Consider the following 72,089-nt stretch of genomic DNA (forward strand, 5'->3'; position numbering starts at 1 on the left):
GTGAGGGGGAGACACAGAAACTGAAGCAGGCTCGAGGCTCTGAGCTTTCAGCACATAGCCTGACATGGGGCTTGAACCCACGGACTGCTAGATCATGACCTGAGCCAAAATCAGAAACTCAACAGACTGAGCCACCCAGGTATCCCAATCTTAATTTTTTTTTAAATCTAAAGTGTGTGAAGTGACATCTTTTGTTGCTTTATTGTGTATTTCTAGGGTTTTTAAGAATTTCAAGCATGTTTTCAATGCCTTTGGGCATTTTGATACAGTCTTCAGTGACATATTTATTACTTTCTTTTGACCATTTAAATTGCGGTTTGGAGTTTAAATCAATTTATTGTTATTTATAAAAATGTTTATTTTTGATTTTTATTATTTAACTTTATTTTTTATTTTTTAAAATTTACATCCAACTTAGTATATAGTGAAGCAACAATTTCAGTAGATTCCTTAATGCCCCTTACCCATTTAGCCCATCCCCCCTCCAACAACCTTTCCAGCAACCCTCAGTTTGTTCTCCATACTTATGAGTCTCTTTTGTTTTGTCCCTCTCTGTTTTTATATTATTTTTGTTTCCCTTCTTTAATGTTCATCTGTTTTGTCTCTTAAAGTCCTCATATAAGTGAAGTCATATGATTTTTGTCTTTCTTTGACTAACTTCACTTAGCATAATACCCTCCAGTTCCATCCACGTCATTGCAAATGGCAAGATTTCATTCTTTTTGATTGCTGAGTAATACTCCATTGTGTATATATATATATATATATATATATATATATACCACATTTTCTCTATCCATTCATCCATCGATGGAAATTTGGGCTCTTTCCATACTTTAGCTATTGTTGATAGTGCTGCTATAAACATGGGGGTGCATGTGTCCCTTCGAAACAGCACACCTGTATCCCTTGGATAAATGCCTAGTAGTGCAATTGCTGGGTCGTAGGGTAGTTCTATTTTTAGTTTTGGGAGAAACCTCCATACTGTTTTCCAGAGTGGCTGCACCAGCTTGCATTCCCACCAACAATGCAAAAGAGATCCTCTTTCCCTGCATCCTCACCAACATCTGTTGCCTGAGTTGTTAATATTAGCCATTCTGACAGGTGTGAGGTAGTATCTCATTGTGGTTTTGATTTGTATTTCCCTGATGATGAGTGATGTTGAGCATTTTTTCATGTGTCGGTTGGCCATCTGGATGTCTTCTTTGGAGATGTCTATTCATGTCTTTTGTCCATTTCTTCACTGGATTATTTGTTTTTTGGGTGTTGAGTTTGATAAGTTCTTTACAGATTTTAGATACTGACACTTTATCTGAGATGTCGTTTGCAAATGTCTTCTCCCATTCTGTCAGGTGCCTTTTAGTTTTGCTGATTGTTTCCTTCGCTGTGCAGAAGCTTTTTATTTTGATGAGGTCCCAGTAGTTCATTTTTGCTTTTGTTTCCCTTGCCTCCGAAGACGTGTTGAGTAAGAAATTGCTGCGGGCAAGATCAAAGAGGTTTTTGCCTGCTTTGTCCTCGAGGACTTTGATGGCTTCCTGTCTTACATTGAGGTCTTTCATCCATTTTGAGTTCATTTTTGTGTCTGGTGTAAGAAAGTGGTCCAGGTTCATTCTTCTGCATGTCGCTGTCCAGTTTTCCCAGTACCACTTGCTGAAGACACTGTCTTTATTGCATTGGATATTCTTTCCTGCTTTGTCAAAGATGAGTTGCCCATATGTTTGTGGGTCCATTTCTAGGTTCTCTATTCTGTTCCATCGATCTGAGTGTCTGTTCTTGTGCCAGCACCATACTGTCTTGATGATTACAGTTTTGTAGTATAGCTTGAAGTCTGGGATTGTGATGCCTCCTGCTTTGGTTTTCTTTTTCAACATTGCTTTGGCTATTTGGGGTCTTTTCTGGTTCCACACAAATTTTAGGATTATTTGTTCTAGCTCTGTGAAGACTGCTCGTGTTACTTTGACAGGGATCGCATTGAATACGTACATTGCTTTGGGTAGTATCGACATTTTAACAATATTTGTTCTTCCTATCTAGGAGCATGGAATCTTTTTCCATTTCTTTGTGTCTTCTTCAGTTTCTTTCATCAGCTTTCTATAGGTTTCACTGTATAGATTTTTCACCTCTTGGGTTAGGTTTGTTCCTAGGTATTTTATGGGTTTTTTGGTGCAACTGTAAATGGGATCGATTCCTTGATTTCTCTTTCTGTTGCTTCATTGTTGGTGTATAGGAATGCAACCGATTTCTGTGCATTGGTTTTATATCCTGACAGAGAGAAAGAGTGAGTGAGTGGGGGAGGAGCAGAGAGAGAGGGAGACACAGAATCTGATGCTAGGCTCCAGGCTCTGAGCTGTCAGCACAGAATTCATGAAGCACGAGATCATGACCTGAGCCAAAGTCAGACGCTTAACTGGCTGAGCCACCCAGGTGCCCCTAAATCGATTTTTTTATGAAAGGAAATTTGACTTTGAATTTGTGTTTGTATTATGAGGTAACAATTAGATTTATGGAAATTTATTCAAGGAAACAATATTATTAGATATCGTGTCAAGAACCTTCATCATAGCTTGGTTGTCATTACAAAGAAAAAAAAAAGAAAACAAAATATGTCCAACAATGAGAATTTGTTAATAATCTATGATAAATATATAATTATGCTTCATAAAATATGATGATATGATAGGAGATGATAGCAACAATATATAGGTAAGTGATTAAATAAAAGAATGTATATGTTCCCCTCTTTGTGAAAGTAAATTATGTATGTGTACATTTATATTTATTTTCAAAATACTGGAAGGAAATGAAAAAAACATGACAATGGTTACCTTCAAGCTAAGACCATAGATGATTTTTCTTTTTCTTCTTGTTAGTGAACTTTATTGCCAAATTTTATGTAAAAAAACCTGTATAACTTTGTAATGAGGAAAACTAATAAATGTTAACTATTGATCAAGCTAAACCTTTTGCTTAGCCAAACAAAATCTGGCTATCTTAATTTCTTTTCTTAGTGCTTGCATTTTAAATGTGATAATCATGCCTTTTTATTGCAATTTGCATTGAAATTTTGCATAAAGTCCATTGGCATTATGATGCTATAATCTACAAACATGGTAATCTAACAATTAGTAGAAATTATATACTTTAAGAAAATGAATGGTATTAAGTTCTCCTGCAGCTGCTTCAATTATAATCTAAGAGGAGTAAACAATAGTGGACTTAACCCTTTCCATTAAGCTTTTGAAAACACACTACAGTGTCTTATGAATATTATTGTTATAAACTAAGCCAAGGAGTTTTGAAAACAACACACACTTGTTTGTTGATAACAACCTCCTCAAAATCTTATTCCTACTGCAAGATCTTTAACTCTGCTCTGAAATGGGCTAATTTATAATGATGTTCTGAAAGGAGAACTTTTTTCATGACTGAGCCATATTTGGCTACTTAATCCAGGCTGAATGAGTGGTGGCTCCAATGTATTTATCCTGGTAACAGAAAAAAATATCACAACTTGTAATTATAATGACTCTTTTCATTTAGATAACAGATATTTCTCTATTGTTTTCTACCTGTTGCTTCATGTGAGGGAAATTCTTACATAAAATGTAATTAACTCTATCCAAAGTTGCAGTAAACGGTTCTGTGAATACCATATCAGTGAGTTATTTATTGTTCTCTAGAGACATAAATTCTGAGTTAATAGGTGTAAAGCCTTTAAAACAGTTTCTGGCACATAGTATGTGTTCAAGATCAAGAATATGTTCATTTCTTTTGCAGAGAGTAATGGAAAAGGAAGAAGTGATTCAGCATGAGACTCACGGTCTTTTTTGTTATCTGAATCACAGTCACAAATTTCAATTTCTAAACAGTAAAAATACAAACACAATCTATTTATATTTGTATATTATTTGGCAAGCGTCTCATGTTCATTTCTTTGAATTTCCTCCCTCACTTTAAAACAGATTCGCAGCCTCCAGCTATATATATGGCAGAGGGTGAACAATTTAGAAAGGACTGTCCTGGTCCTAGTGTATATTTGAGACACAAGTTCACCGGTGTTTTCTATTTGGGGGACTGGTTCAGATGCCATCACCTTGAATAATTCTTCTCAAACACTCTTTTTCCTTATTAGAAATATTTTATCATATAAACAGTATTGGAAATCTGTGCCTAACTGGGAATTGAAAGATCAGTGATTCCTAGGGGAAAAAACCCTGCTAAATATGCCTGGCACTGGGGCCTTCAGATACCTGATTTCCAGAGTGTGGGAACTCTCAGGTTCTTCTGGAGGTGCAACCAGATGAAGCATGGGGGGGTTTATCATAGCTTTTTTTTCCTTAAAAACATTAAAATGGGGAAGCTAGGAAAATTTCTAAAGGCATGCCTTTATCTTCCAAATGGAGAAGGAGCGATGATGGAAAAACATCAGATGCTTCTTTTAATCAGATTAAACCAGGAAAGGGTAAGTTCCAGCCTCTATCTTTTGGGATTCATGCCACATGCTGATTGGCAGGATCTGAGAAAGTTGCGGGAAGCAACTAAATGATCACAGTGGTCTTGCCTATATCCCCCTCTGGCACATAGGAAACTTGATAGAAGCTGTGGTCTCTGCTTTAGGCCCCAGCCTGGTCCCCTCACCTGGATAGGGAGGCCACTGAGACAGTGCCTGGGCAGTCTTCAAGATGTGAAGCTACTTTCACACCTCTACCCAGCTTCTCAGGCCTGAAGGTCTTCACATGTCTTCCTTCTGGCTGCAAATTTTGTTTCCTATTCTTTCTAGCTTTGATGAAATGATCAACGGAGAATATTTAGGTGACTCCTCAGAGAGTTATCTGTTCTTGTTTATTGATTTCTAATTATTTATTCCCTTTGCCAAATATGGTTCAGCCATGCTTCTAAGCTTGCAAGTCCCATTCCAGAGTTCCTGGAATAAAATAAGTTTTTCTACTCAAGACATGAAGTCAGAGGCTCACTGCTCACTGATGCATGGTTATGAATTGGCACATGCCTCTCAGTTCCTGTTCCTCAACAGATTCCAAAGGCAAATGACCTGAGTGCCTGAACAGCCCTATTTGGCTGCCTTTACCACCTCTGACCTCATCATTCCTGCAGTGTCTCTGGGGCATGCTGTAACCATTACTCAGAGTCTCTTTTATGTCTAAGTGTGTCTCCAATTTGGGGGAAAAATAGTTTTTCACAATGCCTGAGCACTGCCAGTTCTAGAACAAGGATCAAGTACTCTGACTGATAAAAGATACATTATTGAGCTGGTCCCCATATCCATCACTACTCTATGTCCCATGTGTAAAGGGCTCCAAATTCATAAGCAGATGAGTCTATTAAATGTTCTGTTAAAATGGAAATTCCCAAGTAGTAATTTGGGAAGGACTATCTTTGTAGACTTCCTCAATGTAATTTCATAAAACCTCTTTCTGAAATCTTGCACTTGTCTCAAATAATAATTTCAATTTTGGGGCAGCTGGGTAGCTCAGTTGTTTAAGTGTACAACTTTGACTCCGGTCGTGATCTTGCAGTTCATGAGTTCAAACCCTGCATTGGGCTCTGTGCTGACCACTCAGAGCCTGGAGCCTGCTTCTGATTCTGTGTCTCCCTCTCTCTTTGCCCCTCCCCTACTCATGCTGTGTGTATAAAGTGTGTGTGTGTGTGTGTGTGTGTGTGTGTATCCCTTTATCCCTTTTATCTCCTTTCTCATTGTGAAAACCCATATTGACTCACATATATGGCAATGATTTTCATATAAGTTTTAGGTAGAGTCTCACCTTAGTTTCAAAATTGAGAATGACAATCCCCTGGACAATCATTGACTGTTCTTTATGGTTCTGTATTTAAAGAGAAACAATCCAAAGAAGATTCCTCACTTTCAGAGCTCTCTCAAACATTTACAGTGTATATAGAAATTTTTATTAAAATCACCTGTGCTCTATTATTCTCTGGTACCCTCAAACTCCAAGAAACTCTCAATGTCTTCCCCCAAGAGAGTCCTCTTTCTCATCCATATGTGTCTTCCCTGCATCCCGTTTACTTACTCTGAGCCATACCATCCTCTTAGTACCCCCTACTCTCTCTCCCAGTTATATTTCCCATCCACATGCTGAAGGCTGGGAATGTTTTTTCCCATTGGGTCTGCTGTTTTCCTTTAATGGCTCTGCATCTCTTATTTTTGTCCTTTTATCCCCAGAGAGCAAGGGAGATGGGCAGATTGTGAACCCTAAGTATTAGTAGTTAATAATCCATCATGCACATATTTCATTTATCAATCTATCTGTCTATCTATCTATCTATCTATCTATTTTTAAAGGTTTTTGTATGTTTATTTATTTTGAGAGAGAGAGAAAGAGAGAGCTGCATGTGTATGCAGACAGAGAGAGAGAGAGAGAATCCCAAATAGCCTCTATGCTGTCAGTGCAGATTCTGATACAAGGCTTGATCTCATGAACCATGAGATCATGACCTGAGTGGAAATCAAGAGTTGGATGCTTAACCAACTGAGCCACCCAGGCACCCCATAAAGTTTTAATTCCAGTATAGTTAACATGCAGTGTTATGTTAAATTCAGATGTACAATATAGTGATTCAACAATTCTATACGTTACTTAGTGTTCATCACAATAAGTGTACTCTTAATCCCCTTCTTTCAGCCAAACTGCCACCCACCTCCCCTCTGGTAACCATCAGTTTATTCTCTATAGTTAAGAGTCTGTTTTTTGGTTTGTCTTTTTTTCTTTGTTTTGTTTCTGAAATTACACATAGAAGTGAAATCAGATGGCATTTGTCTTTCTCTGACATATTTCACTTAGCATTATCCCCTGTAGATCTATCTATGTTGTTGCAAATGGCAAGATTTTATTCTTTTTTTATGGCCAAGTTATATTCTGTTATATATATATACACCACATCTTCTTTATCCATTTGTGTATTGATGGACATGAGTTGCTTTCATAGCTTGACTATTGTAAATAATTCTGCAATAAACATGGGAGTACGTGTATCTTTTCAGATTAGTGTTTTTGTTTTCTCTGGATAAATATACCCAATAGTGGAATTACTGTATCATATAGTAATTCTACTTTTAATTTTTTTGAGGGACGTCCATTCTGTTTTCCACAGTGACTGTGCATCAGTTTGCATTACCACCAACAGTGCATGACAGTTCCTTTTTTTCCACACCCTCGACATTTGTTTCCTGTCTTTTTTATTTTAGCCATTCTGACAAGTGTGAGGTGGTATCTCATTGTGGTTTTTATTTGCATTTCCCTGATGATTAGTGATGTTGAGCACCTTTTCATGTGTCTGTTGGCCATCTGTATATCTTCTTTAAAGAAATGTCTATTCTTATCTTCTACCCACTTTTTAATTGTATTATTTGTTTTTTGGGGTTGAGTTTTATAAATTATATACATATTTTGGATATTAATCCCTTCTCAGATATGTCATTTGCAAATATCTTCTCCCATTCTGTAGATTGTCTTTTAGTTTTGTTGATTGTTTCCTTCACTGTGCAGAAGCATTTTATTTTGATACAATCCCAATCTTTGCTTTTGTTTCCCTCACCTCAGAATACATATCTAGAAAAACGTTGCTGTGGCTAATGTCAGAAAAATTATTGCCTGTGCCCTCTTCTAGGATTTTTAATAAAGAAGTCCAGTTTCATTCTTTTGCATGTAGCTGTGCACTTTCCCCAAAACCATTGTTGAAGAGACCTTTTTCCCATTGCATATTCTTGCCTCTTTTGTAGAAGATTAACTGACTGTATAATCATGGGTTTACATCTCTCTATTCTGTTCTATTGATGTATGTATCTATTTTTGTGCCAGCACCACACTGTTTTGGTTTCTATAGCTTTGTAGTATCTCCTGAAATCTGGGACTGTGATCTATTTTCTTCTTTTTCAAGATTTCTTTGGCTATTCTGGTTCTTTTGTGACTCCATACAGATTTTAGGATTATTTGTAATCTTAACAACACCTTCATTATTATTTTTGTCCTGTTTTTTTTTCAAGTAACAAGATGGTTCAGAGAAACAAGGCCATGTAGCATACAAGTATAGGAACTTGGATTCAAATCCATGTCTCTCTGGCTCATGCTGCCTCACAAACAACAAGGCAGTGGCACTACTGTGGTATGAACCATATTCTGGTTTCTATTTCTATTATCTGTCAGATATTATCCCTTCTATAAAATAAAATTTAAAAAACCCAAATCGTATTCACAACTTTATCCATAAAGAACAAATGTTTGTACTTAGTAATCACTCAACTGTTGATTAATGGGAAAGAGAGAATATATTTTCTTCCCAAAAAAGCTGTTAATGAACAGTAAGAGAAACAGAGCAAGAAAGCACCAGGTTTCTCGTCCATCCTTTAGGGAATTTTTCACTCTGAGAAACGAACACACCACCCTTTGATAAACACTACATCATTCCATTTTCTGTTCCTAACACACCTGGAGCCTGGCATAGAGTCGACATTCAATAAATGCTTTTTTTTTCCAAGTTTATTTATTTATTTTGAAAGAAAGAGAGTGTGAACAGGGGAGGGTCAGAGAGAGAGAGAGAGAGGGAGAGAGAGAATCCCAAGCAGGCTTCACATAGGCAGCACCAAGCCCAATATGGGGCTTGAAATCACAAACCATGAGATCATGACCTGAGCTGAAATCAAGAGTCAGATGCTTAACTGACTGAGTAATCCAGGCACCCCATCAATAAATGCTTTTGGATGAAAGAAAATATGTATTAGACTTTTCTTCAGCACTGTAATTGCTGATTTGTGACTTTTAATTTTAAAATGATTAGCCTAAATTTTTACTGTGTCTAATTTTACTTCAAAACTCATGACTTTCATTTGGTGTTACACCAATACTACACTCTTTAGTTATTATTCAAGTTTCTGTTTTACTCACAGACAACATGATAAGAGAAAGAGAGGGTTTTCTGAAGGATAAGCAAAAGGAAAACTAAAGAAGACACAAAGGCTTATGTGTCTGTGACAGTGGAACTTAATGAATTAAGAACTGAAACACCAAAGAAAATGGGAAGATACAACATAGAATTAATCTGAGCAGAAAGAAAGTGATAGTGAAAAAGAGAGATCCTTGGACAGATTCCCCAGTGCTGTTGATTTAGAACAACTCGGTTAGAGCAGGTGGTAATGATAGGAAATTGGTTCAGGAGTGAAAAAAGAAAAAAGGTGAAAATGGATGCTATAGTCATGCTAGTCTGGGGCTTGAACTGTGAGGCCAGCACCCCAGCAAGCCTGCCATCCTAGGCTTGGAAACTTCTAGAAGTGGAGAATCACAATCTTCAGAGAATTCCCATTCTATTGTCAGGTGGCTCTGTCAATAGACAAAGTTTTTCTTACCCTGAGCTCATGTCTCCCTCCCCATATATTTTTACCCATTTATTTTAAGTCTACCCTTTGGAACCAGATGGATAATGTCTACTTCTAGATATGATCATTTATTATCTCTTTGAAGAAAACTATGTTAGGCACAAGTTGGTTACCATTAATTCATGGACTGCCTCTACTCAGGTAATGGATATACTGTTTTCAGTGCACTAGCAGGCTTCACTCAAACAAATGAAAGAATGATATAATAACAGTAATGACATATATTTAAATGGTTTCTGAAAATTTAAGCTGCATTTCAGGGTGACAATATTGTGTGGTAGAAGACAGGTCATGTTTCCCAAATCATTTTGGTAAAATAGTTATGTCATAGTGTACTAATCCTACTTTCAAACATGTTGAAATGTGATATATTTTCTCACTTGAGTTTTTAATGGTTTATTTTTACAATTAAAAAATTAATTTAAGGTGGCCCATTCAAACCTCTTTTCTCATTTGGTCAGAACTTATTCAAATATGAAAAAAGAATACTTTTCTAAAATTATGCTGCAATTATTGTTTTGAATTACCCCAGCAAGAAATATGCTAGTAATAAAAGCCAACCTCTATTAATATTTCTAGCGACTTCTTTGTACAAGTTTACCTAGTGATTTTATTTTATTACCAGAAAAGAATAATTTAATTTAATTTTTTTTAATTGTGAACTATATCACTCATATAGAATAGTATATTGTCTTTTTGATGTGTCAGCTTGGCTAATCTCTTTCCAGTTAGGGTGGGCTATAAGAGATATTCTCCCAGTTGGATGGACAGATGGATGACAGACAGAAGGGGCACACTGGCCATTTTGTGGCATGCACACCCCTTCTCTCTGTTATTCAATTAAACACAAATCTAGGCTCTACAGTGAAAGGATTCTGTAAATGTGGATCATGATGGCTTTAAGTTAATCAAAAAGGAGATAACCCTTTATGGGAGTGCCTTAATCAGTTGGAAATTCTTTACAACAGAACTTGCAGCCTTCCCTCAGCTCAGAGACTCCAAACAGCAGCTAGGTTTACAGCTTTTCTCCCTTCCTCCCCATCTTCCTTCCTGATTGATTCCAATGGACAGCAATCTCCAGCTTCTGCCCCTGGAATTCCAGGCTGGACATGATTTTCCCTTCTTGCTTGACTGTCCTATGGACTTTACATTTGATTAGCCAGGCACTATTGTATTTGCCAATTCCTTGTATAAATTCATGTATACCTCTTACTGGTTTTGATTCTCTGGTGGAACCTTGGCTAATACACATATGAAATATATATATATATATATATATATACACAGTTTAAAAATATTAACACTAAAATCATACACATCATCAACCTAAGCTAAGAAATAAATACTACCACCTTTGCAGAAGCCCCCAATGTTCCTTTTTTGCACGTGTCTCTGTCTTTCCTCCACAGAAGTAACCACTATTCTGACTTTTAAGTTAATCACTCCCTTGTTTTTCTTTAGTTTATACTACATATGTATATATCTCTAAGCAACATATTGGTTAGTTTAAAAAAATACTGAATAGAAAGCACAAATGTAACTGTGTAAAGAACTGGTAATATTGCCACTATTAGATGAGGCTTCCAAGAGAAGATAAATCAAACATACATTGCTGGATTACTGTCCGAAGAAATCAATGGGCAAGGTCATGAATGAACCTTGGGAAATTCAGAGCTCACCACAGGAAGGTGAAAGCTAGGTGTGGGCATCTAGGTATTACTGGCTTCCAAATTCACCACTGAGTATGTACAGTTCTCCAAAGAGAACTCATCTGAAATGATTGTCCTCAGCCAATTCACACAGCAAGGCATGGAGGAGAAAGTAAGAGCTTCATTAACACATAACAAGTTAAGCAAGAACAGGGGCCAAGCTCCCTTGGGCATTCTGTTCTGGGGTTAGAAAGTTGTAGAATGGTAGCTAGCAGGAGTCTTGGAATGACAGCCTTCCGTGTCCATCTCTAAGTCACACTCTCTGGTCCATTCTAACTTCTCCCATTAGGCCCTCAGCTGTCATTTTATACCCTAGGTCTTTCCCTTTTTTGTTTTAATATCTGCTTTTGTAGGGCATATATTCTAGAAGGTTCTTGATAAAAGGTGCATTGTTGTTTTTGAGATTTTGAATGTCTGAAAATTTTCTTTTACCCTACTACTTAATTTATAATTTGGTTAGGGATAGAATTCTAGCTTGAAAGTAAATTTTCTTTAGAATTTCAAACACATTGCTTAATTACGTTCTTTCTTCTAGAGTTGCTGTTGAAAAATCCAAACTTACTCTGATACTTGATTGCTTGTATGTGACTGTTTTGTTTTGTTTTGAATCTTGTGCAACTTTTATTTTCTCCCATTGTTCTGGAAGTTCACAATGATATTTGCCTGTGTATATTTTTACCTATTATAATGAATACCCACCTAAGTCTTTTTAATCTGAAAATTCATATCCTAAATTTCAGGGGGCATTTTCTTGAACTATTTCATTCACAGTTTCCTCAACTCCATTTTTTTCTGGCCTCTCTTTTTTTAATTCATTTTTTACATGATGGACCTCCTGATCTTGCCCTCCATTTATTATTATTATTATTCCCATTTTCTTTCATTATGCTTTCTTCCCCACTTTTGGGAAGACACTAACATCTTTATCTTCCAACTCTTCTATTAAGTTTTAAATTTCTGCCTATTGTGCTTTTAATTTTCAACAGCTCTGTGAAAATTCTAGCATCCTATTCTTAAGCAGAGTTCCGGCATTGTTCCTATTTTCTCCAAGTTATTCTCTTTTCCTGTTAATTTTGTTTTGCGTGCCTCTCATGTGTCATAATCCTTGTTTATCTGTTAATACTAAAAGCGAAGAGCTGAACAATGGAAGTGAGGTTTTTCAATTTTGAGCTTCAATGTAGGATTATCTGGTTAGGGCTTTTGCCAGAGGAACCCATATATCACTATCTCTAGGCTTTTCTTTGTGGAGCTGTCAGAATCTCCATAGATGACGTCATATTCTCTCCTATTTGGAGGACAAAAGCCTAGCAACCAGCCTCCTAGTTGCTGAATAGAGAAAGAATGGGGTCTCAATAGTTAGCATTTTATGTGCAGAGTCATTTAATCTAATATTTTCCATGTAGTACTCACGCTTTTAAATGTGCCTGGCAATCGCATAGACTGCAGAGAATAATTCCCAGTCTTCATGATGGTGGGTGAGGAGGGGAAATCTAGGCACTTAAAGGCTCCCAGAGCAGATTACCCCCAGCCCTCCTTGTTTGATTGCCCATCCTGTCACTCCAAGTTCTATAGGTACCTGGTGCTGATAGATCCACACACTTGTAGTGGTTCTGTTTGAGAAAATGGATCAGCTCATAGCTGTCTTCATATCTAGCTTAGAATTTGTTGTTTTCAGGCCAGTTAGCACCCCTCTATCAGCTTTTCAGCTTCTGAGATTGTGTTGCTGGTTTTCCCTCTTTGTTATTTCTAATCTTTTGAGTTCATGTCTTCAAAAAAAGGTTCTCTATACTATAGTTTTAGTGGCGTTTTGGAAGTAGCAAAATTACATGTGTTAGTTTAATCAAGCATCACTTTGATTCTCAAAATCATATTTTAAAAAAATTTTCATGAATTCAGGGTTTAAAAAAAATTTAGAAAAGTTGAATGTGCAGTGAGTTTTATTAGTTCAAGTTCTTTTCCTGTCTTGGTTATTTATGGGATGTCACTATTGCTAAAATGGGGAAATTCAGGGGATGCACAGACTTGGAGGGAAAGATCAGTGTTCAATTTCAAACATGTTAACTTTGAGATCACTATGAAATATATACATGAAATGAAAATAGGTAGGAGGATATATGAGACTAGACACCAGAAGAAAAACCCAACTGGGAGAGCCTGGGTGGCTCAGTCGGTGGGGTGTCCGACTTCGGCTCAGGTCATGATCTCGCAGTTCATGGGCTTGAGCCCCACGTCCGGTTCTGTGCTGACAGCTCAGAGCGTGGAGCCTGCTTGGGATTCTGTGTCTCCCTCTCTCTCTGCCCCTCCCCTGCTCAAGCTCTGTCTCTGTCTCTCTCAAAAATAAACAAACATTGGAAGGAACCAGAAGATGGTGGCTTAGGAGGACGCTGGGCTCACCACACATCCTGCTGATCACTTAGATTCCACCTACACCTAACTAACCCAGAAAACCACCAGAAACTAGCAGAACAGAGTCTCCAGAGCCAAGCGCAGACGAGAGGCCCACGGAAGAGGGTAGGAAGGGCAGAGAGGCGGTGCGCGCTCCACGGACTGGCGGGAGGGAGCCGGGGCGGAGAGGTGGCCTGCCGGCCAAGCAGAGCCCCCGAGTCCAGCTGGCAAAAGCGGAGGGGTTTTGTGTGTTCCGACAGTAAGAGGGACTTGACATCTGGAAAGTTGTAAGTTAACAGTTCTGCTCGGAAAGCGGGAAGCCTTGAGGACAAAGGGAGGGAGAGTTGCTGAGCTCCGGGATGGCAGAGCTCAGTTTGGCTGGGAACAAAGGCGCTCGCCAGCGCCATCTCCCTCGCCCATCCCCCAGCCAAAATCCCAAAGGGAACCAGTCCCTGCCAGGGAACTTGCTTGCTCCACACAAACACCCAACGCTGTGCTTCTGCTGAGCCATCCCTCCGGCGGTGGGTCTGACTCCCTCCCAGTGCCGCAGGGCCCCTCCCGAAGTGGATCTCCAAAGGAAAAGCGAGCTGAGCCTGCCCCTCCTGCCCCTGTGCACCCTGCCTACCCACCCCAGCTAATACGCCAGATCCCCAGCACCACAAGCCTGGCAATGTGCAAGTAGCCCAGACGGGCCACACCACCCCACAGTGAATCCCGCCCCTAGGAGAGGGGAAGAGAAGGCACACACCAGTCTGACTGTGGCCCCAGCGGTGGGCTGGGGGCAGACATCAGGTCTGACAGGGGCCCCGCCCACCAACTCCAGTTATACACCACAGCACAGGGGAGGTGCCCTGCAGGTTCTCACCACTCCAGGGACTATCCAAAATGACCAAACGGAAGAATTCCCCTCAGAAGAATCTCCAGGAAATAACAACAGCTAATGAACTGATCAAAAAGGATTTAAATAAAATAACAGAAAGTGAATTTAGAATAATAGTCATAAAATTAATCGCTGGGCTTGAAAACAGTATAGAGGACAGCAGAGAATCTCTTGCTACAGAGATCAAGGGACTCAGGAACAGTCAGGAGGAGCTGAAAAACGCTTTAAACGAAATGCAAAACAAAATGGAAATGACGGCTCGGATTGAAGAGGCAGAGGAGAGAATAGGTGAACTAGAAGATAAAGTTATGGAAAAAGAGGAAGCTGAGAAAAAGAGAGATAAAAATCCAGGAGTATGAGGGAAAAATTAGAGAACTAAGTGACACACTAAAAAGAAATAATATACTCATAATTGGTATTCCAGAGGAGGAAGAGAGAGGGAAAGGTGCTGAAGGTGTACTTGAAGAAATAATAGCTGAGAACTTCCCTGAACTGGGGAAGGAAAAAGGCATTGAAATCCAAGAGGCAAAGAGAACTCCCTTCAGACGTAACTTGAATTGATCTTCTGCATGACATATCATAGTGAAACTGGCAAAATACAAGGATAAAGAAAATTCTGAAAGCAGCAAAGGATAAACATGCCCTAACATATAAAGAGAGACCTATAAGACTCGTGACTGATCTCTCTTTTGAAACTTGGCAGGCCAGAAAGGATTGGCACGAGATCTTCAATGTGTTGAACAGAAAAAATACACAGCCGAGAATCCTTTATCCAGCAAGTCTGTCATTTAGAATAGAAGGAGAGATAAAGGTCTTCCCAAACAAACAAAAACTGAAGAAATTTGTCACCACTAAACCAGCCCTACAAGAGATCCTAAGGGGGACCCTGTGAGACAAAGTACCAGAGACATCACTACAAGCATAAAACATACAGACATCACAATGACTCTAAACTCGTATCTTTCTATAATAACACTGAATGTAAATGGATTAAATGCGCCAACCAAAAGACATAGGGTATCAGAATGGATAAAAAAACAAGACCCATCTATTTGCTGTCTATAAGAGACTCATTTTAGACCTGAGGACACCTTCAGATTGAGAGTGAGGGGATGGAGAACTATTTATCATGCCACTGGAAGTCAAAAGAAAGCTGGAGTAGCCATACTTATATCAGACAAACTAGACTTTAAATTAAAGGCTGTAACAAGAGATGAAGAAGGGCATTATATAATAATCACAGGGTCTATCTATCAGGAAGAGCTAACAATTATAAATGTCTATACACCGAATACTGGAGCCCCCAAATATGTAAAACAATTACTCACAAACATAAGCAACCTTATTGATAAGAATGTGGTAATTGCAGGGGACTTTAACACTCCACTTACAGAAATGGATAGATCATCTAGACACACGGTCAATAAAGAAACAAGGGCCCTGAATGACACATTGGATCAGATGGACTTGACAGATATATTTAGAACTCTGCATCCCAAAGCAACAGAATATACTTTCTTCTCGAGTGCACATGGAACATTCTCCAAGATAGATCATATACTGGGTCACAAAACAGCCCTTCATAAGTATACAAGAATTGAAATTATACCATGCATACTTTCAGACCACAATGCCATGAAGCTTGAAATCAACCACAGGAAAAAGTCTGGAAAACCTCCAAAAGCAAGGAGGTTAAAGAACACCCTACTAAAGAATGAGTGGGTCAACCAGGCAATTAGAGGAGAAATTAAAAAATATATGGAAACAAACGAAAATGAAAATACAGCAATCCAAATGCTTTGGGATGCAGCGAAGGCAGTCCTGAGAGGAAAATACATTGCAATCCAGGCCTATCCCAAGAAACAAGAAAAATCCCAAATGCAGAATCTAAAAGCACACCTAAAAGAAATAGAAGCAGAACAGCAAAGGCAGCCTAAACCCAGCAGAAGAAGAGAAATATTAAAAATCAAAGCAGAAATAAACAATATAGAATCTAAAAAAACGGTAGAGCAGATCAACGAAACCAAGAGTTGGTTTTTTGAAAAAATAAACAAAATTGACAAACCTCTAGCCAGGCTTCTCAAAACAAAAGGGAGATGACCCAAATAGATAAAATCATGAATGAAAATGGAATTATTACAACCAATCCCTCAGAGATACAAACAATTATCGGGGAATACTATGAAAAATTATATGCCAACAAATTGGACAAACTGGAAGAAATGGACAAATTCATAAACACCCACACGCTTCCAAAACTCAATCAGGAGGAAATAGAAAGCTTGAACAGACCCATAACCAGCGAAGAAATTGAATCAGTTATCAAAAATCTCCCAACAAATAAGAGTCCAGGACCAGATGGCTTCCCAGGGGAGTTCTACCAGACGTTTAAAGCAGAGATAACACCTATCCTTCTCAAGCTATTCCAAGAAATAGAAAGGGAAGGAAAACTTCCCGACTGATTCTATGAAGCCAGTATTACTTTGATTCCTAAACTAGACAGAGACCCAGTAAAAAAAGAGAACTACAGGCCAATATCCCTGATGAATATGGATGCAAAAATTCTCAATAAGATAGTAGCAAATCGAATTCAACAGCATATAAAAAGAATTATTCACCATGATCAAGTGGGATTCATTCCTGGGATGCAGGACTGGTTCAACTTTCACAAATCAATCAACGTGATACATCACATTAATAAAAGAAAAGAGAAGAACCATATGATCCTGTCAATCGATAGAGAAAAGGCCTTTGACAAAATCCAACACCCTTTCTTAATAAAAACCCTTGAGAAAGTCAGGATAGAAGGAACATACTTAAACGTCATAAAAGCCATTTATGAAAAGCCCACAGCTAACATCATCCTCAATGGGGAAAAACTGAGAGCTTTTTCCCTGAGATCAGGAACACGACAGGGATGCCCACTCTCACCGCTGTTGTTTAACATAGTGTTGGACGTTCTAGCATCAGCAATCAGACAACAAAAGGAAATCAAAGGCATCCAAATTGGCAAAGATGAAGTCAAGCTTTCACTTTTTGCAGACGACATGATATTATACATGGAAAATCCGATAGACTCCACCAAAAGTCTGCTAGAACTGATACATGAATTCAGCAAAGTCGCAGGATACAAAATCAATGTACAGAAATCAGTTGCATTCTTATACACTAACAATGAAGCAACAGAAAGACAAATAAAGAAACTGATCCCATTCACAATTGCACCAAGAAGCATAAAATACCTAGGAATAAATCTAACCAAAGATGTAAAAGATCTGTATGCTGAAAACTATAGAAAGCTTATGAAGGTAATTGAAGAAGATATAAAGAAATGGAAAGACATATCCTGCTCATGGATTGGAAGAATAAATATTGTCAAAATGTCACTACTACCCAAAGCTATCTACACATTCAGTGCAATCCCAATCAAAATTGCACCAGCATTCTTCTCGAAGCTAGAACAAGTAATTCTAAAATTCATATGGAAACACAAAAGGCCCCGAATAGCCAAAGTAATTTTGAAGAAGAAGACCAAAGTAGGAGGCATCGCAATCCTAGACTTTAGCCTCTACTACAAAGCTGTCATCATCAAGACAGCATGGTATTGGCACAAAAACAGACACATAGACCAATGGAATAGAATAGAAACCCCAGAACTAGACCCACAAATGTATGGCCAACTCATCTTTGACAAAGCAGGAAAGAATATCCAATGGAAAAAAGACAGTCTCTTTAACAAATGGTGCTGGGAGACCTGGACAGCAACATGCAGAAGGTTGAAACTAGACCATTTTGTCACACCATTCACAAAAACAAACTCAAAATGGATAAAGGACCTGAATGTGAGACAGGAAACCATCAAAACCCTAGAGGAGAAATCAGGAAAAGACCTCTCTGACCTCATCCGTAGCAATCTCTTACTCGACACATCCCCAAAGGCAAGGGAATTAAAAGCAAAAATGAACTACTGGGACCTTATGAAGATAAAAAGCTTCTGCACAGAAAAGGAAACAAGCAACAAAACTAAAAGGCAACCAACGGAATGGGAAAAGATATTTGCAAATGACATATCGGACAAAGGGCTAGTATTCAAAATCTATAAAGAGCTCACCAAACTCCACACCCGAAAAACAAATACCCCAGTGAAGAAATGGGCAGAAAACATGAATAGACACTTCTCTAAAGAAGACATCCGGATGGCCAACAGGCACATGAAAAGATGCTCAACGTCACTCCTCATCAGGGAAATACAAACCAAAACCACACTGAGATACCACCTCACGCCAGTCAGAGTGGCCAAAATGAACAAATCAGGAGACTATAGATGCTGGAGAGCATGTGGAGAAACGGGAACCCTCTTGCACTGTTGCTGGGAATGCAAACTGGTGCAGCCACTCTGGAAAACAGTGTGGGTTTCCTCAGAAAATTAAAAATAGACCTACCCTATGACCCAGCAATAGCACTGCTAGGAATTTATCCAAGGGATACAGGAGTACTGATGCATAGCGGCACTTGTACCCCAATGTTTATAGCAGCACTCTCAACAATAGCCAAATTGTGGAAAGAGCCTAAATGTCCATCAACTGATGAATGGATAAAGAAATTGTGGTTTATATACACAATGGAGTACTACATGGCAATGAGAAAGAACGAAATATGGCCCTTTGTAGCAACGTGGATGGAACTGGAGAGTGTGATGCTAAGTGAAATAAGCCATACAGAGAAAGACAGATACCATATGTTTTCACTCTTATGTGGATCCTGAGAAACTTAACAGAAACCCATGGGGGAGGGGAAGGAAAAAAAAAAAAGAGGTTAGAGTGGGAGACAGCCAAAGCATAAGAGACTCTTAAAAACTGAGAACAAACTGAGGGTTGATGGGGGGTGGGAGGGAGGGGAGGGTGGGTGATGGGTATTGAGGAGGGCACCTTTTGGGATGAGCACTGGGTGTTGTATGGAAACCAATTTGACAGTAAATTTCATAATTGGAAAAAATAAAAAATAAAAATAAATAAATAAAAAATAAAAAATAAAATAGATTTTAGATACTAGCCCTTTGTCCGATATGTCATTTGCAAATATCTTTTCCCATTCCTTTGGTTGCCTTTTAGTTTTGTTGGTTGTTTCCTTTGCTGTGCAGAAGCTTTTTATCTTCATAAGGTCCCAGTAATTCATGGATCCTGAGAAACTTAACAGGAACCCATGGGGGAGGGGAAGGAAAAAAAAAAAAGAAAAAAGAGGTTAGAGTGGGAGAGAGCCAAAGCATAAGAGACTGTTAAAAACTGAGAACAAACTGAGGGTTGATGGGGGGTGGGAGGGAGGGGAGGGTGGGTGATGGGTATTGAGGAGGGCACCTTTTGGGATGAGCACTGGGTGTTGTATGGAAACCAATTTGTCAATAAATTTCATATATATTAAATAAATAAATAAATAAATAAATTGAAAAAAGAAAAAAGAAAAAAATAAAAAATAAAAAATAAATAAATAAATAAATAAACATTTAAAAAAATTTTAGAAGAAAAACCCAACTAGACCTAAATTTAAGAGCTGATGACATACAGATTATGCTGAGAGTGGGTGTTGAATGACAATGGAAGATTTTAATATGATAGCATTTTTCATTCAAATTGTTGCTGAGGTAAATATAGATTCACATGCACTGGTAAGAGATAATTTAGAGAGATAGGGGGCCTGGGTGGCTCAGTCAGTTATGTGTCTGACTCTTGATTTCAGCTCATGGTTTGTGAGTTCAAGCCCAGCATCAGATTTCTCGCTGACAGTATGGAGCCTGCTTGGGATTCTCTCTCTCTCTCTCTCTCTCTCTCTCTCTCTCTCTCAAAATAAATAAATAAACATAAAGAAATAAAGAAATAATACAGAGAGATCCCATGTGCCCTTTACCCCCTTTAATTCAATGATAACATCTTAAACAACTATAGTACAGTGTCATATTCAGGATATTGACATTGATATAACCTGCCTATCTTATTCAGATTTCCTCAGTTTTACTTGTATTTATTTGTGTGTGTGTGTGTGTGTGTGTGTATGTGTGTATGTATTTAGTTCTTTGCAGTTTTATTATATATATAGATTTGTGTGTTCCACTACCATAGCTAAGGTATAAAACTTTTTGTTAAAGAAAAATATTTTCAAAATCTTAACAAGAAAACCACTGAAGTTAAACTTATAATTTCCTGGTCTTAAAAATTCTAATTTTACGTCAAAATGTTCTTATTTTCTCTTACAGTCAAGTGTAAGTCCTCATGAGTGGGCCTGGATAGATTCCAGGAGATAGTATCTTCTGATAAATTTCTAAATACCCTGAACCTACTATATCAATTTTACTTCTTTTCCAAGTAATTCACTCATTTATCCAATGAGACTGTTTCTGTTTTGATTGAAGAGTTTATAATTCCCTTACCTAGGACAGAGGGGCTTTTCAAAGGAAGCCATTTCCTCTCAGTCATCATCACCATACCCTGCATTATCTCCAGATCTTTAATTATAAGCAAATTCTGGCAATTCTCTTACGGTCTAAGGAGCAACGCAGGTTGTCCTCAGCAGCCCTTCCCATTTAGACAATATGACTTAGCAGATCAACTCATATTTCAATGTCTGGCAGTTAGGAATGTGGCATGAATCATGTGGCAGGCCCAAAAAGAACATCTCAGTAGAGAACTCTAGAGTTTTAGAACAAAACCATCCTATTTTTAGCAAGCTAATTATTCTCCTTTCAAGAAATAGCTCCTGTATTGCCCCTGGACCCTGGTAGCCACAGAACCTGAGCATGTGACTTACCCAACATAAATTGGATACTACCAAATCCATTTAGCCATAGAATTGGATAGGTGTTGAAGCATTCAAAAATTATCCTTCAAGGCTTAACATCATCTCCCGATGCCCCTACTTCTGACAAACTTCTGCTACTGTTTTAGCCTCACAGAGAATTTTCTAGGAGAAGTTGATTAAAGTGGAAAATCTTCAAGTCAGCTCTATGAATGACTCTACCCCAGTGGGAAGTGGACTATTGTGCTATTACATCTGTCTCAGAAGTAATCCCCAGAGACAGTGGAAAGAAGGAACTACAAGGAGAACATGTCCATTATCTACTTTTTCTGGAACAAGAGTTGGTCTTATTAAGCCCATCTCTCTGTCATGGCTAATAATTTGGCTCCATGGTCAGAGAAATAAGATTGGAGAATTAGTTACATGAAGGTTTGGCAAAGGACAGAAGATGGCCCTTGTGAAATGGCCCCAGAAGTATAGTTGTGTCCCATGTGAATCCTGAAACATAAAAGTTCCCACTGCAAAGGAGGTAACACACCCTGAATAAGTTGCTCAACCTGTTTCTTCACTTACCTCAGGGCTTTTTTTAATGGATTAATAATCCAACTGGCCAAGATGGCAGGAATCATGCTATAAATGGGGTAGATGATAAGTGCATGGGTAGAATCTTGCCTGTCCCAACTATTGAGCAGTGGTTGATTTCAGGATAGATATTGAAAATAGAGTTTACAGGATCTGCTGGTTCACTGGTGAGGTGAGAGAGGGGGAGGTGTCAAGGATGACTTTAAGGCTTTTCGGCTGAGCCAAATAAGTTGCCATTTACTTCAAGAGAAAGAGCAAATCTGAGTGAGCTCATGGTCTAATCTGGAGAGTCAGTTGATTCCTTCCAGGACTCCAAATCTTAAGCAAGTGACACAGAGAAGAAGGGGACACCACATTAATCACAAAGACAGTGGAAGAGCCAGACCAGATTGCTGCTGACCACTACTGTCCTTTCAGATGCCCAGCTCCCTGGAGCTCCTGTGATCTGGCCCAACATCTAGGTCCTGGTTCTCCAGCTTCTCATTCATTTTGTCAGCCCTTTGTAGTCTTCAGTTACTTTCCAATGAATGACATCTAGCTAGGCTCAGTTGCAGTTGCAGTTTGCGTGACAGGATGTTGAATATGCTGTGAGGTAGTTTGGAGTCAGCTGGTGGTCTCAGGACCACTGGCATCTTGCTGCCATAGCAACACAAGGAACAGAAGCCAAATGGGGTTTGTTATTTTGTTACAAACATATTTGTTATAGATATAAAATGTGATGTGTATGTTTAACTTAAAATACATTGTTTTATGAGAATATCAAACATACTAATCCTTGCCTGTCAGATCTCCCATCCTTGCCAAGTAACTACATTTATAGGAAACCACAATCTTGATGCTATTCTTAAATTTGATCTAGGGGACCTGGGTAGCTCAGCTGGTTGAGCATCCAACTCAGGTCATGATCTCATATATTGTAAGTTCGAGCCCCACGTCAGGCTCCCTCCTGTCAGTGCAGAGCCCACTTCAGATCCTCTGTCCACCTCTATGTGCCCCTCCCCTGCTTGTGCTCTCTCAAAAATAAATTAACATGACAAAATTGATCCGGTAATGAGTTTTATAGAGCTGGTTTCTGAAATTTTTTAGTGTTTATTTATTTTTGAGAAAGAGAGAAAGAGACAGAGACAGAGTACAAGCGGGGGAGGGGCAGAGAGAGAGGGAGACACAGAATCCAAAGCAGGCTCCAGGCTCTGAGCTGTCAGCACAGATCCCAACATGTGGCTTGAACTCATGAACCACGAGATTGTGACATGAGCCAAAGTCCGACTCTCAGCTGACTGAGCCACCCAGGTGCCCCTAGACCTAGTTTTTTGTTCATAGTGATCCTCAGTATAAGTAGACTGCTTTGCACCAAATTTCAATTTAGTAAAAAGATTCTTAGTATATATAGGAGCAATAATATATAATATTTTTGCCTTGATTTTGAGTTTTCACTTTTTATATCTTGTTCCATTATATATTTTCTTAAAAACTGCCACAATTGTGTGTGTGTGTGTGTGTGTGTGTGCGTGTGTAATAAGACAGGGTATAAATCAATGAATCTTCATGGAAGATTATAATTAAACAAGCAAATATGTGTCTTTCTTTTGAAGATATTCCATAAGTCATATCAAGCATAACAACACCCACTGTTGAAAAATTGTTTCCGATATATAATCTAAGATCAACCTACTTTAATTTACCATAACTTTCACTTGACTTATCATTAATAGAGATGCTTAGTAACTGATCATTTTTCCTCATGTCAAGCTCAATGTAATGAACACGTTTTTTATTTTATGGATTACTAATTTCATTGAGTTCCTTTGTAATAAGTAGAACTTTCAATGCATCCTATTTACCTGTGATAATACCTATCCTATCAATACCTATCCAAGTGTTATTATAGAGATAAAGTAATTGTTAAAATAGTAACAGTCTGTTTTCACATATATGCAGACACAGTTCCATATTCTGAAAATGCCTTATTTTACCAAAAGGTATTTTTGTTCCTAATTTGGACAATACCTTGTTTATGGTGGCAGGAAACACCCCCAAAATGTCAGTTCATTTTGAAAATATATACCTTTGTTCAACATATCATCAAGGGAACTGGTTAAAATTTGGTGGGGTGAGGATAGGTAGATTCCCAGGAAATGGCTTACTGGTTTTAAAATTTGGAGAAAGGGAAATAGCATAATGCTGGAGGTATCCTTAGAGTAAAAGTGCTAGAGTAATGCAGAAACCCACAGGGACTCAGAATTCTTCTTCCTCATTCCATCCCAATATCATAGATGCCTTAAACAACCTCAGCCAACATAGCACCATGGCAGACAGGGAGGGAAGCAGAAAGAAAGGGGAGAAAGGACAACACACAGGCCAGCTTCACAGAGACATGTATGCAGGTGGCTCCTGGGAAAAGGAAAGGATCTTCTGCAAGACCAGTGACTGCATCAAGGAGGGTGGGGGTGGGATTTCCGTCACTCGGTAATTTTCATCTTAAACTCAGCCACAATGATCCCAAAATTTAATTTAAAACTATATTTTCAGTCCTGCAAAGGAAACACAAATATTTGTTAGTGGATTAGACTGACACAGCAATGAAATAGTATGGTCAATTAACGAGGTTATTTGAAGAGAAAGTTTTGAGAAGACAAATCATAATTAGTTCTGAAATTAGTCCACTGTTTCAGTGGTGACTGATGTAACTGATCCATATTTGTGTAGTCAGGCATCAAAATCAGTCTGCTACCATGGACATTTTCTCTTGCTGTTCAATCATCAAGATTCCTGAAGTAATTTATTTCTCTGGAAGCATCATAGCTTTGGGGGGGAAATAACCACAGGGCAATTATGGGCTTTATTAGCATATTCCAGATATTCTTTCTCTCTTCATAAAATAAAAAACAATACAGTAAATAGTACTCCTCCTGACAGTGCATTAACAGTAATTCTTCACAGAATTCTCACACTTTCACAGATAATGTCTAAAACTGACCATTAAAAGTTAATGAAGCTTAAAAGTTACTGCTTCAAATGGGCTCGATTTTTTCCAGAGAACTTTTAAAAAACAATGTGCCCATCGGAATAACCTAATATATTGTCTTCCAGATATCCAGCTGCCCACCTAGCCTTCAAACAAATGAATGGCTGTCAGCAGGACACCCCAACAGCTGCTGTACAGGATTATGTTACTCATTCCACCTCCACAGGCTTACTTCTTTTGTTTCCACACCTAAGACACCCCACCCTCTCCTCCTTATCCAAATCTCAGCCAGCCTTTAAGGTTCAAGTTCCCCTTTCTTTCTGAAATCTTGGTTACTCTAGGTGTTATTAAATTCTTAAACTTACACATTTTTATAGCATTTTATTACAATGTTACTGATGTTTATCTAGTTGGCAAACATTGTTATCTATTCAGTTCCAGATATTATAGACTAAGAATATGGAGATTTTAAGAAAAAAAAAAAGATTGCTTTCCTTTAGGAGCTTGCTATTGTCCTGGACATGTATATTTTGTTTTCCCATCTAAGTGTAAACTCTTTTAAAAAAAGGATTACATTCACATCTAATATTAATATGACCCATACATCCAACCTCAAACTTCTAATATAGAGATGAAAATGTATCTATTACTGGTAATCAATAAATCTTAGATTTACTAATTATACATAGGGTCTAAAGGAAAAATAGTACTTCTCAAAATTATTTGATGCCAGTTTCAAAGCTTCTATCCATCAGAAGCTATATTTTCCATGTTACTCTCAATGCATTTCTCTGTTTCTTCAATCTCTAGTGCATTATATAATAATTTATTGTACTTATAGTAAAGCAGAGTGATGAAAAATGTAGATTCTGGAGCAGATTGTCTGGATTCAGATTTTAGAATCTTACACATATGACCTGGACTCATCTAAGTTTTCTCATCTGTAAAATGAACATAAGTGTATATAAGTTATAAGGTAGTTGTGAGATTAAACAAACTAATGAAAATAAAACATCTGGAAAACTACCTGTCACAGAGTAAATTCCTGGAATTTTTATTCATGACCATTATGCTTTCTTATGGCACCATCAAGGGATAACCAGATGTTGGGATGCCTAGGTGGATCAGTTGGTTAAGTGTCTGGCTCTTGGTTTGGGCTTAGGTCATGATTTCGCAGTTTCCTGAGTTCGAGCCCCTCTCTGTGCTAAGAGCGGGAAGCCTGCTTGGGATTCTTTCTCTCTCCTCTCTTTTCCCCTCCCCCACTTGCACTCACTCTCTCTCTCCAAATAAGTAAACTTGAAAAAAAAAAAGATAACCAGGTGTTATTTCACCTCTACAGATCAAACACTTGAACCAAAAAAGAGGGTATTTGATGTATTATGAATTACAATAGATATAATTTCTAAAGGCAGAGTGTGAATTCCCTGAATCCACTGGTTTTAAAATAAACACTGAACTGTCCTATCTTCTTTCCCAGAATGGTTCTGCTTTCAGGTTCAGTGCAGGGCAATATTTGGTGTTGTGAGGCTGCAAGAAAAGGACGAATAAGACATGGTCTCTTTTCTCAAGTAGTTGACTCTCTCAATTGTGCTGAATAGTGTGTCACTACCTTTTCTTCCAATCATGCTACCATAATAGATGTGAGTGGAATTTTCCTTAACCAAAACCCAGGAAGTACACCGTTGATTCTGTTGTACTTGAACTTTCCTATAGCAGTAATAATATGTGAGTCATTGGGTTACTGGTAGAGATAGTGTCTCAGAATAGTGCATCAGCCAGGTCTCTTACCTGCAGATAACAGGACCCAGCTAGTTTAAATGGGAAAGGATTTATTAAAAAGTGTAGATAGCTTAAAGTATTTCCTTAAGGGCCAGGGAAATGGTTTCATAGCTATGTGACCAGAAAAAAGAATAGCTGAGAGTAATGCTCAACCATGAAACAGAAATGTTCTGGTAGAAACCCCATTGCTGTCTTCTCACATAGCTCAACATCATGACATAGAGCCTGGGCATTAAAACCTTCACTGTTGTTGCCTTCAAGCACCAAATTTCTTGGCTAAAATGCTTGCAAAGAGACCCACTGGCCGTTTGCATAGTTACTTCCTTACATTGGCAGCTTTCTCCTTATCAGTCTTGGCAGAGACACAAGAAATCAAAACCATAACAAAAACCTTACCTTATCTTCAAGACAGATAAGGGGTTTTTTCTTCTTTCTCTCCTTCTCCTTCTCTTTCATCTTTTTTTTCTTTTTCAAGTTCCTATCACTTAAGTTTAAGATACCTTTGGTACTGATCAAGACCTGCCATGTATATATTACTTCTACTTTATGAGGGGTGCTCCTAAGCATGCCCAACTTTGTGAATTATGGGTCAGAAATAACATACAGTTTGTGATAAGGCAGTTCAGGTTCAAATCTATTTGCTTTATCAAAGTCAGGTATTCAGCAGCAAGCCAGAATTTGTCTATTCTCTATCAAAGAGAAAATAGTTGCCAAAAAGGGCATAGATTTGCTCCACCATTGTATGAGTCTGTGTTATGGTTCTCCTCCTAGGGAGTTCTAGAGTAATGAAATCTGGCAGTAGACACCTATCTTAGTCTATGTAGTTTGTTATAATCAAATAACATAGACTAGGTGGCTTCTAAACATTTATTTCTCAAAGTTCTGGAGGTTGGGAAGTCCAAGACACAGCATGAGTAGATCTGGTGTTTGGTGACAGCCCACTTCTGGTTCATAGAAGGCCATCTTTTCACTGTAACCTCACGTGGCAGAGGAAGTGAGGATCACCCTGGGGCCTCTTTTATGAGAGCACTAATCCCTTTTGGAAGAGCTCCACTCTCATGGCCTAATCATCTTCCAAAGGCCTCACTTCCTAAGCCCATAGCCTCAGGGGTTAGCATTTCATCTTATGAATTTTAGGGGGGACACATATTCAGTCTACAGTACTAGCCTTATTTATTTATTTATTTATTTATTTTTACATTATTTTTTTTATTTATTTTTGAGACAGAGACAGAGCATGAACGGGGGAGGGTCAGAGAGAGAGGGAGACACAGAATCTGAAACGGGCTCCAGGCTCTGAGCTGTCAGCACAGAGCCCGATGCGGGGCTTGAGCTCACGGACTGCGAGATCATGACCCGGCCGAAGTCGGATGCCCAACTGACTGAGCCACCCAGGCGCCCCAATACTAGCCTAATTTAAAACGTGTGTCTAAAATCTTACAATCTTAAGGCCCTATGTATATAATCAGGACCCAGTTGATTCCAATTTTAACAATGGATGCAAATGTAATTCAGGAGGAAGATAAAGCTTTTCATGTCTACAAATGATAGAAGATCCCCGCACAAAGTTAGTAACAAAAATTACCCATTAAGGTAATTACATAGCTTAATTTCTAGATCAATGAACTGTTCTCTCAGAACATGAAGATAAATTTAACTGTAAACTTAATGATTTTTAAAAGCTAATGATAGAAGGGATACAAGCATTATTTAGATTTATATACTACAGCAAAAGCAGGCTTAATCATCTCATGGTGATGAAATATGTAGCAATTTTTTCCACTTGGACACTTCTTGAATGTCAGTAGCAAGAACTTGAGCCCTCACCCCTTCATCTAAAAACAAACAAACAAAATCCAAAACAATCTTTTAATGGCCATGGGTTGTTATTCACATTCAAAATGTTATGCAGCAGTCACAAGAGTGGAGTCAAATTAAGTTACCAAGCTGAGGTCGTGCTAACAGTGTGGAGGCAGAAAAGTGGAAATGGACACTGACTCTAAGCAGAGGGCAGATTGTCAGCATAGAGATGATGTAGAGGCCACAGGAGTCCCTGTGCCTGGTCAGTGTTCAGTACTTCTTCTCTGTTAGAGCCTAAAGAGGCTTCCAAATCAATCCCAGTTTTTCCAGCCATCTTGCACAACACTGACATGGGATACTATGTGTAAGGAGACTAAATGTATGGGCAAATTATTCTTTGATAGTCATGAGGCATCAGAAGAATAGGAGAATTAAGAATTACTTTAGGGGCACCTAGGTGGCTCAGTCGGTTGAGCATGTGACTTCAGCTCAGGTCATGATCTCAAGGTTCTGACTTCGAACCCTGCGTTGGGCTCTGTGCTGACAGCTCAGAGCCTGGAGCCTGCTTCGAATTCTGTGATTCCCCTCTCTCTCTGCTCCTCTCCTGCTCACACTCTGTCTCTCTCAAAAATAAATAAAACATAAAAATAAATAATTACTTTAATGATGTATTTTTCTAGATCACATAAGTAAAAATGAAATAGTAATAGTTTAGGATAATTTTCAGAAGTTTTATTTTCAGCCTTCTTTAGTATTTTAGTTCCACCTGGACTATTTTATTTCCATTTTTTCCAACTGTAACACTTGGCACAATTTTGTGCAATATGCCTGTTTTATGTTCCTCCTTCTACTGCTCTATGAACTGTAGAAGGGAAGGGAGATTTCTTTTTCATGATTACAATTCCAGCAGCCAGAGTTTGGTATATATTGGAGGCTCAATGAAAGTTTGCTGAATGAAGACATGAATGACTGCTGTGTCAATGATAATTACAGAAAACTTTATTTTTTAAAATTTTGTTAATGTTTTATTTTATTTTTTTGAGGGTCAGAGAGAGACAGAGCATGAACAGGGGAGGGGCAGAGAGACGGTGACACAGAATCCAAAGCAGGCTCCAGAAGAGCCCGATGTGGGGCTCAAACCCACAAATGTGAGATCATGGCCTGAGCCAAACTCGGACGCTCAACCGACTGAGCCACCCAGGCAACCCAATATAGAAAACTTTAAAATAATGCCTTGTGTATTGATTTAGATAAGTGTTGTTCTGATTATATAATTGAAGTGAATAAAGATACAAATGTAATAAGATTAACCACCCAAAAAATATTTACCTTTTAATTGTTTAAAGAACACCCTCATCCTAACTATGTAATTTTCTCTGTAGATATAAGTATACACATGCACACACTAAGCAAGCCTGTTTGGACTAATGCATCAGTGAGGCTGCCATCTTCAAGAATGAAAGATTTTCATAAATTTAAGTAGTAAATAATTAAAATAGGAGTTTGTACACCCAAATGAATGTCTGTTTGAAATGTGAGTAGGAGATATTTTCGCACAGAGAAGGCCTAAGTCTTTGCCTAATGAAGGCTACCACAATCAACCTCCTCTTGTAGCAACCCTCACCAACCCCTCCTCCACATCACACTTCAGGGGGAAAAAAGTGAGGGACCAGCATTGCAGAAGAACACCATCTACCCCTCTCAATCAATATCTTCTGTGGGAAGTTTGTATGATCTCACCTAACAAATACTGAATATTTGAAACCACCACCACCAAGTTTAAAAAGGTAAACTCTTTGGTCAGATTCCTTCATTTAATACATCTCCATCTCCATTCCCCCTCCACCCCCAACACGGTTTGCATGATTTCAGCTGAAATCTACAACTCAGAAATACCCACAGACAGTGTCTACTAAACCAGGGTACATTACAGTGTTATCCGGCAGGCCTAGAAGGGAAAGAAAGATTGTCACAAACTCACTCTGCAACAGTCCCTAGAGGAATTACTTTGCCCAACTTGATTAAAATTGCATGTGACATGACTGTTTCTTGAAAAGAAAACGTGCTCCAAGTCACTACATTGTGATGCATTTTTGTGATCAATATGAGCAATTTTAGAACCAACGATTCCTGTCATACACGATGGTCTAATCAAATTAAGTTAAATAAATACGTCATGAATCCACATTAAATTTAATCAAAGGCACAGGGCTGCATGTATGACATATATTGAAATCAGAAGTGGCTATCTCTGATCAGTGAGCAGATGAACAAAAATTCCTACCCAATAGGCTTGTTGTGAAGGCCAAACATGCAACATCCAATCATCCTGGATCCCCAAGAAGGATTTCTGTGTATAATATGATATATAATAAATATAATATAATATAATATAATATAATATAATATAATATAATTAATACAATAATAATGGTGGAAGGCCTAAGGAAAGAGGTGAGTGAAAGGACATCAAATAAAGGAAGAAATGAGGAGAGGAGTAAAGGAGACCAGATAGGACGGCAGCAGACAGGCTGAATGAGTTATAAAAGTGTGAAGGGGAAAATGGGAAGAATGACTTCTCTACTCTTGTAAATAATCTATAATTCACAGTTGCATGCTTAGCCTTTACAACAACCCTATTGGATAGGAATTTTTGTTCATCTGCTCATTGATCAAGAATATTTATTTATTTAAAACTCACTCTGTTCCAGGCCTTTTTTTTAGGTCCTGGGAGTAAAAGAACCTATTATACAACTTATATTGTAGAATGGAGAAACATCAACCACAGCAACAAAGTCCTAAAAAAGTAAGTAAATAAAACACATTTTAGAGATGAATCTCAGAGCTTATATTAATTTCCTATTGCTGCTAGACTAAATTATCACAAATCTACTGGCTTAAAGCAATACAAATTTATTCTCCTACAGTTGTAGTTGTGGACCTCAGAAATCTGAAATGGGTTAGCAGAACCATGTTCCTTCTGAAAACTCTAAGAGAAAGTCCATTTTCTTGCCCTTTCCAGCTTCCAGAGGCTTCCTGCAATCCTTAGCTTATGGCCCTGTTTTACTGTTTCTGTTATCACATCTTTGTCTCTGACTCTGACCCTCCCTCTTTCCTATTACAAGGACCTTGGTGATTACAATGGACCCACCTGGGTAACCCAAGATTATTTCCAAGTCCTTTAATTAATCACATATACCAAGTCTCCTTTGCCATGTAAGGTAACATAGTCACAGGTTACAGGGATTAGGACAGGGACATCTTTGGAGAGCCATTATTCAGCTTATCACAGAGCCTGGAGTGAATTGTTCAACTGCCTATATCTGGTCCAGACCTTCAGTCTTCTGAATCCAAATGCACTGATCTTTCTCCTTTACCATGGCTGAACCCCTCATCCTCTGTTCATCCTCCACCTGCTAAGGAAATCAGAGTCCACTTGATGTTCTTTAATGTTTTCTATAGTTTTAGTTACCCTGCTTCACTCACGTTGTGTTTTAAAGCTAGTGAAAACATACCTAATTTGTTCAAAGGTAACAGCAACTCACAACTGGTTAATGTATCCATCCATTCAACAACTATTTACTGAGAACTGCTTATGTGCTAAATTCAAAACTAGAGTAGAAAACAAAACAGATGTTGCCTTTGCCTTGTTGGAACTTTTAGTCTTGTGGGAAAGATAGATATTAAACTATCTAACACATAGATAATTATGCATTCTAGTAAGTGGTAAGAAAGAAATGAAAAGGGTTTGATGACAGATTATAATTAGGGAAATCAATTAGACAGGGAGGTTAAGAACAGATTTTCTCTGAAGGGAACACTGAAGCACAGACTGACAGATGAACAGAAGCCTTCCTTGTAAAGGGAGTGTGGGCAGAGAAAGGTCTTTCTATGTATGGGTGGGTGGAAGGTGCTTTTACGGGCAGCGCAAACTCCATGGCCCTGAGATGGAAAAGAGCTTGATAATTTGGATAATTAGTTAAAAATCCATGTGACTGGAGAATAATGAGTGGGGGAGAGGAGGCCTAAGATATTATGAGCTGATAGGTAGGGAGAGTATAGGTCATGCAGACCACAGACTGTGGGGAAAAGTTTGGATTTTATTTGAAAGTGCACTGGGAAATTACTGAAGGATTCTGAGGTGAGAGTGAAGTGATCTAATTGTATTTATGCTTTTAAAAGATGATTTTTAAAAGATTGGGAAAAATCCAGCATGGAAGCTGAGACATTAATAAGGAAGCTGCTGTAGGGAAATGATGATTGCTTGGACCAGAGCTGGGCTGGGAAAGAGGCGAGCAATGGACAGACAGGAGATGCACTGTGGACTACGAGAAACAGGATTTGTTAATGGACAAGATGCAGGGAGTGAGGACACACATACATATCAAGTTTGACTCCCAGGTTGCAAGTTTGAGAATCTAGGTAGTTGGTCAGGCTGTTTATGGAGATGACAAAGAACAGAGAAGAAATGACATTAGGACAGAAAGTCAATAAGTTCTTCCTCTTTAGACCTCTTAATTTTGAGATTTTTGTGAAATTTTAAGCAAGGATGTCATGTAAGCAGGTAGATGAATGAGTCTGGAGGTTAGAGGAGAGCCTGAGGTGGACATAAATTTAGAACTTAGTGGCATAGCAGTAATATATAAGTACGGGGATGGATGAGATCAGCTGGGAAGAATGTTGAGGCAGGAGGGATTAGGGAGCAAGCCTTGGTTGATTCAAATATTTAGAGTTGGAGAGTATTCAGGGAGAAGGAGGCTGAGAATTGAGGCCAGAGAGGTAAAGGAAAATCAGAGAAATACAGTTCAACAAAACCAAGAGAAGAGAGTGTTTCACGAACAAGTGGCTTACAAGGTTCATTACGGTGAACACTTGTTTTTGTCAAAAACAAAAGTATCACAAAGGAGAGCAGTTTCAAAATACAGAGCAGACAAGTACAACTGAAGATTACATGTTAAGAAGATATACTTTTCTTCATTTGTTTCTGAGAAAGCACATTTGTTTCTAGCTGCTAGAAACTGAGCTGAGGCTCGCAGTCAGGCCCTGCTGTTTTCCTGTTGGACATAAGCTCACAGAACATTGGACAAGGTCATTCTGACACCACAATAAAAGTAAGTAAAAAAAAAAATCACCATGAGGCCCACAAAATATCAAATGCCCTCTGTACTCTGCTGCAATGAGTGACTGCTACTTCTTTACTAATTTACAGCTTTATCCTGATTTTAATCTGTCCTTCCTGTAGATCAGATTTGTTCAGATACTCAGTTACAGAATTGCCCCTGCTTTCTGCCAGACACACTCCAAACTGAGCCACTGCTTCCTTAGACTCTTCTTAAAATAATCCATACAAAGCCTAAATCCCATAATAGCTTCTTTGTGACATCCCTTACGGAGGGGCCTCAGAGACACCCCCACCCCACAGGGAGCACTGCCCTTCAGTGCTGAAGACCTGCAAGAAGTCCTCTGACTGAGGGGCATTGACATTTCCTAGTCCCCTAAAAATATCAACAATCCATAATTGATAAACACATATAACCAACTAATAAAAACACTAAATTAGCCAGAACTCCCCATTACTCAACCATTCCAGATCAATTATATCTATTAGTTATATAAAGATTACTATTATTGCTCCTAAAACATTTGTATTATAATTTCCTCTTACCTACATAAAACCTCAGTTTCATTAACAGCTCAAAACCCTTGGAGCGCCTGGGTGGCTCAGTGGGTTAAAGCCTCAGACTCTTGGTTTCGGCTCAGGTCAGGATCTCATGGTTTGTGGGACAGAGCCCTGCACTGGGCTCTGGGCCAACAGTGTGAAGCCTGCTTGGGTTCTCTCTTTCCCTCTCTTTCTGCCCCCACCTTCCCCCTCACGCTCTCTTACTCACTCTCTCTCTTTTGCTGTCTCTCAAAATAAATGAATAAACGTTAAAAAAAAAAAAAGACCGCAAAAACCTCTACAGACCTTTATTTATTTTATTTTTTTCTGTTCCTCACATAGTACAGATGACAATTCCTTTTTTCCTCAGTCTCATAGAGCTAGTCGGGAGATCAATGTGATTTTTGTCACTGAAGTGCCAGAAGGTCATTAATAGGAAGTTCCTTCCTATTTATAAAGATTGAATCAAACTTCTATCAGAATGGTAAAAGATACTGTTCACATGTTAGTTGTCATGTCTTCTAGTGTCCTCTGATCTATGACAGGTTTGCCCTGTTGCCCTGTTTTTTTGTAACTTTGACAGTTTTGAAGAGTACAGTAAGATCAGATATTTCATACAATGTCCTCAGTGTGGGTTTGTCTGATATTTTCTTATTATTAGGTTGAGGTTGTAGCTTTTGGGAAAGAACACCATAGAAGAGAGATGCCCTTCTCATCATATCCTATCAGGAGGTACATGCTATCAACATGACTTGTCTCTGGTGAGGTTAACCTTGATCACGTGGTTTAGGTGGCACGTTTCAGGTTTCTTCATTGTGAGGTAACTAATTTTTTTCTTTTTAATAATATATTCCTTGGAAGGAGGTCACAAAGTCCAACTCACTCTCAGTGGGAGGGAAATTAAGCTGCATGTATTGGGGGTGAGGGGTGAGGAGGAAGTATCTACATATCTTATTTGAACATCTTTTACAAGTAAGATTTGTCCCTTCTCCCCCATTTACTTATTTGTTCAATCATGTATTTATATCTGGATGGACCCTTGGATATTTATTGCCTCCAGAACTGTGAAAAATAATGATTTCTTGTTTAAGCCATTCAGACTATGGTATTTAGTTACTGTGGTCTGACCAATCAGGTTGAAGAAATTCCCTCTATTACAAGTTTGATGACTTTTTAAAAATAAATCATGAATGCATACTGGGTTTTGTTTCCTCACCTGGTTAAGATATCTGGGATCTGTTTGGATCCCTGCTTCCTGTCTTGTAGCCTGGAAACTGTCCAGCAACTGATCTGGTGTAATAATAAGGCTCTCTTTCTTTCTTTCCTTTCTTCAAAGAATTATGTATTTTGCCCAGTTTTCTAGTTTATTGGGATGGAAGGGTAAATCAGGTTCCTGCTACTTTATCATGGCTGGAAGTGGAAATCATTATCTTATTTTAATTTTCAAACTGTTCCTAGTAAGTTTGAAACTTTCCTTTTTAGTAACATTTGTAAGTCCTCCTTCTCAATTGTCTGTTATGAATAATTTGCCCATTTATCTATTAAAATATTTCTTTTTATATACATTAAGCATAAAAGGAATAACTTTCTAGATTACGGAAGGAGTAAGTATTCACTCCTCCTAAAACCTTTTCTACCCCCTTACTCCACTTTACCCACTCCCTATCCTCTCCTTAGATGTATATCTCTACTTTTAATATTTGTTCATTTTTCTATTCCTATTGTGAATGTTGTGCTGTTGCTAAATATTTGTTTCTGCCCCTCCTCATTCTTTGAGAGGACTTTTCCTTCCCCACTTGTAGTGAGTCTTGTGAGGCTGTCAATCAAAAATCCTGATCCTCTTTCCATAGAGGTGTACATCTGGACCAGTTGAGCCAATCAGAGAAATTCATCCCCTATAGGCCTGGTCCATTATTTAAGGAGAGTTTATCAGAGTCCTTGAAAAGTAGGATTATGTATGCTCTTTAAGAGAGGTTTTCTTCTCTGTTTTTCTGAGATTAGAACTAAGAATAATGAAATCCTAAAGCTACTAGATTTTATCTTTATTTTATCTTTAATTAAAAAAAAATTTTAATGTTTATTTTCGAGAGAAAGAGAGTGTGAGCAGAGGAGGGGCAGAGAGAGAGAGGGAGACACAGAATCCAAAGCAGGCCCCAGGCTCCGAGCTGTCACCGCAGAGCCCTATGTGGGACTCAAAGTCATGAGCTGTCAGATCATGACCTGAGCTGAAGTCAGATGCTTAACCAACTGAGTCACCTATATTTTCACCTCCATGAAGAAAGCATACAAGAGACAGAAAGCAGCACGTGGAAAGCAGATGAAAGATGGAGAAACAGAACAAGAATCACACTGATATCATTTCAACCTTGGCTACAACAATGCCTAAAGTCCCTCTCATCATCATGTCAAAAATGCATTCCATTCTATATTTCAGTCACTTTGATTTGAGTTTCTGTTACCACCAAGATTCCTGGCAAATCCAAATTCTATATGATTAGCTTTCTGAAGCTGACCGTGACTATTCTACCACAACATCAGTGCAACACATCTCTCTAACCATGGCTTCAGGTATCTTGGAGGCTTGGAGTGTGCCCTTAATAATGGCTGGCCTTGAATTAAAGATCAAATGAGAAAGGAAAGCTGCCACCCATATTCTGCATTTTAAGTGAACCTACCACTACTACTGCATGTGGAGTACATATAGATGGCTTGGGATGGGTTGAGGAAGGAGACATCATACATTTCTAAGCATATAGAGAATCATTTTTGAGATAGTGTAGAATAGAAAACTCATTCAACTAGGTTTTTATATGTGATCAATTGCATCACTTGACCCTGTTGTTACATCTGTAAAGGCTTAGCATACCATGTACTTTATTTTAAAGAGAGGAAGCTATTATATTCATTTTGCCCAAACTCACCAGTTCTCACAGCAGCAACTGTCAGTTTGCCATCTCTGGTCAATAATCTTGATTCCTGTGTTTTGGAGGAGAATCACTATCAAGGATTCTTAAATTCATGAATTTTAAAAGATGCTTTAAAAAACCAGTCAGCATTGGGGCGCCTGGGTGGCTCAGTCGGTTAAGCGTCTGTCTGCGACTCAGGTCATGATCTCACAGTTTGTGAGTTTGAGCCCACGTTGGGCTCTATGCTGACAGCTCAGAGCCTGGAGCCTGCTTCAGATTCTGTGTCTCTTCTTCTCTCTGCCCTTCCCATGCTCATGTTCTGTCTCTCAATAATAAATAAATGTAAAAAAATAAAAAACCAATCAACATTTCTATACTATTTCCAATAACAAATGAAAATAACAGATGTGCCTACAATACATTAAAAATTCTTGTGAACATTTAAAACAGATACACAGCTGTCACATTTTTTGGATTTTAGTAAGAAAGTGTACTTTAACTCTTCATATTATTTATCTGTCCAATTATCAAAGATCCTATTTTCATAAGGAATAGATTTTTTCCTTAGCTGAAATAAAAATAAGCTATTTCATAATAAACCAGATCATAACAAGACCTAAAGAGAAAAACCAAACCCCTTCCATTATTGTTTCTTGTCCAATATTTGCTTTCCTAGTTTTTGGTACAGGAAGTCTTCCAGTCTCCTTTCCTATACCTTTACATTTTCAAGCTCTCCCTGAAGGAAAAGATTCTTCCAAGGATCTCCTCAAAACAAAAACAAACAAGCAAAAAAAAGCCATTTCTAAGCATTATGTCACATCAGATTTAAGAAAATTTTGGATAATATAAAGTTTGTCATTTAACATTGATTTATGTGAAAAAAATACAAGTCTGTTCAAGAATATTTCCCCACCCCTCCAAGAAAACTTAACTCAGAGCTGATTGTACATATGGCAATCAACAGAGTGAAAGAAAGGACACTTAATTAGGAGGTGTGCATTTAAAATGATTGAAAGCATTTGACGTAGGAATGAAGCAGACTTCTAAACCTGAGTACGCCAGACTGGGAAGAGAGGAGAAGAGGAAAGACACATGGGCCAGAGATGTGAAAGAGTAAGCATCTGGTTTATCACAGAAAATTGCAGTAAATTGGGATCCCGTTGGGCTGGCTTCGTGGATCTGTGACTCGTGCAGTTACACAGGCCCCAGCTCAGAAGGACCCCATGTTTGGTTTAATGCTCTGCTATAGCTGTCTTGAAATTCTCAGTGATCATTGAACAAGGGGGCCCTGCATTTTCACTTGTACCACATCCCACAAATCATGTAGGTAGTCTCCATCCCAGTTTAGTTCTCCTAGGACTTCTTAGATGTCTCATCTCTCAGTTCTACAGTCCTCATTTTCTACCACCAACAAAGGAGTGAAATTGGCTTTCTCACTTACAGACATCTTGTGATTACAGTGAGATTCCATTTGCAAACAGGATATTATGGACATTTCCACTTCATTGTTTCTGCTCATCGATCCATTTAAAACCAATAGGGGGTGCCTGGGTGGCTCAGTTGGTTAGGCGTCTGATTCTTGATTTTGACTCAGATCATGATCTCACAGTTTGTGAGTTCAAGCCCCACCTCAGACTCTGTGCTGACAACCTGCAGCCTGCTTGGGATTCTCTCTCTCTCTCCTTCTTTCTCTGCCCCTTCCTCTCTCTCTCTCTCTCTCTCTCTCTCTCAAGAAATAAATAAGTAAATAAATAAATAATAAAACCAATAGAAATCTGCCTTCACTCTGAGTCTAAAAGGACAAACCCTTGAAACATTCTACTCAAGTCATTTGGTTCTGCTCTTAAAACTCAACCTTGATATTTTTTTTGGTAAATGTTTTTATTTATTTTTGAGCGACAGAGAATGCAAGTGAGGAAGGGGCAGAGAGAGAAAGAGGCAGAGGATCTGAAGCGAGCTTTGCACTGACAGCAGGGAGCCTGATGTGGGGCTGGAACTCACCAACCATGAAATCATGACCTGAGCCAAAGTCGGATGCTTAACTGACTGACCCACCCAGGCACCCCTCAATCTTGATATTTTTAAAAAAAATTTTAATGTTTATTTATTTTTGAGAGAGAGAGAGAGGGAGAGAGAACGTGATTGGGGGAGGGACAGAGAGAGAGAGGGAGACACAGAATCTGAAGCAGGCTCCAGACTCTGAGCTGTCAGCACAGAGCCCAATGCAGAGCTCAAACTCTCAAACCCAGAAGATCATGGCCTGAGCTGAAGTTGGACGCTTAACCGACTGACCTACCCGGGAGCCCCACAACCTTGATATTTTTAAGACCAATGTGTACAAAGCATCATGTTCAGCACCATGGCAAAGAGAAAAGGACAAGAGACAGAATCTCCTCTCAGAGGAGTTCACAAATGAGTGGAGGCAGATGTGACACAAATAAGGACGTGAAAGAAGGGGGCAAGGAAGGGGACTTTGGGCAGATGGAGAAGTGGTTATCACAGTCTGAACCCAGGCTCAGAGTGAGGACAGTGACATCATAGTTTGTGAGATATGCTTCTAAACTATCTCAAGGATAAAGAAATGAACACTCCTTAGCTCTAAAATAGAAGCAAACTTCTTCACAGGGTGAGTTTAAATGCTTGTCAAGAATGCTTGGAAAATGCCTTGCCTGATGCCTACTTCATAGCAAGTACTTGATAAAAAATATTTTTCCCTTTAATTATTGTTTTCGTAAAAATGACTGATGCATTTGCATGAAGTAGAAAAAGACTGAAAACTGCACAGCTCATCATCTGACCAGGCCATCCCAGTTTCTAGAGCAGTGCTTAGTCCTGATAACAAGCTCTACTTCCAGCCCTGGTTCCATTATTACCGTGGTGTGTGATCTTGGGAAAATTCTCTAAAATGCTGCTATCTTATCTCTCAAATGAAACAGTTGTATGAAATTATTCCTTAATACTCTTTCAACTCCAAACTTTGATTCCAGGAAGTTTCCTCCTCCTCGTCCTTCTTCTTCTGTTGTTTAAAAAGATTAAAAAATTCAACCCTTCAGTGGTAATGATTAGCAGACTTTGGTAAGTATACATTCTGAAATTTTCTAAAATGTAAGTTGCAGAGTCTTATGTACACCATGATCTCATTTCTTAAAACTATATGTATATAATTCTAAAACTATATAATTATACACACACACACACACACACACTTTTATGACATGAAATCACAGTGCAAATAAGATTTGGCAAATTCCATTTTTTCCTTTATATATTTTCACATTTAATCCATTCTTTTTAATGACTGACTAGTATTCAGTTGTATGAATCTCTCTGTCTCTCTCTTGACCCCCAAACTCCCATACACAGAAATTTAGGTTATTTCCACCTTGTTATTACAAAGAATGTTGTAGGGAACATCTTTACACGTATATTTGAACATATTAAGTGTTTCAATAGGTGAAATTTCTAGATGTTGAGAGCATTGGTAAAATGCTTATAAACATTTAACACATTTATTATATATCAAATTTCCCTCCATGAAGTTGTGCCAATTTGTGTTCCCACTAACACAGAATCTACTAAAAATGCCTATTTCCCCACACCTTCAGGATCAGTGGCTACTTTCAGTATGTTATCATTTTTGCCTGTATGTAGGTCACAAAATGTCTTACTGCTGTTTTAATTGGAATATTTGAATTATTATTAATAATTGTACTATAATTAATATCTGCATTTCCTCTTCAGTGAACTATTTACATATTTGATCATTCTTTCAACTAGGATATATCCTTTTTCTTTTTAGTTAGTAGAACCTTAAAAATATATTATGTGTTATACGTACAAGTATTTCCTCTCAGTGTGTCTCTTGTCTTCAATTTTATTTATAGTATTTTTTGCCATCCAGATACTTTCTATATTCTTGCAGCCATTTATGTTAAACATTTTCATTTTTTCATGTTTTATTTATTTTTGAAAGAGAGAGCACAAGCAAGGGAGGGACAGAGAGAGAGGGGAGCAGAAGATCCCAAGCAGGCTCTGCACTGACAGCAGTAAGCCCCAAGCGAGGCTTGAACTCACAAACTGTGAGATCATGACCTGAGCCAATGTCGAATGCTCAACCAACTGAGCCACCCAGGCTCCCCTCTGTTGAACATGTTCTATATCATTCTGAGATTTTATACCATTTACGAAGCCCTTCCCCAACCCAGGATTAAAAAAATATATTTTGTCTATTGTTATACTTTGCCTAACAATAGACAAAAATACTTTGCCTATACTAACAATAGACAAAATACTTTACTATTATACTTTTTTTTAATGTTTTGACAAGTATTGTACTTGGAATTTATTTGTATGATTTGAGATTCAAATATAAACCTGTTTTCTTCCAAATGAAGAGCCAATTATTTTAGCTTCATTATTGAATAAACCATCTCATTTTCCTTGATTCAAGATGTCACCTGTATCACATCTTAAATTCTAATATTTATTTGAGTTTCCTTCTAGGCCCTATTTTGTGAACAGCTGTTAGACTGTAGAATAAATGTGTGCCTGCACTCATGGAATGCTGAGCTATAATCATACAGCTTTGGGCAGGACTGTTGGAATAAAAGTTTGAGATGTTCAACCTGCATTTCAGTAGGATTATGTGCATGAACTTATGTGTGCATGGTGGGCCCTAAAGGACATTCTGTGTGCCCTAGCACTAGTTTTGTGAGGGATATAGGATGTGGGAGAGTGAGCTCAGCCATGGACATGACATCATCTACGGAACTGCAGCTGGCCAGGAGGAACATATGTCAGTGAGAAGTCCAACCCAGTTCATCCTCACTCTTTTAGTCTCTCCCCTCTGTGAGAGACTCACCTCCACCCTTGGCTGTCACTCTTACATGACTGATTGCCATCCCAGTTGGAACAAATCCCTGCCTCTCAAATTATGCAATCAAAGTAATTTGGAAACAAAATTCAAAATCACTAGAACTTGTACCCATCTGATGTAGCATCAGGAGACAGATCAAAAATGAGACTAGGCATGGCTAAAACATAGTAGAAGATAATAACCATGATTTGGAAAAGAACTCTGAAATGCCTCCTGTTGTCAGAAAATTCCCCTTTCATAAGAATTTCAGATGGCACATTGCTTCTTTGGGCCATGTATTCTACATTTTAAGGCTCGGAAACATAGGTAGATGAATAATTTCTATGTATAACCTAAATCTAAATTACATTAAAGGAATCATTACTTCAAAAATATATTTGTATTTTCCTTCAATCTGTTGCACTTGACTTAAGGATCCAACCAAAAAAATCATGACAAATAATTAGTTTTGTTAAAATAGCTACCAGGGATGCATGCAAAATAATAAAAAGGTAATGACACTGCTGGCATATCCATTAACCCAATTAAAAATTTAGAGCACACCAATGAGAACACACTAATCAATAGACCTTTAGAGAATTGTATTCCAATCTTCTAAGAAGTTATTCAAGAATAACATTCTTCTTTAATTCTAATCATTTACAAAATTGTTTTAAATTTCAAAATTGTGAGGTTTGAATAGGTGTGGTCTATTTATAATGATATTTGTATGAGGCATAGCATTTACATACCTGTGAAAATGAGTTAGTTCCTTACACTTGAGTGACCTAACCAAATGCTCCCTTGTAAACTGCTAACTGACATGCATGGGGCCATTTTCAGCTTCTCTCCAGAGAAATTCCTGAGAGTATTTATTTGTGCTTAAGCTGATATGAAAACAGGGATTTGGGGTAAGGGGGATTTGGGGAATATTTGGTTATGTTTTATATATGGTTACAATGAGTTGCAGCTGTTACTTGGTCATATTTTAAATAACTGGATATTATGCCTTGTCTTGAAACCTAAAAATTACAAAGGTCTCCATTTGGGTCAGTTTGGGAAAATGCTCCTGAATGAATTTTCATACTGCATCTGTATTTCCAAAATACAGATAGAATATGCCATGAAAGATGTTAGCAAATTTTAGCCATGGGCCTCTGAGAACAAGAAAGGATGGTTTCTGGTGTGTTTCTGGTGGCAAGGGACTGGCATAGTGACTTGCATCCAGCCCAGGGTGGAAGCTGAGCAGATAAGACGTGGAAAGGTTCACATGTCCATATTTGAGATCTGAATCCTCAGAGAGTACAAGTTTAGTCTCCCTTTCTCTCCTGTCACCTCATACCCTAGAAAAACCTGAAATTTTTGTGAAGGACGCTTCTCTTTATTATTATCCTACATTTTTTCTCCTTCCCTTGGTCTTCACTTTTTTTTTCTTGAGATCATTGGACAGAGTTTGCCTTTTCTTAAATTTGTCATTTTATCTCTGTGTTTTTCTTTTGGCTTCCATCTCTACATAGCTAAACACATATATCATGACTCAATAACTCCACATAGTAAATGGGTACAACATGTAAGGGAAATTTACTACCTTGACATTGCCATGTGTGCTAGTAGAAAATATAATTCAGGACATATGCCTGATTGACATCATGGAAAAATGCCCTGTCTTCTTAAATGTCACTATACCAAAATAGATTATAATGGAACTCAAACAGAAGTTTTTGGGTTTATTTTCTAAAGTCTTCACTGATAGAGGACACTAGATAGTATTTTTTCTATTCCACTTAGTCATCTCGCTATTATTTCTTCAAGCTTGGTGGTCTTTTAAGTAGATTATCTACATGGAGTCTACATTTCTACATAGCATGGAGACTCTAGAGTATCTAGGTGAAAAGATCAGTGCTACCTATTTCCCCAGTTTACAGACATACTACAACAAATGGCCAGAAAGCATGCATGAAACTATATGAACACTTCCTGAAGACCCAGGGAGTTGGTTATTTTATATCAAATGGCTTATGCTCTCAATGCACAAGGTATAGTTCAAAAATTTCTGTAATTGTTTTTCAGTTTGCAGCCAATTTTTGGATATTCATCAGGAGGCTACTTGTAAGTGTTATGAATTGGAAATGGGATAGATAAAGAACAAATGGAAAACACCCGTCTTGTGCTTCTGCAGCTGTCACAGCCTATTTCAACTGTAGACAAGCCCTGTGATGTCACCAGACAGGATCCTCACTGTCCCCAGTACACACTATCTCCATTGTCACCTTCAGCCTTTGCCCATTAGAACTATCATCTAACTCGCACTATTCTTTAGGACCCTCTTGATCGTTACTGACGGTTTCCCCCATGTGATCTTCCATGTCCTTTATTGTTTTTACATTGTGGAGCTTATGTGTTTCCATTTGTCTCATTAAATGGCTAACATTTATTGAGTACAATGTGGCAGGCACTATTATAATTTTAATTCTTTTGATTTCTACAGTCACTCTAGAAAGTAGGAAGTATTACTACCCCATTTTGTAAAGAAAAAAAAAAACTGAGGAAAAGAGAAGTTAGGATTCTAACCTAGCATTCTACTGCCAGAGTCTGGCGCCCAAGTCTATGCCTTTAACAACAGTGCTGTATGGCTTCTTTAAGAATTATCTTCTAAAAACATTCATTTCTACTTGCCAGTTTACTTTTGCAAGTCAAACTCAACAAGCAGGTTGATGATACATTAGAGGCAGAGGTTGAAATTCTGGTAAGTGCCAACAGGTGAAGGATGCTATCATAAGTCATGACAATTTCAGTCATTTTCAACTACAGAAAAATTAAGTAAAGAGGTAACATTGTTTTTTAAAAAACTTTTTAAAAAATTTTTTATTTATTTTTGAGACAGAGTGTGAGTGGAGGAGTGTCAGAGAGAGAGGGAGTCACAGAATCCAAAGCAAGTTCTGGGCTTCAAGCTGTCAGCACAGAGCCCAATGCAGGGCTCAAACCCATGAACCACGAATCATGACCTTAGCTGAAGTTGGACACTTAACCAACTGAGCCACCCAGGCGCCCCCACGAGGTAACACTGTTAACCAAAAATACCTATTAGTTATATATTCATACAGATTTCAATAAAAACTGTCCATTGATATGTCATCAGAACCTAATACAGTGCCTGATATGCAATTGGTATCTAGTAAATAATTGTTAAATGAATCCCAAAAAATAAAGAGTAGATTTTAAAGAAATGCAACCTTTCAGGCATAGTTTAAATACTTTTTCTCATAGAAAATGAACCCTTATGCACTGTTGGTGGGATTGCAAACTCATGCAGCTACTGTGGAAAATAGTATGGAAATTCCTCAAAAACTTAAAAACAACTACCTTATGATCCAGTAATCACACTACTGTATATTTACCCAAAGAATATAAAAACACTGATTCAGGGGCGCCTGGGTGGCGCAGTCGTTAAGCGTCCAACTTCAGCCAGGTCACGATCTCGCGGTCTGTGAGTTTGAGCCCCGCGTTAGGCTCTGGGCTGATGGCTCAGAGCCTGGAGCCTGTTTCTGATTCTGTGTCTCTGTGTCTCCCTCTCTCTCTGCCCCTCCCCCGTTCATGCTCTGTCTCTCTCTGTCCCAAAAATAAACATTGAAAAAAAATTTTAAAATAAAAAAAAACACTGATTCAAATGTTTATAGCAGTATTATTTACACTCCTATGTTTATAGCAGTATTATCTACAATAGCCAAATGTATTGGAAGCAGTCCAAGTGTCCATTGATAGATGAATGGATAAAGAAGGTATGGTATATATAGTCAATGGAATATTATTCAACCATAAAAAGAATGAAATCCTTATTGTATGGAGTTAGAGAATACAATGCTAAGCAAAATAAGTCATTGTGAGAAAGACAAACACCATATGACTTCCCTCATGTGGAATTTAGGAAACAAAACAAATGAACAAAGGAATAAAAGAGAAAAAAAAAACAAAATATAGATTCTTAACTATAGAGAACAAACTGATGGTTACCAGAAGGGAGGTGGATGGGGGGATGGTGAAACTAGGTGAAGGGAACCAAGAGTACACTTACTGTTATGAGTACCAGGTGATGTGGAATTACTGAATCAGTGTATTATACACCTGTAACTAATATAACACTGTATGTTAACTACACCAGAATTTTAAAAAATTAATAAATAATACTTTTTCTCATTGGACTCCAACATTATCAATTGTTGAGGTTTCTATATCCATTTATTCTTTCTCTGTATGCATATTAATACAAATTTGCCATAATTTTTATGTTGGACTTTGCCTATCCACAGCTTCCAACTGGTCACTTGTTATTGAATCATTATGGCATTTTGAAAAATTTGGTTACAAAATGATGTTAAAGAATATGCCTTTGGGGAACCTGGGTGGGTGGCTCAGTTGGTTAAGTGTCTGACTTTGGTTCAGGTCATGATCTCACGGCTGATGAGTTTGAGTCTGACACTGGGCTCTGTGTTGACAGCTTGGAGCCTGGAGCCTGCTTTGGATTCTGTGTTTCCCTCTCTCTCTGCCCCTCTCCCACTCATGCTCTGTCTCCGTCTCTCTCTCTCAAAAATAAATAACCATTAAAATTTTTTAAAAAATATGCCTGTATTCTTGACATAGATAAATATTATTGTTTTTTTTTTAACACCAGTTATTTCTTGATGAAAGCTTTCTCCTCTAACTGGTACTCCTATGTTTTTCTGTTGTTGGGTTGTTGTTTTTTTTGGGGGGGGAGGGTTTTGTTTTGTTTTGTTTTGCTTTGTTTTGTTTTCCAGAAACCAAAACCTCTTTTAGTCTTTCATGAAGTTGGATTGGCCAACTGCTTCCATGGATGATGGGAAATTTTTGTAAAGTACAATCAATCCCAGGTGCCATACTTCCACATGATATATTTCTCCATAGACTATTTTTTCTCTCTTTGAAAATTAGTTCTTTTGGAAAAGCTGTTCATCTGTTCCCTCTTTCCAAATATAGTGTTTCAGGATGTTAGCAAGTTTCTTTTGTGAAGAATATAAATATTTCTCAGATATCAGGGGCAATGAGAAATAGTTTGTTTACTAAACCTGAAAATTTAGGAAAGGATCAATATTGGTTTTACTTCCCTGGGATACATTTTGATAAAATAACCATTTTAAAAACATGATTATATGGTGGTTTCCACACATTCATGTGCTTATTATTAGAAAATATCTTTGTCTTTTATTTTTTGTGTTTTCCAACACTATTTCACACAGAGTTAGTGCACAGCAGGAATCCAATAAATACTTACAAATTAAACAGTTTTAATAGATTTAAAATAGATTAGTGATTAGTTAAATCACTAATGGACAGACTTTTTTCTCTTGTATTTTTGACTACAAGTGGAATATATTAGCTTACTTATATTACTGGATAATTCAACATCAAATTTCAAATAAAAACTAAGTTTTTCAAGACTCCTTTCTTTTTTCTCCATTGCTCACCACACACCCTTTTTATAAAGCAGGTTTTTTTATATATATATAAATATAACAGCCTTTTGAATTTTCTAGAGAATAGACTTTTTAGGAAGTTCACTTCTGGGGTGCATGGGTGGCTCAGTTGGTTGAGCCTCTGACTTCGGCTCAGGCCATGATCTCACAGTTCGTGGGTTCGAGCCCCACATGGGGCTCTGTGCAGACAGCTCAGAGCCTGGAACCTGCTTCGGATTCTGTATCTCCCTCTCTCTCTGCCTTTCTCATTCTCTGTCTCTCTCTCTCAAAAGTAAATAAACATTAATTTTTTTTTAAAAAAACTATAAAAAAAATGTTCACTTCTGATACCTGAGTTATCTTTGCTTTCTCCAAGGACAGTTGTTCTATTTGTTCACCTTGGAGCTTCCTTTTTCATGCTAATAATTCCTTTTTTTTTAAAATATATATATGAAATTTATTGACAAATTGGTTTCCATACAACACCCAGTGCTCATCCCAAAAGGTGCCCTCCTCAATACCCATCACCCACCCTCCCCTCCCTCCCACCCCCCATCAACCCTCAGTTTGTTCTCAGTTTTTAACAGTCTCTTATGCTTTGCCTCTCTCCCACTCTAACCTCTTTTTTTTTTTCCTTCCCCTCCCCCATGGGTTCCTGTTAAGTTTCTCAGGATCCACATAAGACACACAGACCAATGGAATAGAATAGAAACCCCAGAACTAGACCCACAAATGTATGGCCAACTCATCTTTGACAAAGCAGGAAAGAACATCCAATGGAAAAAAGACAGCCTCTTTAACAAATGGTGCTGGGAGAACTGGACAGCAACATGCAGAAGGTTGAAACTAGACCACTTTCTCACACCATTTACAAAAATAAACTCAAAATGGATAAAGGACCTAAATGTGAGACAGGAAACCATCAAAATCTTAGAGGAGAAAGCAGGAAAAGACCTCTCTGACCTCAGCCGTAGCAATCTCTTACTCGACACATCCCCAAAGGCAAGGGAATTAAAAGCAAAAGTGAATTACTGGGACATTATGAAGATAAAAAGCTTCTGCACAGCAAAGGAAACAACCAACAAAACTAAAAGGCAACAAACGGAATGGGAAAAGATATTTGCAAATGACATATCGGACAAAGGGCTAGTATCTAAAATCTATAAAGAGCTCACCAAACTCCACACCCGAAAAACAAATAACCCAGTGAAGAAATGGGCAGAAAACATAAATAGACACTTCTCTAAAGAAGACATCCAGATGGCCAACAGGCACATGAAAAGATGTTCAGCGTCGCTCCTTATCAGGGAAATACAAATCAAAACCACACTCAGGTATCACCTCACGCCAGTCAGAGTGGCCAAAATGAACAAATCAGGAGACTATAGATGCTGGAGAGGATGTGGAAAAACGGGAACCCTCTTGCACTGTTGGTGGGAATGCAAATTGGTGCAGCCGCTCTGGAAAGCAGTGTGGAGGTTCCTCAGAAAATTAAAAATAGACCTACCATATGGCTAATAATTCCTTTTAAGGTCTGAAGATCCCTGGTGATTAAATCATGTTGAATGAAGAACTCTGCTTGGTCTGAATGGCTGGAAAATGTTTTTTCAGAGACAGGTAAATCTATTTTCTTTCTTTCTTTCTTTCTTTCTTTTTTTGCGTTTTTTTTTAAATATGAAAATTATTGTCAAATTGGTTTCCATACAACACCCAGTGCTCATTCCAACAGGTGCCCTCCTCAATACCCATCACCCACCCTCCCCTCCCTCCCACCCCCCATCAGCCCTCAGTTTGTTCTCAGTTTTTAAGAGTCTCTTATGTTTTGGCTCCCTCCCTCTCTAACCTCTTTTTTTTTTTCCTTCCCCTCCCCTATGGTCTTCTGTTAAGTTTCTCAGGATCCACATAAGAGTGAAAACATATGGTATGTGTCTTTCTCTGTATGACTTATTTCACTTAGCATAACACTCTCCAGTTCCATCCACGTTGCTACAAAAGGCCATATTTCATTCTTTCTCCTGTAAATCTATTTTCTTAATGATCCTTCTTTTGACTAGGTGGGCTCACCATAGGCTTTGTGTGATGGCTTAGGGCATTTTGATGAGCAGGTTTTCTTCAAAGCTAAATAATGGGCAACAGAAAGGCAGGCTAGGATTTCCATAATTGCCAAAGTCAGGCAGCGGGACAGGGAGACCTAATTCTGGTAGTGGAGTGCTTTATTATTTCAGTCTTGAGTGCAGTAACTTATTCCATTCTTTCCTTCCCCCCTCCCCTTCTTTATCTTTTCTCTTTTTTTGAAGTCTGGACTTAATTCAGGCAATATAATGCTTTGTTGCTTGCCACAAAATTTCTGATGTCGTGTGCTATTCTTATTCTCTGTGCTTATTCTCTGTAGTTATTTCTCCATCAATCCTAAATCAGCTGAAATGTGTCAAGATGTCCAGTCCATTCATGGCATTTCTGTTTTACAGTGTTATTATGGATTTATTCTTTTATAAATGTATCCTCCTGTCATTTTAATGGAATTTGGGGTGGCGTTTAGAAGGTGGGAGAGGAGGATAGACCCCTGTGCTTAAACTGACATTTTGAGCAGGGAGCCTGAATATCATTTAGAAGTGCCTACCATTTTGTGTTAAAGTAAATGGATTAAGTTCACAATTATCTTTAGTTTTCACTCAGATGTGGGCTTTTCCAAAGTCCCACTCCCCTCTAATGAGCATGAAAAGGAAAAAATAGTTTTAACAAATATAATGGATGTTAAACATTTCCAATAACTATTTACAAATTAATTTTTGAATATTGGAAGGCAAATTAAAAACAATAAAGGTGATAAAAAAAAACTATCATGACAGTTTCCTTCTACTTTTCCTCTGATAAGTTACATTTGACATCTTTTGGCTTAGATTATAACAGTACCTCCTAAAGAAAAGCCCTATTTTCTACACAAACCAAAATGCAAAGAAAAACTAACTCCCTGAGCAACAATATGATCAATGCTGTTTATTAGGATGCTAATAGCTTCCTTAATTAGGTCACCACACCTGACATTTTCTGTATCCTGTTTGCTTTTACATGAGGGAATGTTTACCCTTGTAAAGCTTCTGCTTCTGCAGTCAATCCAATAATTGGCATTGTGTATCATTTGTATGTTGAAAAAAATTAACCTTAGTCCTATGCCAAAAGACCCAATCTTCCTCTCAAATTTACATTTTGTGTGTGTGTGTCATTTCCTTCCAAAAGTATTAAAATGCAGAATACTTTGAAAGGCACAGGTTCAATAAAACTGTGAAAGCATGAAAACAATATAATAAATACAGGATTCAGGCTCTGAAAGAGAGGAGAGGTTTGGGAGGGATGGGAATGAGAATTACACAGAAGACTGCATGAACTAAGGAAAGTTCTACACTTGATCACACACAGTAAATCACCATGTAGGTAGTCATTTCCCAGTCTTGATGAAAGATCTTTGTGCAAGTAAATAATAGCCAGCAAGAGGCAGGAGCTGCTCATTCTCCATCCATACAAAGCATCACCAGGAGCATCAGTGGTGTGCATGCATGTGAACCCACACACCTACACACAAATGTGTATGTGCATGTGCACATGCAGAACATATGTAGAGTATATGGTACTCTCTGTCAAGAGATCTTAACATCAGTTTTATTGAAGATTCTCTCAACAGTTTAGTGGTCTCCTCTTCCTGCCAGAGTACCCAAAGAAACCAGGCAGAGGAAAATCTATTAGTGGAGTCTCAGTCAGTGAGCAGGAAGGAGTGACTAAACCAGGTTTCTGAGTGAGCAGGCTGTAAATCAGAATGGCCCCACAGTACTCCTGTCTTATGAATAACTCTTACCCAGGGAATAAACTTTGCAGATGACAGCAATCAAGGGTTGCGATCATTCTCTTGTTTCCCCAGCTGCCAATGAAAGAAATGAAAAAGTTCCAGATACAGAGTTGCTAAGGTAGAAGTGATGAGTTCAGCTGAGCAAACACAAACTCTCCTTTCTGTGGTGTTTAGCCCAGGGTACTGGGGTTTCAGAATTGAACCATCAAGCCCAGAGAGAAAAAGAGGATTTCTGTAAAGCCCAACTCAGAAATCCCAAGGCTCAAGGTGCTTTAATACTTCTAGAGTACCAAGGAACCATGTGGTGATGGCTTCCAACTTTGGAAACTTAATCTGGTAAATCCTCCTTTTTCCTGTCTTTTTTTTTTTTTTTTTTTTTGCCTGCCACCATTTCATTATCATCACATGAAAGAACAAGAATGACTAAGACACCTCCTATTTATAAAGGTCAAATATTTGTTAAGAACTGTGCTAGGTTTGGGGTGCCTGGATGGCTCAGTTAAGCATCTGACTTCAGCCCAGGTCATGATCTCATAGCTTGTGAGTTTGAGCCCCATGTAGGGCTCTGTGCTGACAGCTCAGAGCCTGGAGCCTGCTTTGGATTCTATGTCTTCCCCTCTCTCTGCCCCTCCCCTGCTCATCCTCTCTCTCTCTCTCTCTCTCTCTCTCTCCCTCTCTCTCATATAAATAAATAAACATTACAAAAATTTAAAAGAACTATGCCAGGTTTATAAACATTACCTCATTTGATTTTTATTTACAACCCTATGAAAGGCAGTGTTTCTATTTTTGAAAGGAAGTCATCAAAGTTAAAGGGGGTTAAATAACTTTCCCAAGCTCACCAGCTGGTAGATGGTAGAGCCCGGATTTGGATCTGCCTGAATCCATATCCATGTATATACTCTTGTCCTCTCATGGGTAAACCACATAGAAAGGTCATTTATTCAGATAGACTCTAGCTTCAGAATTTTGGAGCTTCAGAAGACTTTAGAGATGGCCCTGTCCAAACTTTTCATTTCATAGACAAGGATATGGAAGCCCAGGGAGGTGAGTGAATGATCAAGATGGTGCCAGTAACAAAAGTACAACTCAGGGCTCCTGACTCCTGAGAGAGGAACTTTTCTAGAATACCATCTTGCTACCTGGGAAAATACTTAACTAAGACAACCTAAATAAGTTTACCAGGAACTTTTAAGACATTTAAAATTTTTTGATGTTTCGGACATGCTCAGCCCTCAACATGGACAAGTGAGTGTTTTTCATTTAATTCAGAAAAGAACATTTTAAACACTCTGACTAGAATTAATCAACCCTTGGCAGTGTTCCAAATTCAATGATTTTTCACACACTAAATTTGGCTCAATTTAAAATTCCACGATTCAGTCCAATGAACAGTTTCTCTCCAGGTCATTCTGGTGATCTGTTGCTTGCTTCAAGAACTACTTTATCCCATCTCCTTGCAAGTTCTCACTGGGGTGTCTCCCTTGAGATTCTTCATCTTCTGTTCTTCTCAGGAAGATTAATTAGAAAACAGTCCTGGAAACTGATCAATCAATATGTTCACCATGATTTCCTTCAGATGTTTTTCTCTGATCTTCCCACCAATACTATTCAGAATTTATTTAGCTAATATGAGCATTCTCGGAGAGTGCTCAGGGCTTCTGAGATCACAATCAGAAACCTCCTAGAAATGCTATTCACAGGGCTCAGCATCCCTGGGGACTCTACAGAATCACATTTTAAGGGGCAAATAAAAAGGGTTAGTCCACTCAGATCTTGTCCTCCAGTTTGTTCGTGTTATCAGTTTTCTTTGGCGCAAAGATGTTGGAAAACAAATACCTCTCTCCCTTGACTTTTGTTTTCTCTAAAAGTAATTGTGTGTTCCAAGGATGTATCTTTGAAATATACTAATATTCAAATGTATCATCATGATTATTTCCTTTATTTATGATTGTTTTGTTATTCTTTCATAGGGAATATTATTTGGGGGGGGGATTCTTTCCATTCATCCCTTACAAAAAATCAGTTATTTAGCCAAGACATTATGTGAATATAAGATTCATTTTTTACAAAGTAACTGATCATGATTGGTTACTCTTTGACATATATAGGGCAAATAAAGTAACAGAAGAAATGTATCTGCATCAAAGCAAAAATAGACAGTGATTCTGTGCTAAGTGATAAACAATTTCAGCCCTGAAACAAGTCAGAAACTTGGGGTCATCCTTGATTCTTCCATTTCTTTGCATCCTTCCCAGACATGATTAAGCTCTGTCAATTCTATAGCCAAAATATCTCCTCAATCTACCACTTTTCTTCTTTTCCCATCATGACTGTGGTAGTCCAGGCCATCACCCCCTCTTGTCCAATTGCTGCATCAGTCTCCTGGGGGCTTCCTTGCTTCTTCTCTTGTGCCCCTGCCCACCAACTCTCAGCACTGCACCCAGAGAGACCTCTGGACTGCAATTTAGATCATGTCACTGTTATTTTCAACATGTCATTATCTTGGCTTTCGGGCTGGAACAAATTTCAAATGTCTCAAGTCAGGTAATGCCCTTCAAGGTCTGACCTCTGCAGCTGCACCAATCATCACTTTCCTTCATACTGTATATCCCAGCCATGGTGCACTGCTGCTCCTTCCCTAACTGCTCCACGGCCTGCCTCCTCCCTGGGCCTTTGCATGTGCTGTTACTTCTTTCCAAGGCATTAGCCCCTTTCCCTCTCCCCCAGCTGCTTTCCTCTTTCTTTCTAACTTTCCCTTTTCCCAGCTCCTTCTGAGCTTTTCATCCTCAATAGGCATCTTTTCCTCTGAGAAACCTTCTTTATTTCTGAGATAGGTGCCTCTCTTAGTATTCCCATCACCCCTCTGCTCATGACAGTCAGTACTTACACACTGGAGAACCATTATTCGTTGCTTGCTCATCTCCTCTGGACTGTAAGTTCCTTGAAAGATGGAACAAAGTCTTCTTCACCACCTCCTGGCTCTAAATTGGTAACATCAGGAATTATGAAATATAGTCTAAAGCCAAATTGTGAAAATATTTGCTGTGAAGGGTCATGAACTCACCCATACTGGCAAGCTTTTTATGCACATGGTATATGCATCCACAGACTGAAAGCTAAATATATCTCTATGAATCTTGAGATCAAGAATTGAATTTTATCAAAGTCCCAAGTTTAGAGTCTGGAGGATTTCTAGGACTTCCCAAAATTTGAGCATCTTGCTGGTGCTGATTTCCTTATCCCATGGGCTTCTGCATCCTTATAAAATATATCTGTATTTCACTGCATTGACCTACATATGAAACTTAATGCATCTTTGAATCCTGCAAACACAAAAAAATGCTCTTTATACACAAACTTTAGTGAGGATGTGCACTTGACAGATTATTTTGTACCAGAGACAAAGGAGAGTTTATACTGTGGACACTGTAGCCAAGTCCCTTTCTAACACATGCCAACATGGATGGCTCCGTCGGCCCCTTTGCCCATATAGCCTCCATGTTCGCTGTGTGCCTTCCCCACCACATGCACAGCAATTCATTTACCTGCATGGAGAGACACATGAGGGGGGGATATAGAGGCTGGCACTGCCACTTTTACCTATGTGACCTTGGACAAGTAACCTTAACTGCTTTATGATTTAGATTCTTCAGTGGTAGAATAAAAATAAGAGTACTTACTACATAAGACTATTACAGTGAAGTTAAATAAATTAATAGACATTAAGTTCTTAAAATATGCCTGACATATACAACGCTCAACAAATGTTAGTAGTTTGTATTGTTCTACTCAAGCCCAAAGTATTCTGGAAAACTGCACTCTGGTTTATAGAGAGCAGAAATTTTTGTTGTCACATTACTAACCTAAGTTAGTTATCAAGGGTTATTACCATGTATATAAACTACAATTAGAGCTTATCAGAGTTTACTTAAGACTCCAGTGTGGGGGCGCCTGGGTGGCTCAGTCGGTTAAGTGGCCGACTTCGGCTCAGGTCATGATCTCGCGGTCCGTGAGTTCGAGCCCCGCGTCGGGCTCTGTGCTGACAGCTCAGAGCCTGGAGCCTGTTTCAGATTCTGTGTCTCCCTCTCTCTGACCCTCCCCTGTTCATGCTGTGTCTCTTCCTGTCTCAAAAATAAATAAACATTAAAAAAAAAAAAAAAAAAAAAAAAGACTCCAGTGTGGAATGCCTGGGTGGCTCGGTTAAGCAACCACCTCTTGATTTCAGCTCACGTCATGATCTCATGGTTCATGAGATTGAGCCTCACACTGGGATCCATGCTGATAGCATGGAGCCTGCTTGGGATTCTCTGTCTCCCCCTTTCTTTCTGCCCCTCCCCCAAGTGCTTTCTCTCTCTCTCTCTCTCTCTCTCTCTCTCAAATAAATAAACTTAAAAAAATACGAAAAGATTCTAGTTTCACATTCTTCTACTAAAGTACAAGTGTCACTCAAATGCAGCACTCCTGTTTATGGCAGATCCATGCATGTGGAACACAATGTTCAGGTGACTCCCTTCCTTCCCACTTAATGTGCTTCGTGTATTGATTTGCTACATGTGACACAGCCATTAAAATAATGCACAATATGCTAGATACGTGAATACATATGCTAGCACTTATGTTAATACACAACATTCACATAGTTAATAAAATTGCTTGGTTGTTTTTCAATTAAGTTTTATAACAAAGACTATATGTGTAATTTCATGTTATTTTCTTATAAAGTAAATAATAAGCCACATGTATATGTTATAGGCAAAGAGTTTACCAAAATTTGTTTATTTTTTCCCTTTCAACTTCTCTCCTATCACTGAGCATATTTTTCCTTGGAAAATGAGAAGGGGTTAAATAGGTTTTGCTGATTTCAATACCAGCTGTGTAGGCAGTAGTCAGAAAATCTCAAATTCTATTTCTCCAAATGTGTAATACTGAGTAGGCATTCAAGAAATATTTTTTGAATTAATGTCAAATATGTATTTAAAAAAAAACCACAAATATCTAAGGAGCAACAAGCACACCGAGTACCCAGATCCTGGTTTCTAATACCATTTCCTAATTGAAGATCCAGGGATCCTTGGAGAAATGGATAATTCTAGGGTTGGAGCAGGAAATATAAATGTGAGCCTGGAGCACCTTGTAGTATCAGAAAATCAGGAACTTCTCAGAAATAAAAACTCTACAATGATGGGGGTACTTCAAAGGGACATGAGAGCCAGCTGAAAAAGTTCCTCATGGTCAAACCTGAAACAGTTTAAGGGGCACCTGGGTGGCTCAGTAGGTTGAGCCTCTGACTTCAGCTCAGGTCATAATCTGGTGGTTTGTGAATTGGAGCCCCGCGTTGGGCTCTGTGCTGACAGCTTCAGATTCTGTGTCTCCCTCTCTGCCCCTCTCTTGCTCATGCTCGGTCTCTCTCTGTCTCTCAAATAAATAAATAAATAAATGTTGAAAAAAAAAACTTAAAAAAAAAAGCTGAAACAGTTTACAACAAAATAAACAACTTAGTATTAGATTATAACTCAAAACATAAAGTCAACACCCATGAGTCTATATCAATATAAATGGTGAGAACAGAAAAACCTCTAGTGAAGAATCCATGTAGCTACTATGCCTTCAGGGAGGTAGAGCCTAACTCCCCACTTAAGTGTAGTGACGTCCTTCCAAAGAGTACAGCATGGAGGGGAGGCGGGGAAGAATAATTTAAATGAGACAAAGCTGAAAAACACAACCTCAGTCAGGTGATCAAAGTTAACATTAATAGTGATAAGTCATACAGATAATATACATCCTTGCTATGATACTATGAGAATAGCACTATACCTCTCTGTGTCTTCCTTCTAGAAACTTATAATACCAAATCTAATTATAAGACAAATATCAGAAAAATCTCACTTGAGGGACATTCTATAAAATACTTGACCAGTATTCCTCAAAAGTGTCAAGGTCATCAAAAACAAGGAGAATCTGTGAAACTGTCAAAGCCAAGAGGAACCTAAATAGACATGACTACAAATGTGATATCCTGAGGGAGGGTCGGGGGGGGGGGGGGATCCTGGATCAGAAAAGAATATCAGATAAAAATGAAGGTCTTTAGTTAAAATATTGAAAATATGGACTTCAGTTAACAACATTATGTTCATTAATTGTGGTCCATGAATAATGTTTCATTAATTGTGACTAATGTTCCATATTAACATAAAATATTAACAATAGATTAAACAGGGTGTGGGGAATCTGTACTATATATGCAACTTTTCTGTAAATTTAAATCTAAAGTTTAAAGAAAGAACTAAATTAAATTTTAGTCTTTTATATAATTCAACTGATAGTGAATAGCTGTACCTTAACCTAAAAACCAAAATCCTTTATTAAAATTCTTTTATACTTTCTCCTTTGCTGAAGATGATTAGAAAAATGTTTAATCACATTATTCTTTCACATACTGATTAGGAATCCTCTCCTTAAAGTTGGTAAAGACATTTTTATTTCAATCCCTTACCTCAAAAGTCATCAAAAAGTAGAATTTAAAAAAAGAGGGAAAAATTTATCTTCAATAAAGCAAATGTAATCTTAACATTTTACAAGTGGAACTCAAGTGCTTAATCTGAAAGCATCTCTGATGGTGTCTTTGCTGTTCACTCCTGAGGCCAAGTTCCTCCGTGTCTGCTTGCATGAGAATGCAGACAGATCCCATGGGTCTTCTGGTCATTCTCAGATAATTAAAAGTTCTCTGATACCTTTAGTGAAACAAAAAGGAAACTATCTCATTTCAGTAATTAATTTCTTTACCTCAGTTTAGTGAAAAGGTCGATCTTCATCCAAAGTTAAATTTTCTGCCCTCTGGCAAATTTAAGCCAGGTGCAAGGAGGTACCTACAATGATCAAGGTTAAGAAGACCTTCTCTCCATCTTTGCCTTGGTTTTCTCTCCTCTTTCCTCTTCTCACCCTCCATGTTTTCTGCCTTGATGGTTAGAGCAAAGGAGAGAGAGAAGAATACTTGGTCAACAAAGATATGAGTAGACTAGTCCTGCCTGGGGCAGGTACTCCCTGGTCCTGGCAAGTATTTAAAACCAACTCAATCTCAGAGGGTGCTTTCAGGGATCCAGTTTGAGGTCACAACATTTCTTTTTTTAATCTTTTTAATGTCTTTCTATTTTTGAGAGAGAAAGAGAGACCACGAGTGGGGAAGGGGCAGAGAGAGAGGGAAACACAGAATCTGAAGCAGGCTCCAGGCTCTGAGCTGTCAACACAGAGCCTGACATGGTGTCCGAAGTCAGGGACAGTGAGATTATGACCTGAGCCAAAGTCAGACGCTCAACTGACTGAGCCACCCAGGCAGCCCTGGGTCACAACATTTCTGAAAATCTCTTGTCTACCAATCTCTTGATTAAAAAAAAAAATGAATCTCTCCTCTAATTACTAACTAATGTCCTTCCTCGGCACTGTGTGTCCTCTAGTACCCCTACAGCTCCTGCCTGGTAAGGCCTTCTCACCTCATAGGCAGGTGTCTTGAACTAGGTCTAGGACTAAGGTCCCACATCTGGCCCACGGAGTCACTCAAATATCTCTGGCTCCAACAGGCTCTGGTGCCTTATGTTGTACCAATGCAATTCTCTCATTCATGTGCCCTGCTCTTAGAATGGCCTGCCAGAGCCCTACTCCCTTTAGATTTCTTAAGGTGTGAGTCAGACAGAAGTCCCTGGTGGATCAAGTTCCAGAGGATCTCAGAGGCCCTGTGGAACCTCCTTTCCCTTGGCTTAGAGTAAGGGATAGGTTCTCCTTCCTTATGCTTACTAGGGGGCTAGGTGGCAAAACTAACGATTCTCTCCTCAAATTCTCTCCTATCTCTAAAGCCTTTTTTATCATCCTTTCTAAATTTTTTAAAGGCTAACAGTGGGTGTCCAGCTAGGGGTTGAAAAATACTGTTTTTTTGACCACACCCCCTTTGTAAGTCCTTCTGGTGGCTGAGTGCTTCACTTTGCAGCATGCTATTATTTGCCTCGGGGCCTTGGCCAAAATCAACAATCAGTTCTTTTTGTGCACACTATTCTAAAAGGAGACACACATAACTGCCAGGCCCACCTGCCGGACACTATGAAATCTGGACCATAATAAAGGAGGAGGTCGAGATAGCCCTAAGCAGGGAATGGAATTTTCTAATTGTAAGTAGCACAGTTCTAAAGCTAATTGTACTTTCTTCAGAACGAGTGGTAGGGATGTGGGTTATCCAAAGACATGGAAAAAAAGTCTATGGAGAGATCCAGATTCACACAAAAAAATAGCAGAGGAGGAAAAACTAAAGGGCTAATTATACTCTTAAACCATTTCAGCTGTTCATAGCTGAGCCTTAGGATGAAGTCTTTTGTGTTTTAACTAGCAACATAGAAGCAACCCAAATGTTAATAATAATCCTAACACTGTTTTTATCATATGACAGGCATTTCTCTAAGTGAATTTACATATACCAAGTCATTCAATTCTCATAGCACCCCTATGAGATGGGCATTGTTGTTATAGCTCACCTGAGTCACAGAAATAGTAAGTAGTTTGCACAAGGTTATCCAGCAAGCAAATGTTGGAGCTAAGATTTTAAATCAGGCATCCAGGCCCCAGAGACTAACTTTTAATCCTGATTCTAATGTTACAGTTCTTTGCAACTGGAATAATTTGATCAACCCATTTCATTTTTTAAAATTATTTTATTTTTTTCAGAGAGTGAGAGAGCACATGAGCAGGAGAAGGACAAAGAGAGAAAGAGAGAGAGAGAGAGAGAGAGAGAGAGAGAATCCCAAGCAGGCTCCATACTCAGCATGGAGCTCAACACAGGGCTTGATCTTATGACCCTGAGATCATGACCCAAGCTGAAATCAAGAGTCAGACGCTCAGCCAACTGAGCCACCCAAGTACCCCAGTTGTTGTTTTTTTTAAATTTCTCTAATAGTTTACAGAAATTAAAATTTAGGTAAACAAAATCAAGTTTCAGCCAGTAGTTCTGGAGTTCTTGACACTATCATAAGTACTCTGGAAGAATACAAATATGAGTAAGACAAAGCCTCCGTCCTCAAAGAACTTAGAGTTGAATTGAAGGTCAGTAATGGATAAGAAAGATGTATCTTGATCTCCATTGTAGCATGATATTTTTTTAAATTTGCGCAATATTTTATAAATACCATGTGAAGAATCAACAGGGTGCCAAAATACAGCAAAATGAACACCTCTTGTTGGTCTAGTGCTCACATACAGCAGGTGCCCACTCAATATCCATTGACTGAATAAGTGATGTATGCAGTTCAGAGGAAAGAAGAGCAACACTCAGTAAAGGCTACTTTGGAAAGATTTCATGGGATCTAATTGTATATATTTCCTTTAATCTTCCTAATGCTACAAGGAAGCTATTGTGGTCTTCATTTTCCATGAGAATATTAAAGCACAGATTACTTAATGCCTTGCCCAAATTTACATGAGTTTGAGGAAGCAGAACTGAAATCACCCTGCATCTATGCAAAGCCCAGTGTCTTTATCCACTGTGCTGTCCTGTGAGCAAGAGGGAGGCCACTTTTGGGGAAGGGAATGATAGAAGCAAAGTAAGGGCATCTGTGAAGGACTGAGCAGGTTTTCAGAACCATTGGGGCTGAGAATGCATGGAATTGGGGAGCAGCGAGATGGAAATGAGGTCCCACAAGCAGGTGGGGCCTGGACAAAGTCACTGTGGCAGCCAGCCTGAGGACTTGACATTGTGAAGTATGGGGAGCCACTGAAGGTGTATGGGCAGGAGGCAACGTGGATCTAGAAGATATCAACTGGATAAAGTGGAGAATCGATCTAAGAGAAGTAAATAAGAGGCACAGAGGAGGTTACTCCAACAGCCTAATTCTCATAGTGAGCACCAGAGGTCATTAAAAAAAGCATCAGCAGCATCTTAGTAATAAGCTGTGCAAAGACAAAGCTTTGCACAAAGCTGTACAAAGGCAAATGATAAATGCATTATAAAGATGAGCCTTTGACAGAAGCAACAGGCATCTCTAGTGCTAAGTCAGAGCAGACTAATAAATACTTGCTGTGTTCTGAGGTGGGACAGGGAGTCATACATGTATGCCTTTGAGAATTGCAGCCCTACTTTGATATAAACAAATCGGGGGGGGGACACAACAGTTAGAATTTTCTATAATTATTACTTAAACACAGAAACATAGCAACAGCAATTTGCCCCTCATTCTTCTTTTGTACATGTCAGTGCTTGAGGTTCAAGAGTTTAGCAGAGCGAAGGAAAAGATTGCAATTCCAATGACAGGGACCAAGGGAGAGCTCTACATGCCTGATTACATCCAATGGTGTTTGGTCAACTTACTTGTTTCTGTTTTCTCCCCACCTCAAGTGTCCTTGAGGACAAAGCTGAGCCCTGCATTTCCTTTGTATCTTCCACAGAGCTGGAGGCACAGCAAGAGCTTAATAAATGCTTCTTCAAAGGGGATAATAAACCACAGATAAAAAAGAAGTTAACAGTTAAAAGGACAGTATGACATTTTAGAGCATGAGTAACATTTACATAAAAGGGGTCTTATTCTCTCCTTGTCAGAAAAATGTCCCCAAACTGTCACTTACATACAACTAGGATACTCAGAGACAAGAACATTTAATGGCTTGGACTGTGAGAGAAATGCGAATCCTCTGTTCCCCCTTTCTGAAAGAGGTACACTTGCTGGTGGAAGGGGGGGGGGGGAGAATGAGGAAAAGTAGAAAAGGCTTCTTTCCCTTCTTTACCTGGTGCCCAAGTTGATGGAAGCAGACAGGAGGTGTTTGCAACTTTATTCCAGATGCACAGACCATTTAACCAGTGGTCTCTTACCAATGCGCAGGAACTTCCTTTGCATAGGTAGAAATATTATAATCTGGTTTTTCATACAGAGAGATTCATCAGACAAATCTGGAACTTTTCCAATGTCATATAAATTGTTAAATTCCTTCCCAAAAATGCCCACATATCATCTGTCTTCCAGTTGGACACTATTTTTTTGTAACTCATGTAGCCAATAAATGGTTTTTCATATAGATTTACAGAAACATTTTCTGAAAGTGTCTGATGTCTTTGAATATTATTTATTCTAGCAGATGTTCATGGAGTGCCTACTTTCTGTCAAGTACTGTGCCACGTGTTGAGAAACAAAAATATTTTCAGACTCAGTCCCTACCTAAAATAATTCAGTTCAGTGGGAGAGACTGACACATATCAGATAACTATCGAACAACATGGCAAGCACAGTAATTTCACAGATAATCATAACGGTAATCAGGAGCAAAGCCCAATTTGATCTGAGTGGACTTGGGGAGGAGAGGCGTCAGGGAAGACTTCTAGAGCTCACAATACCTGAATAGATTTTTTAAATGGTGGAGTCTAAAAAAAAAAAAAAAAAAAAAAAAAAAGAGGCAAATGAAAAGAAGTGATAAGCATGGAGTTATGAGCAGAAAGAAAGTCATAAACAAAGACTAGCATGGAGGTAAGAAACAACATGGCATATACATGGCATATATGACAAAATACATGTATTTCAGGGCTGCTGGGACAATAATCACTGGGCAAGGAGCAGAAGGAGGAGAAATCAGAGGCAACTCAAGCCACACACAAAGGATCTTGAGAGCCTTTCAATGGGCTGGGACTTTATCCTATTAGATGTGGACAAAGAGTCAATCAAGACTTTCCAACAGGTTAATTATATGATCCAATTTTCAAATAAATCCCTCTAGCATTAAGAGTGTGTGGAACATTTGAAAAGGACAAGAATGAAGGTAGTGAGATTAGTTTCTAAGTAGTGGTTGAGGTTACACATGATGTGGGCAGTGAGTAAAAGGATGGACAAGAAGAGACCAGAGAAAAGTTTAAGTAAAAGCAATGGAAATGGGTGGTTAATCTGATATTGGGGTAAGGGAGACAGAGACGTCAAGACTCGAAGGTGCATGCTAAAACCATGACTACATAAGGAGAGGATGGGGGAGAGAGGGCTGTTGAGTTAAAATATTTGATGAGTGTTTGAGGTGACTTCCGGACATCTGAATAGAAATATCCAGCAGAGAGTTGGGTAAATGGGTATGAAGTTTGGAGCAGATTTTAGGCTGGAGATATAATCTGGAGTCAGTTAACCACTTCTGCTTGTGACCTACCATAAATATCCTGCTTGCAAACACTGTGCAAATTCACTCTTCTTAGTTGGAAAATGGCATATGCCTGGCTCACAGTGGCACTCATACTTAGTTCTCTTAGGGAGTTGTGACACTGTGATACTCTTCAACAATATAAAACCTGAAAGAAATGCCCATTAATAAAGAAAAGAATAACTTTCTCCTGCACTCATTAGGAGAAGAGAGTCTGAAGATGTAATGATCATGGACGTGTCTCTATCTCTAATCATGATTTTACAGACTACTTCACGGGATGTTGATAGAATCAAGAAAAATAGTGCAATCTCAAAGATTAAAAAGGCTTTTACTGTTGATAGACTTAAAAATAACAAGACATTTCATACTTTTGGGCATCTAGCTGCTTACAAATCCTTAATTTCTTTTATAAACAACATGAGAATATTATATCAAAGAAACTGAAACTAGGAAAAGAATTAAATCTGCAACAGCTTTCTGTCATGTATTCAGAAGCCCAAGCTTCATTAGGTAGTGAGTGTGTCCTCGGGGAATCTCCATTAGGTGGTCAATGACACTGGATCTAGAACTCCAAATAGAGTCTGGTTTCTGTGACATCAGAGCATTGAACTAATTCAATTGTAAGGGCAAAATACCAGGGGCTAAAAGAATTTGAAGGATAGGAAAAAGAAAAATTAGATAAGCAGCCAGACTTAAGATATGAACAATCATTATTACCAAGAACATGAGAGATGCAAACCTAGGAAAAACAGTCTTTGTCATTGGGAATGGATGACGTTGTTGTCCAATGTTAAAGCCACATGGAATGAAGTTAGCATTCTCTTGGTTCCACTCAATCTTATACACATCATCCAACCTGCCACTCTACAAAATGCCCTCACTAATTTTCTCTAGTTTTCCATGGAGTCAATAGACTTTTTATTTACTTATTCATTTTTGCACTTATTTTGTACATCCAGTCACTAGTATGCCCTCTGTGCTTTTCTGCATCTGTGTTGTGTTGGCTTCTGTTTTAAGCTGCCCTTAGAGTGTTTCACAAAGTGTCCTACAGAAGGCTCTCTCCTTGCAGAGCAAGGATGGGGGAGACAGGATTTTGTGGTCAAGTAAAAATGGGAAATACTGTATTCTGTAATTTCCTCTTGGAGATTCAAAATGAACATTAGCAGACTAAAGGCTCTGGAAAAATGGAAACTGCTTAACTTTTTATTTATTTATTTAAAAAATATTTTTTAATGTTTTATTTATTTTTAAGACAGAGACAGAGCATGAGTGGGGTTGGGGCAGAGAGAGAGGGAGACACAGAATCTGAAGCAGGCTCCAGGCTCTGAGCTGTCAGCACAGAGCCCGACACGGGGCTCGGACTCATGAACTGTGTGATCATGGCCTGGGCCGAAGTCGGACGCTCAACCAACTGAGCCAGCGGGGTGCCCCGAAACTGCTTAACTTTTTAAATCCAGCTTTAAACTTGTTTGGTCACAGACCCTTTCCCTTGGAACAACTTTTAACCTGCCTCAGAAACCACTGTTCCAGTAGATCTACTCTGGAAAATAACCCCAGAGAATGGAAGCCTCACACTAAAGATTAATAAATAGGAACTGGATAATGTTTTAATATAATTCTGTCTGTTCTTCTGTTTGTATCTAGAGAACAGAGGAATGATAATAAAGAAACCTGAGTTCCATTCCTGAATGTGTAGCATTAAGCATATTATTTTACTTCTCTTTTCCTCATGGGGTAATGTTGTGACTATAAGTCAATACATATTCAAGTATTATGGGAAATAACAGATGTTATTTATTAAGTGCTCACTGTGTGCCAGTATTATGCTAAACACTCTAAAAAATCATTTTTAAAATTCTCATGATGACACATGAGAACCAAGGTTTGCATCTCTCATATTCTTGGTAATAATGGTTGTTCATATTTTAAGTCTGGCAGCTTATCTAATTATTCTTTTTCTTATCCTTCAAATCCCTGGCCCCTGGTACCACTGGGTTTTTAAATTTTTTTTAATTTTTTAAAAATTTAGGTATTTATTTTGAGAGAGAGCACACGATCACCTGCAAGTGTGAGGGGGTGGCAGAGAGCAAGGAGAGAGAATCCCAAGCAAGCTATGCACTGTCAGTGCAGAGCCCCAAGTGGGGCTTGATCCTATAAACTGTGAGATCATTACCTGAGCCAAAGTCAGTCCCTTAACCAACTGAGCTACCCAGGTGCTAACCCCCTAATCCTGGTACCATTATTATTGCAAGTTTATAGATTTAAAAACTGAGGCTTACAGAGGGAAGTAACAAACCCAAAGTCAAACAGCTAGAAAATGCACCAGTTTATTTTTTTTAAGTTTTTATTTAAATTCAAGTTAGTTAACATACAATGTAATATTAGTTTCAGGTGTACAATACAATGATTCAACACTTACATACAACACCCTGTGCTCATTACAACAAAGGCACTCCTTAATCCTCATCACCTATTTACCCATCCCCCCACCCACTTCCCTTCTGGTAACCATTAGTTTGTTCTCCATAGTTGAGTCTGTTTCTTGGTTTTCCTCTCTCTTTTTTTCCTCATGATAATTTGTTTTTTTTTAAATTCCACATATGAGTGAAATCATATAGTATTTGTCTTTTTCTGACTTACTTTGCTTAGCATAGTGCTCTCTAACTCCATCCACATTGTTGCAAATGGCAAGATTTCATTCTTTTTTATGGCTGATATCATTCCATTGTGTGTGTGTTTGTGTGTGTACACATACATATATCACATCTTCGTTATCCACTCATTAATCAATGAACATTTGGGGTCTTTCTATAATTTGGCTATTATAGATAATGCTGCTGTAAACATCAGGGTGAAAATGCACCAGTTTAAACCCAGTCTGTTTGACTCCAGAACACAAGCTCCTAGCCACTACTGATATCCAGGCTTGTGGCTTAGGGAAAAGGCAACATAATTATTTCAGTATTCCATGTATTTCAGTTTGAACTCCCTCCATGAAATAACTTATCACTCAAAAAGATGCTTTACCTCACCGAGGGAGAGAAGAGCAGTCTTCTCAGGCTGATTGCTTTCCACCCTGCCTCAGGAGCAGTTAGTGCTGGGAGGAAGAGTTGCCTGTAATAGGTCAACTTATAAAATATCAGAAATCTTATTGTATATAAGTTCAGCTTAAACTCACCTTTCATGAATAATTGAGATAAAAGCTTAGGTAGTTCCCTATTAGGGTTATCGGAAATTACTGTCCTATCTCATTTCTGTAACTTCGCCTGCTTGCTAAATGGGTAACTTAGGTTGCAAACCGCTCCCCCATCCCTTCTACCAAGATTCTGCCTTTGCCTAGGCAAAGACCAACATGTAAAAAGTCACGAACTCACTGCCCCATGGTATCTTAGGTGTCTATGATTGGTCATTTTAAACCCTCTTGCGACAAAGAACTTTAAATTGATAGGTTCCCGCCAAAACTAACGTCTGTATGTCACAATATAATTGGCTACCATGAAATGCTGTAAATTGTAATTGGTTAAATAATGACGTATTCTGACTTGCTAAAATCCATATAAGCTCCCTGCTACCTTTGTTCGGGGCCATTCTCTGCACTTTTCTCCTTAGATCTGGAGATCAGGTTTGGCCCAGCCGTGAATAAAATCTTGCCTCGCTTCTATTTGGCGTCTGGTGTTTTTTTTTCGACAGCACCCTGTTTCAGTGCCAGGTGGGGTAATAGAGTTAGCCATGGCAATAATCCTACAGGCCTAAGATTCCACCATGATCCCAATGTTAAATGAGCAGCATTTCAACACTAGTGCTGAAATTGGTGAGAAAAACATTAAGATAGCCCAATAAAATATAGACATTCATTACAAAGCTGAAGGTATTCTTCATTATCTTATGATCACTGGCCAGCAAGGACCATAAAAGATTATTCAGTGTATCTCATCTCTCTCTCTGCCACACCAAAGCCATGGTTGTGAGAGTGAGGCTAAATGGGCCTTTTTTCTAGCAGTAAAAGCAGAACTTGGAAGGATGACAGAATTATGTTTTCATCGATTCAAATAGTATTTGCTGAATGCCTACTGTTCTAGGCTTTAGGAATACTACAGAAAAGCAACTAAGTCATGGAATGTATATTTTTTTGATGGATGGGATTATTGGTCTTAATAGGATTGTTGCATCTAATTACATCTCCACTAATCATCATGTGACTTGCCTCTATTCCTGTGAAAGGAGTATGTATTCTCTTTGGCTCTTTGACTTTGTGCTTGGGAATTTAAGCACATGTGACTATCATATCTGAGCAGAATTAAAATTTTTTTTTAATATTTATTTATTTATTTATTAACGTTTATTTTTGGGACAGAGAGAGACAGAGCATGAACGGGGGAGGGGCAGAGAGAGAGGGAGACACAGAATCGGAAACAGGCTCCAGGCTCTGAGCCATCAGCCCAGAGCCTGATGCGGGGCTCGAACTCACGCACCGCGAGATCGTGACCTGGCTGAAGTCGGACGCTTAACCGACTGCGCCACCCAGGCCCCCCAATATTTATTTATTTTTGAGAGAGAGAGCACAAGTTGGGAAGGGGCAGAGAGAGGGAGGCAGAGGATTGGAAGCAGTTTCAGCACTGTGAGTACAGAGCCCAATGAGGAGCTCATACTCAAGAACAATGAGATCATGACCTGAGCCAAAATCAAGAGTTAGCCACTTAACTGAGCCACCTAGGCGCCCCAGAGCAGAATTTTTAAATGAGATTTCCTGATCCGTCTCCGCCTCCCCTTGTATTCCTGCAGTTTACCATAAGAGCAGTTTATCCTAGAGAAGGAATGTTTTTTCAATTTGAGTCCTGAAATAGAAGCAAGACTAGCTGAGCCTGGGTATGCTCAGGAGAACCCAGAAAAGCTGCAGCCTCCCCACAGCCATCATGTGGCATAAGCAAGGGATAAACGTTTATTGTTGCAAGCCGCTGAAATATTGAGGTCATTTGTTGCTGCAGCAAAAACTGATTGATACAGGCACTATTTTGGAATACAACAATATGTAAATATACAATATGTCAAGTAGTAAAAGTTTTATACAAAAATTTAAGCAGAATAAAGTGAAAAGAATAATGGTTTGGAGGTAGAGTTTGCTATCTTTTTTTTTTTTTTTTAACATTTTATTTATTTTTGAGACAGGGAGAGACAGAGCATGAACAGGGGAGGGTCAGAGAGAGGGAGACACAGAATCTGAAACGCTCCAGGCTCTGAGCTGTCGGCACAGAGCCCGACGTGGGGCTCAAACCCACAAACCATGAGATCATGACCTGAGCCGAAGTCGGCCGCTCAACCGACTGAGCCACCCAGGCGCCCCATGGAGTTTACTATCTTATTAGTTAAGTGAAGGCTTCTCTGGCAGAGTTGCATCTGGTCAGAGACCCGAAGGAAAAGAGGCCAGGAAATAAGCATATAATTACAAGAAAAACCTTTCAGACACAGGGAAGATCAAGAACAAAAGCTCTGGGGATAAGAAATATAGGGGTTGAGTATAATTTAAATAATTTTCAGAGGTAGCAGGCTCCCCATTTATTGATTATCTAGAGCATCTATAGACGTGAAATTGTGTGAGAAGTCAGAGATGGAAGACATTATAGGATTATAGGATTTTATTTCTGGAAAGATTTTGGAGATCATCATCTAACATCGTCATTTTGTAGAAAAAGAAATTGAAACTCAGAAGGAAAGAGATTTGCCTAAAATCACACAAGCAGAAAGATCTTGAATTAGGTTTTCTGACTTAAAATCTAAGAGCATGCATGCATGATAAAAGCCCACAGCTTAGCAATTGATCCATAAAGAGATACAGCAGCTGGGGGTTGGGAGGCAGCAGTTGGTGTTCCCTATACCATTATCTGAACTGACTAACAAACTTAATTCCCCAGATAAAGCTGTGTGAACTCAGTTGTCACCACTGACACAAGCATAACTATTTCAAGGTAACTGGAATTTTAAATGATTAACTGTCCCCAAATATATTTGATTAGAAAAATTCCCTACTTCTGCCATTATTATATACTTCTGGAGAATCAATATATAAACTTAGTTCATAAAGGCACTACAGAAAATACAGTTGATTTGAGAAAATAAGCTTACGATGGACAGCCTTTTAAAATATAATCTAAAACTGTAAATCATAAAAGAAGCATTGATACATTTCATGACATACAAATTTTAACGTTATGTATCAAATAAATTGTAGCAAAAGTAAAATTAAAATATGGGGAAAACATTTACAACTCAGTTGACAGAAAAAAAAACCACTTACTTTAACATTAAAAAAATTTAAATGAGGGTAAGAAATAAACAACTCGATATAAAAGGGGCAGAGACATGAATAGGCATTTCATAAGAAAAGACATAACATGCTCAAAACAGATGAAAAATGTTCATCTACTCACATCATTTGCAAAAAGTATATTTAGAACATAGAAAAAAATTTTTTTTTTTTTTTTATGTCTCAATGGTAAATCTAAAAAGTGACTTCAGGTACCTAGACACCTTCACACATGGTTGGTGGGAGAAGCCAGTAGTAGAATAATTTTGAAGAAAACCCTTGGTATATCCATAAAATATAAAATGTATAAAATATAAATATCCATAAAATATAAAAAATATAAAATGTTCTTGTGGCCCAGCAAACTCCACACATAAGAGTATGAACCTCAAGGGATGCCTAAGTTGCCCAGTTGGTTAGGCATCTGACTCTTGATTTTGGCTCAGGTCATGAATGAGGTTGAGCCCCACGTTGGGCTTTGCACTGACACTGCAGAGACTGTTTGGGAGTCTCTCTCTCCCTCTCTCTCTGCCTCTAACTCTGCTCGTGCTCTCTCACTCTCTCTCTTTCTCTCTCTCTCTCTCTCTAAATAAATAAATAAACATTAAAAAAAAGAATATGAACCTCAATATTTATTATTTGAGCAAATATTTATGGAGTATTTACTATGTACCAAGATCTGTGCTAGGAGCTGGGGACAGAAGAGGAGCAGAGAAGTGTGGTAAGATATGTGGATGTCCTTGTCATCATGCAAGGACACTGTCAGCACATTGTAATGATGTAACAGAACATATTCTGACATATAAATTAGGAAGCCTAATTTTAGTTTTGATACTGTGGCCAAATTAATGAGTTAATTTTGTACCCCACAGTTTTTCTTTCAGTTAAGACAATCAGATTAAATACATTATATCTAGGGCTCTATCTACTTCTAGAATGGTTATGATTTAAAAATCCTCTCTGAAGTTTAAAGCAGAATGCATATTTAGTAAGAGGGGAATGAGGTCTTGCTCTAACTCCAGATTTATGAGGCTCACCACCTCAAAACGGAGTACTTTCTTGATGACATTCTTAGAGCATAAATTCTACTTGATGGTGAATAACTTAAAACATCATTTATAGTTAAAAAACATATATGACTGGAGTACCAAAATGACATCTAGTTTTGAAATATGCATCAGAAATTTCCTATTTGCTGTGAATGCCTGTTTCACTCCCTTAGCCATTGCCCTGAATCATCTAGAGTCCTCTGTGATGAGGGTTATGTATGCCTGTGGAAACCTTTCAGAAGTGCTGTGCTAGTCATATTGCTAGCTACTGGCCATAGAGTTTTATGTTGACCTTTTAAAGACTCATTTTTAAAGTTGATTCTGGCTAATTTTGCCCCTGAATTTTAGTTCCTCAGGAAGAGACTTCTAGCATCTGTTCACAGCCTAACCTTTATTCCAGACTGTTCCCATCCATGGAACAAAGTATATCTTGCCATTTGGCCAGCAGATGGTCATAGTACTTAGGAAGCAACATTTTTCACATCAACTTGCTTCTCTCATCTTTATAGTCCTGACATTCTCCTTGTCAGGCAAAGAACCCGACTTTAGATCCTTTGTAACAAGCCAGAATCCTGCAAAGTTTGCAGGGGATCTATACATGTGGGTGCTTTTTCATGTCTATTTATCTCTCTCGCTCTCTCTCAGGTTCATTCTCAATCTCGAATCTCTCAGGATCTCATCTCTCTCATCTCCTTTTGTGTAATTAATTAATAGAGAGAGGGAGAGCATGAGTAGGCAGGGAGGGACAGAGGAAGAGAGAGAAAAACAGAACCTCAAGCAGGCTCCACCACTCAGCACAGAGCCTGCCATGGGACTCAAACCCATGATCCTGGGATCATGACCTGAGTTGAAATCAAGAGTCGGATGCTGAACCAGCAGAGCCACCCAGGCAGCCCTCTTTGTTAATATAAATTTTCCCCTTTATTTAGTAAGCCATGTCCCCAGTGATTAAATTTCTTCCTCCATTAATTATGATTCATAAACATTCCCCATCTATTAGGATCATTTCTTTTTGGCACTAATATTTTCTTTCTATTACAGCAGGGAGCTGGTCAAGGAAATAAATTTGGCAGAAGAGTTGTTATTTCAGGTGGCGGATATAAAAATTTACTATTACTTTGAAGTTTAAAGTTTTTTTAACGTTTATTTTATTTTTGAGAGAGAGACAGAGCATGAGCAGGGGAGGGGCAGAAAGAGAGGGAGACACAGATCCGAAGCAGGCTCCAGGCTCCAAGCTGAGCTCAAACCCATGAACTGTGAGATCCTGACCTAAGCCAAAGTCGGACGTTTAATCAACTGAGCCACCCTGATTACTTTTGAGGTTTTAAAGGTAATTTCCCAAAACAAAATTAGTCACAAAATTTCAGAATTCTATAGGCTTTTATTTCAAAAATGCAATTGAAATATGAAATGAAAATCAAACTAGTTATATTTACCATTAACTAGAATTTAATCCTTTCATATTATAAAATAAAATGCATAGAGAGAAAGTCATCAAATACAAATGTATAATTTAATAAATTATTGTCAGGAGCCATCAAAGATCTTGTGATTTTATCCTACTAGCAAAT

The sequence above is a fragment of the Lynx canadensis genome, chromosome B2, assembly GCF_007474595.2.
Source record: "Lynx canadensis isolate LIC74 chromosome B2, mLynCan4.pri.v2, whole genome shotgun sequence".
NCBI classification, from domain to species: domain Eukaryota; kingdom Metazoa; phylum Chordata; class Mammalia; order Carnivora; family Felidae; genus Lynx; species Lynx canadensis.